This window comes from Cynocephalus volans, chromosome 8, assembly GCF_027409185.1.
Source record: "Cynocephalus volans isolate mCynVol1 chromosome 8, mCynVol1.pri, whole genome shotgun sequence".
In the NCBI taxonomy this organism is placed as follows: domain Eukaryota; kingdom Metazoa; phylum Chordata; class Mammalia; order Dermoptera; family Cynocephalidae; genus Cynocephalus; species Cynocephalus volans.
Genome location: NC_084467.1, coordinates 10,391,087 through 10,455,000, shown reverse-complemented (window position 1 = coordinate 10,455,000; position 63,914 = coordinate 10,391,087). Strand labels below are relative to the sequence as shown.

The following is a 63,914-nucleotide window of genomic DNA, read 5'->3' as shown; positions in this document are numbered from 1 at the left end:
AAGGATTGAATGCAATGTGTGTGGAGAGCCTAGCGTGGTGCCTAGATGTGACGGCTGGCAAACAGTAACTCCTGTTGTTACTGTGTATTGCCGAATCACTTATAAAAACACTTTCATAAGCACTGTTTGCTCCAGATGCAGTTTTCTGAGCTGGGCTGAACTGTGTTGTTATTTCTGTTTTACAGATAAAGAAACAGACAGGTAATGTGCTGTTTGTAAACTGGAAGCCAGGCCTTCCCACACTTGATGCCAACGTTCCTTCTACTCCAGGGTCTTTTCCCTGAGGGGGATCAGCAGGCAGCCTGCTGAGGGCAGCCCGTGGCTGGGGGAAGAGACTAGGAGCCCGGGGAGAGGAGTGAACGAAGGGTCGGTGGAAGGCTGTGAAGGTATGTGGCTGTGCTTTGGCTGCCTGACAGCCATCTGTAAACACTGTCACTGTTGTAAGTCAGTCCCGCTGGAGCTCTATGAATGAAGAATGCTCCCAGACTCCAAGCAGTTTCCCCTTTAACCACAGACCTAAAGGAATATTTTTTATTGGCATGCTTTATAAATTATTAGAATGATTTTATCTCATTGTTAACATCCGTGGCACAGGGCTTAACTTACAGGAGGCACCCAGTGACTGTTGAATGCTCGCTATGTAGACACTGGGATTTGTCTTTCATTAAAGCACTTCTGACCACTTGAGGTGAATAAGTGAGGAAGGTATTTCAGGGTTAGTCACCGCGACAGGGCGAGCAGTGGTGCGTCTGGGTGTGCACTCGTAGTGCTCTCGCCCTGCCAATTGGCTCCCCCTATTGTTCTGGGCCACATTTCTTTCACCATGGATTCTTCCAGCATGAGTGACAAATTGGAATGACAGTACGGGAAGGTCTAGTAACATCTGTCTGTCACAAAGGAAGCATGGTGGCTGCCAATCCATTGTTTGAAAGGATCAAGGGAATGGCTCAAGGTCAGAGTGCAGAGGTCAGTGTTGCTTTCCATCTGGGAAGGGCCGGATGGGCAGCAGGGAGCTGCCCTCACAGATGAGTTACTCAGGGGGTGTATCAGTTTCCTAGGGCAGCCATAGCAGATGGCCACAGACAGCATGGTTCAAAACAACTCGAATTTATTCTCACAAGTCTGGAATCGAGGTGTGAGCAGGGCCGTCTCCCTCTGAAGGCTCTAGCCATCCAGGTTCTTCCAGCTTCTGGTGGCTCTGGGCGTCCTTGGCTTGTGGCAGCATCACTCCCGTCTCTGCCGTCCTCATGTGGCCGCCTCCCCTGTGTTTCCCTTCTTCTCTCTGTGTCTTCTCCTCTTCTTATAAAAACACTTGTCATTGGATTGAGGGCCCACCCAATTAATCCAGAATGATCTCATCTTGAGATCCTTAACTTAATTACATCCGCAAAGACCCTTTTTTCAAATAAGGTCACCTTCACAAGGACCAGGGCTGAGGACTTGGACACATCTTTTGGGGAGCCACGCAGCAACCTGCTGCAGGTGGAGTTGGCTCTAGTTGCTTTCTGAGTGAGATGCTGATGAAATGATATGTGCAAAGATTCCCAATCAACATCAGGCATATTCCTTACTTCTACTTTAAAAGAGAAAAAATGTCAAAAAATGCCTAGCAATTCTTTTTCATAACAGAGAAGGAAGCCATTATGAAATCTTTCCATCTTTGACATCTCACTCATAAATCTTTTGGACTCTGATCACCAGAAGGATTTCTCTCAGGAGGAATTGTCACGTCATAAAATATTTTGTCTTCAATGTATTAAGAAGATGTTGTCCAACTTTTGATAAATCACCTTGTACTTTAAAAAAATGCTTGAAGTTCACTAAGTTGTATTTTTATTAGAAATAATTAACTAGCTCTAAAAATGTTTTCATGAAATGTAGATGAGACATTTTACCATTTTGAAAAGAAATAATGAACACTATTTAAATATTTTTGAATAGAAAAATTTCAGAACAGGTGATTGAAGGAGAATAAATGCATAAAGATAGAAGATTATTGTGAAATTATTGCCTATTTAAATCCAATTAATTTAGACCTTCTTTCTATAAACATTACCCTTAGAAGAAAGATGCCAAGGAATTCCTAGTCAAGTCTGAACATTGAAATATACAAAAAATGAGCTCATGTTTGCTTTTATTTTTCCCAGGGGACAAAATCCTGCTCTCTAGAAAAATGGAAGTTCTTTCATTATGATCCAATATGTTAAAACATTGTTTGGAAATCAAAAATTTAGAAACCTCCTCAATATCCATCGACAGAAAAAAGAATAAATAAATGGAGGTATGGTTATGATCTAATGCTCTACAGCAGCTCATAGATGCCTCCGAGTTCAGTACATCAGTGAGGATGAATCTCAAGAACGAAATGTGGCTGGAGAAACAACTTGTGAGAATGATTCCATGTGTATAAAAGCTGAAAACATGCGCAACAGTGCTCCATTGTGATTATGGATATATACACATGAAATAAGAACAGCAGCAAAATATGCATGCTCCCAAATGAAATGCATCCAATTCAGAAGAGTGACCTCTCTGGGAAGAGAAAGAAGGAAGTGATGTTAGGGGGGTAACCAAGGGACAGTACGTGCCAGTCATTATTTCTCAAAAAAAAAAAAATTATACAGAAAATATAAGGAAATGTTAGGGTTTGCTAGAGCTGGATGGTGAGTATACGGGGTTTTGTTATCACTCTGCATTTTTCTATATGTTTAAAATATTCTATAATTTAATACGTAAGCTTCCTATTTTCCATTGGCTGAGATAGCTGTGTCTTCCAAATGCACTACCGTTGAACTGATGCAGAGACAACCACTTTTAAAGATGACATGTGGACTAAACAAAGGAGGGCAGGCGAATGAGTCCAGACTCCTGCGTTCTGGTCGTGCTCCGTGCATTGCACGACTCTGTCGTCTTAGGCAGCTGTTTGAGCTTCGATGTCATCATCTGTAAAATGGGGTAATTCCTGTCCTGCCTACTTCACAGGGAAGTTGTGAGAGTACATGAGACTATAAAATAGAAGTGAGAAGTGGTCGTTGGGATAATTGCTGCTAATTATTGAGCAGTTACTGTGATTTCAGATTGGCTCTACACATTTGCCATTTACTTTAAAGCTGATAACAGCGCTGTGATGTAGGGTTTTGTCATTTCTTTTCATATTTTTTTAGGAGCTCTTCCTTCCACCCCTTGCTAACAAAGAATGGGTAATAACTTGTAGGGGGTGGGTACCTATTGATCACCTGTGGCCTGGCACAGGAAGCTCTGACCAACAAAGAACAGTAGTGAACAGGCAGGACTCCTCTGGACATCACAAGTCTTGCAAATACAGAGTGAATTGATGTGCTGGTAGCAGGTGCTAAAGCTGAGAGAACACACAAAGAGAGGCCACTGAGGCAGGGCAGGGGCCTTACTGGTGCATGTGTGATTTAAATTGTGAGTTAGTGGATATTATAAATAAACAGCAGCCAGGAAGTAGAGAATAGATGCTCAGAGTAGAGAATAAATTTATTGGCTGGTAGTGGCAGGAACCACAAAGAAAGGAAACATGAGGAGCTAATCACTCTCATACTGGACATCAACACATGTCCATGTGGTTGCGTCAATCATGGTCCCAGCAGGAAACACATGGCACCCTCAAGAGTGATGGAAAAGAACTGGACAAAGGGACTATTTACCAAGGCCAGCACAGGGTTAAGGAAACTAACGAGGGACAGTGAAACCCCTGGGGATTAGCAACCATGGGCAGCTTTTAATACCCTCTGACCTACAGAGGCAAGCGAAGGCATTGGTTACTGGAACCTGGTGAGACTCGTGGCTGTAGGAAAGGGCCATCCAACAAGAGCTGGGTTTTTGGTGGCAAAACACAACCGCTGGTAACATGTGGCCCACAGGGAAGGAGCTGGATCACCTCTCAGTGCCCTCCCATGGGCCAAACCCAACCAGAACCTAGGAGCAAGGGAGCTTGGTTGATGTAGTCCATTCAGGTCAGCCTCCCGGGTCACAGGGTCAGGTGAAGAAGAATGTAGAATAGACTCAGAGGGACAAATGAAAACTGTCCAGAACAGCGATAGAGGGGTCAAGATAATCCAGAATCCAGCACTGTTTAGAAAACTCTCAGGTCCTTGAGGCTGAACTGTACAGCCGCTTGGGGTTCCCATGGGATTTTGTTTTACTTGTTTTACACATATACATACAATACATAGTATTGCGTAAGGATGCTTTTCTTCTGAGTCTCTGTTCCTTTCAATCAAAAGAGACTGGCACTTTGCCCATCTCGGGCACATAGGCCCATGGGCCAAAAAACTCACGTTCTGCATACCAGTGGGACAGTGTTCATGCTTCTACTCCAAGACTTGAAATTTATTCTGCATTGTTGACCAATAAGCATAGTTACATCACTGATATTTATTGAATTAAAAAGCCCAGGACCTACTATACATTCTAACCTGATTTTAAGCTTCTGGAAAAGCAAAGAGAAGTGCAGTGTTCAGGAAACAAGTTCTCCAGCGGGCACCATAGGGGATGATGGTTTCAAATGTGTGTGTTAATATCCGTATTAATGTACGTGTTAATAGCAGCTGTAATTTGGGCAAATTCTTCCACTACTTTCATTGGACTTTTAATTAGCAAACAAGTTTTAATATCAGAATATGCATCATTCTCCATCGAAGCATTTGTCACAAGCGACCCCATGCCCTGAATAGTAAATCAGCATGAGTTAAAATAGAGACAGAGTCGGCAAGGCATGAGCAGTTACTTGTTCTCTCCCTGTTCGTTAAAGCCAATCCCTGAAGGTGGCGCATGAAGCAGGACTAAGCCCTGGTATTCTGTTGGTTCTCCCAAGTTGAAAGAAAAATATAGGGGTTAAAAGCAAGGCTTTAATATCGTGTAAACAGTTAACCACAGCACTGTAAGCTCTCCAGATGTCTCTGACGGAAGAGTGAGTAGGGCTGTTGCCTTAAACTTCCAGGACCCTTGGCAGCCCCATCAGTCTCCAGCCTTCCCTGGGTGGTAGTGTGTCATGGAATATAAACTTACACTTGACATCTCTGGGGGCCCCGTTCTTTCAGTCTGTGGGACTAGGTAGACATGTTAGCTCTTTGCTAGAAAAGGGATGCTTCTGAACATTCTCACGGATGTTTTTATAAAGAAACTGTAGCCCCAAGAGGTTAAATGACTTGCCCAAGGGGTCACAGCTGTGAAGTAGCAGAAAGAGGCTGGAAGCCTGGGCACCCAGGATTCCTGATGTCTCGCAAATTCAGCAATCCCGATTTAACAAAAACTGAGTATTTATTTTGAGAAAGGCATAATGCTAACTGCTCACCTGCTCCTAGCCCCTGACCTTTAAGAGTAGGGAGGGGACCCAGAGCAGGACAGTGGAGTCCACATGGAGCAGCGTAGGTGGGAGTGGGAGGAGCAGGTCAGAGAGACAGCAGGGGCCGAGTCCCCTGGCGAGGGCAGCATCTAGACAGGGTCAGGAGCAGCAGGAGCAGGCCCTAGGCAGTTGGACTCCCTTCCCAGGGGATATTACCTCCTGTTCTTGGGTAACCAAGCCCTATACACCTGAGGTCAGGTTCCTGGGAAGGATTGGCGGGGACAAGATGAAACTGCCCCTTACTTGGCTCCTCTCTGTAGCACAGAGAAATTAGGAGCCAGACAAAGCCTTGTCAGCCCTTTGGGACCAGAGAGGGCAAAAGAAGTCCCATGGGGTCACTTGTCTTTCCACCCCATTTCTCTGCTCGACCTTCCCCTTTCTACTTTGGCAGAGAAAGAAGTAGCTACATTTCTTCCCCGTGAATGAAATCCCGATGCCCTTTTATAATTCACTCTCCAGCAAGTTAACAGGCAGAAGTTTATACAAATTATATCTGGAGATGTTCCTACGTCGGACCCAGAGTTTACAGAGATTTCCAATCAAAGGTCTCACTCGCTGTTGTACACAATCGTCTGTTTTATTTGAAAACATGTCTACACTGCATTGAACACCAACACAGGTGTGACCAAGAAACCACAGTCCTGTCCCAGCAGGCACCGGGTCCAGTGTATGACTTGGGGTGGACTGTTACTTTTCACAGTGGGGGATGGGGAGCGAGAGAACAGGACAGAAGTGAGCATCATTCCTAACTCCTGTTCAGGAATCCAAATGAGGAAGCCGGAAGCTATTGACACTCAGGTAGCTCTCCTTGCACCCTTTTTCACTCAATCGGCTGATATGCAAATACGGAACCTGGGCTGGTGGGCCAGCTGGATTTGGGGAACACACAGACACACTGTTTAAAATAACATCCACATATTACTGCAAAAAAAAAAAAAAAAAATGGGAGGAACAGGCTGTGCTTCCGACTGAGAGTTTACTTTTTCCTGTTTTATGAACTCTTACCAGTTTAGAGGATATCAGAATTGCACAACCACAATCATGACAGTGCATCTGCTCAGCGTAAAAACTTTTTGTGTAGAAAAAAGAATTCAATGGATCTATGGGAGGAGAAACATAAGAGACAGAATGGCCCCCTTGGACTCCTTTGTTTTGTCTTTTCGATATAACCCCACAGAAAGGTGGTACGTCATAAAGACTGGGAATGCTTTTAATTTTTTAATGAACTCTTTAAATCCAGCTGCTTTTGAAAAATTAATATCATACAGGATTATTTTTGCTCCTCATATCTTTCCTCTGAAGCAGAAAGCAAATGTTAGAAAACAGGCAGGTTCTATTTCTCATGCCAGAGGCTCACATAGTTTCTTTCTGCTTGGGGACCAGCATAGTTCTGGAACACGTGAGTCTGTAGATCACTGTGCATCCAGCAGTTTCCTCGGCATCCAGGGCTGAGATCTCCATATTCCAGAACAAAGCAGGCAATGTGAAGGACTTTCATCACTGAGAAGAGAGACAGCCGCCCCCTTAATCCTAGCTCCCTGTCATCTGAGGGAAGCAGAGAGACAGGTAGAAGCAAACCTCTGAGTTATGAAGTCATCGATGCAGAAGGCTTTAGGTAAAGCAAGCCTAGAGGCTGCTGGGCATCCTTGTAAGAAGCAAAGTGCCTACTCCAAAGTATGGACTTCCTGTTTATGATCTAGAATGAATTCCTTTGAAATGATTTATCTGGAGCTAAAGGCAGTTCCTCATCACATATTATCCAAGTTTAAATTTTCTACTTGATTATTCACACCAAAACAGGCTTTAAAAAATAGACCAAACTAGACTGGAATGTGTACATTTCAACAGATCAGCAAATGCAAAGTTTTTGTGTCATTTACTGACACAGCACAAGATCCAAGGACTCCATTGATATAAATATTTCCAGATTCCTTTGCATTTTAACAATAACAGAGAATGGTCAGAACAAAGACATGCTTAGTTTCGAACATTGATTAAATGATAGTGTCTTAGTTACAAGTCAGTTGACGTAGCTTTGCTCCGTTTTCTATGCATTTTGTCTTTTAAATCATCTCTCATAAAATTTACATTTTAGGACTGGCCAGTTAGCTCAGTTGGTTAGAGCACAACCTTGTAAGACGAAAGTCAAGAGTTCAGTTCCCTGTACTGGCCAGCCACCAAAAAAAAAAAATTATATTTTAAAGAATTTTCAAAAGGCAAATGCTTAGAGGAGCCAAGTGATCTCATGAGTTATCTTTCCTTCAGTACTTTTGGCAAGTGGAGGGAATCACCATGGATTTTGAGTGGGATGGCAAGAGTTCCATGGGTCACTTTCTCCCACAAGCTCAGGGACAGGGGAGTCAGAAACTCTTTTTTAAACATGTTGTCAGAAGGGCACAGTCGTCCAGCTCTCTAGGGCCTGTGAAAACAAAGAGAAAGGCGACTGTCACTTCTATTATTGGTATTGTGAATAGTGGCCCCATGAGTCATTATTCCTATTGTCTTTTCTCTAAGTCTCCCACTTCTGGAACCTGGTGTCCTTCTCTCCCCACCGCCCTCGCCACTATGCCTAGTCCTCACAGCCAGGCCAGATTCCCAGGCATTTTCAAACACGAGAAATCTGAAGCTGTATCATCAATCGTGCCCTCAAACCCCAAGTAGTACATCATTTGTCCTTCATCCCCATCATATATCACCTTCCCAGCAGAAATAACTAAAAGTTTTCCTTTGGCCATGAACTTGAATGTTCTGGATTCTTAAGGAAGTTGAGTAAGGAGAAAGGATTCCTTCCTCTCATCAATTGTCGATGCTAGGAGTATGTGACCATGCGTGTGGGTGTGTGCAGGGCAGCTGAAAAAGGAGAACTTTACATGAAAAAGACCCCATCCCCAGTGGAAACTCTTCATCAGAATGGAGCCCGGGCTCTGGGGCAGGTGCTTTTCCAAAAACCACCTACCTCTGAGGGCTGGAGGCAGGGGGATTAGGTGTCGAGTGAAAACTTGGTTTGGGTGTTCTCTTGAGTTCAGTTAGTTGGAAAATTAAGACAAGAGATCCCATCTGGTCAGATCTCAACAGAAGTCAACTTAAGAGCCACCTCTGGCTCTGACTCTTTTTTAGAAACTTACAAGGCCTAAGTAGACGTCTGTTCTTCCGGGAAAACTTCAGATGTAGTACTTGTGGAGACAAGGGGCTTTACATGATGTTTATATAGAGGTTTCTATTTGTCAGAGGTGTGAGCTCTAGACATGACCGTCTTCGTTTACCTGTCATAGGAGTGTAAGTTATTTACTTACGAGTACCTTCCCGACATTTTTCGAGCAACCACAAAGATGATACCACCAATGAAGCCAATGGCTAGTAAGACCCCAACTATGATTCCAACTAGGGTCACTGTGGCCAAACCATCTGAATGAGAGAGGAAAAAAGCACGAGCTCCAGATAAAAGATACACTGAGATCAAACATGTCATGTATAAGCAATGCCACTGCCCTATTGTATACAGCAAGTGATGATCTATGTTTTCTTCCATATCCAGTGGAAGTTGACTTACAAAAGGAGAAACTTTGGGCTACTCTAATCCCATCTTGGAAAGATTTCTGGATCTCAGGATCTATCAAGCACAATATTCACTGGCTTTGCTGCTAATTATTGGGTAGTGCTTGTGTATGGCTATTAATTAAATTGTCCCCTATTTTCATCCTTAGTAACAATAAATTATGATATGATAACATTCTCCCTCACTGTCATTAAGTGAATAGACTCATTTGTGGTTTTCTTATTTTCAAATACAGGAAATTCCCTTTTCTCTCTTAAAAAAACAGGGTTGAAATCTGTTCTTAGAAGGTTTTCTATTCTGTTCTTGTTGACTACAATCCAGGAGAGAATGTAATTCATCTATCTCAAAGATTAGGTTCAAAGAATTTTTTTTAAACTATCACAGGAATATTCTGATACCAAAACCTCACCTACCTTTCTCAATTGTTGGCTGTGTCTCTCCACCCACTTTCTCTGTAAAGAGAGAGGAAGTAATGATATAGAATTATTAGGATTTAATAACTATAATTTAATAATTGGCAAAAGATGAATTTATCTGAAGTGGAAAGTAGCAAAACATAAGCAAAGAGGATAACTTCTTAAATAAATTGGATCGGGGGGTTTTTAAGCAAGCTCTGACGTGATATTGCCTTTGTAACTATTATTATCAAATTTATGAACGGTTCTTCACACCTATGGGTTCATAGTACTTTTGTGTACATTACTTTTTTTCTCATCCAATTTAGAAAACAGAAGCAAGAAAAGTGAGCCTCAGAGCTCTTAAATAAGTGGTTGAAAAGTTTCAGAGGTTAAAGTAGCAAAGAATCCTGAGCTGTGGATTTTTACTACAATGTCAAGATCACGGAAAACTGACAGACTGTGATGGGATCTATTATTCATTTTGAGAGTAATACTCTAGTTTGAGAAGATGTGACCAGGACCTTGATTCATTTCGTGATATCTATTCTCTGCTTCTTCTTTGGTAGCAAAATCCAGATTTTAAAGGATGGCAATATGCCCAGCTAAGTTTAATCAGAGAATATACCCCTTTGTGTTTATGCAACTGTTATTTTAGAATTTCTAGCTGCAGTCAAACCTATTCCAATAGCTGCCATGTAAATATTCTCCATTGTGAGTTTCTTTTGGATAATTTGATACAATTCCTATTTTAAAATAAAGGTGTTCTGCTTTGTTTGGTTTCTCTTATTTAACCTCTTTGTGTATTGAGTCCTTAACTCCTCTGGGTGGTAGTTGTTTACCTGGTCTGCAGATGGAGAAAAAGTCAAGATGCCTTGATTTAATGAGACATTAAAGAGAAGTAAACAATCAGGACCATCCTGGAATCTTACTTCACAACTTGCAAACTACCCCAGATCCAATAGCTCTCCTAATCAATGGTAAAACTAGCCAAACACCATGTAAAAATGCTTACTTTTTCTAATGGCTGGGTTTGAAAAGAGCCATTTTCTTTGTACCAAGGCTCTCCTCAAAACAAGGTGCCGATTCAAAATGGCACCAGGGTAGAATCCCAGAACCCAGCTTTCCCTGCATGAGCTGAGCCCATGGCTCTGGACATTTACACAGAGCTCAAGCTGACTGTGCTATCCCACCACAGAAAATGGTTGGGAGACTGCTGGGTTTGAGCCTTCCCAGAACAAAGGTGTCATCCAATCAACTCCCACAATGTCATCCTTGGCAGTCAACTACCAGCACAGATAAATCATTTCCTTGTCATGTCCTAACATAGTGGCTGCCAATTCTGGGCTCATAACACACCATTATCACTATCCAAGACACCATCAGTTAGGAAATGCATGCATTACTGGAAATAAAGTAAGTTTGTGAAGATTGCTTACTGAAGCAGAGCTTATGAGTCCTATACTACCCGGCCCCCTCCCAGGTACACTGGCTGTGATCATGAGCACGCGTCATACATGTGAACGTCATCATACTTGGGCGTTCTATGGGAAAACTTGACATCTTCTGCTCTATTAAATTACCTCTTAAAAAACCAAGTGCTTGTAATGGCATTTTAAGTAAAAATGTCTTGGAATAATGATATGTGGCAATTTGCCCTAAGTCATACTTTCTGTGACAGGGTGGGAAAATGATATGTGGCAATTTGCCCTAAGTCATACTTTCTGTGACAGGGTGGGAAAAAGGTAACAATGAACTTCCCAGGCATCTGAGAATTTTTTTTTTTTAAGGAATAAGGTAGGTACCCTGGTATGCTAGAAAGAATATTCAACATGGAAGGCTCCATTTTCTGCTGCTAATTAGCTGTCAACCCGTGTTAGAAATGAGCAATTCTCCGAAATTCTGAAGTGCTTGTACGGATTATTCTTTCCTGGCTGAGACTTACTTGGGTGTTAATCATTTCTTTAACAGTTTGCAGCAAGCTTTAGGCTTTATTCCAAAACACTTTATAAAGTTTTTTTTTTTTAATTGTGGTAAAATACATATAGCATAAAATGTACTAAATTAATCTTTTTTTTTTTTTTTTTTGCAGTTGACAGGTACAGGATAACCATTTTTAAATGTATAGTTCAGTGCCATTAAGTACATTCATAATGTTGTGCAACCATCACCACCACCCAGCTCCAGAACTCCTCTCATCTTGTAAAACTGAAACTCTGTACCCATTAAACAATAACCCCTCATTCCTTCCTTCCTCCAGTCCCTGGTGACCACCATTCTAAATTTTCTGCCTCTGTGAATTTGACTACTCTAGTTACCTCACACAGTATTTGTCTTTTTGTGACTGGCTTATTTCATTTAGCATAATGTCCTCAAGATTCATCCAAATTGTAGAAAGTGTCAGAATTTCCCTCCTCTTTAAGTCTGAATAATATTCCATTGCATGTGTATACCATATTTTGCTTATCCATTTATTCATCAGTGGTCACTTGGGTTGATTGCATATTTTAGCTGTTGTGAATAGTGCTGCTATGAACACAAGGGTACAAATCTAAGGCATTTCTTAAATCCTCAGAAGTGTTATAGAGTTTTCAAAACCAGATTGTTGAATGAACCTGGAAATGTATATTGAACAATAAAGAATAATTTTCTAGGAGTTCAGATGTGCAACTGATTTGGAGAACCACTAGTTTAGGACGATCTTGAATTTACTTTCATTTTCGAAATGGAACCATAAGATCTATCTAGATAAAATGGTTTATATAAAATTCCTCACATTGGCAAGTAGTCCTTTTCTCTGCTACACCATCTACTATGAAATAAGGCATATTTTTAAAAAACTTAAACTGAATTTCTTTTAAGAAATATCCAGAAATAAGAAGTGATTTCTTTCCACTGCTAAATTGACAATGATCTTTTCTTGTTCTCACCAATTATGGTCTAAATCTTATAATCATGGCAAAGACCCAAAGGCTTCCTCCAAAATTTCTCTCCCAAATGTTCCATTCATACTGCTATAGGTGTCAGTTGTGAATCATGAGAACAACCAAAAATCCTGGTAAGACTGGTTCAGAATAGATTCTTGCTCCAGGTGTACAGACATAATCTCAATGTAAAATGGTAAATATTAGTATAGAATCTGTTTACGTAGGTCAGTTGAGTTTTGTACTTTTGGCTGTCAACAAAAAGTTCTTAATGTGACACTTTATCATCTTAAGTTTACCAACACAACATCAGTAGCCCCTTAACTCTTCCTTGTGGGGGCATTATCACTAGTTATCCTTAGGTAGAGATATGTTCATCAATCCAATAAATCAAATTTGATTTAGGAACTAATTAAATGGAATTCTGAACCTACCACATAAAGCTTGGTTCAGAATTCACTCTTGCATTCCAGTATGTCCCCTATTGATTACTGTATTTGTTTATGAACTTTTGGAGTGCACTGATTATGCAAAAGTAGATCAACCCCTATTGGAGTGACTGGTTTTCTTACCCATGGAGCGACTAGTTGCCACATTTGGGGTGGTGGTGCTCTGGCTTTCTTCTTGGGCAGAGACTGTGCTTTCTGGGGTTAGTAGATCCTTGAACCTCTTTGCACTTGTTGGCACCTATTAGAGATGTAAATGAGGGAATAGAAAATAAAGTCTCATGTTTTCAAAATATATACTCTGCTTTATAGCAGAAAAAGACAAAGTGGAATAAATATATGAAATATATAATGACATAAATTGAAAGTGGAAACAAACAAAAAGAAGCAATAAGGGTGGGAACAGGAATAAAACCAAGTCTACTCTAGAAATTAATGCCAAATGTTTAGCATGCTAACTCCCTGGGTGGGGGGGTCTTAATTCTTCCAAAAATACTGGGTCACTAGGCTTTAATTCTTTCTCTCCCTTGAGCTTGAATGGACTTTTTCCCTGTAACATCTGTTTGGCACACATTTGGTTATATCACCCTTTAATGCCATTCCTCCCCTAATTAGAGTGACAGCTAGCCTTCTCTGAGAGCTTACTGTGTGTTCTCATTACTACCCCTTAAATGCATTCTCATTTACTCCACATACAACTGTATGAAGTAGATACTATTATTAGTCTTGTTGTATGAGCAAGGCTTAGGGAGATTAGATAATATGCCCAAACTCACAGCCAATAAGCAACAGAGCAGGACTTGGAAGTGGTTCTGTTGACTTCAAAGTTCATGCCAACAAATATGCATTCAATAAATATGCTGGTGAGTGCAGGCAACAAAAGCAAAAGTAGACAAATGGGACTACGTCAAACTTAAAAACGTTTGTGCATCAAAGGACACAATCAACAGAGTGAAAAAGCAACCTATGGAACTGGAGAAAATATTTGCAAATCATATATCCAATAAGGGCATAAAGAACTTCTACAACTCAACAATGATAACAAAAAATATCAAATGACCAAATTAAAAAATGGGCAAGGGACCTGATAGACATTTCTCCAAAGATGGTATAAAAACGGCCAAGCGTATGAAAAGATGCCCAACATCACTAATAAGAGAAATGCAAATCAAAACCACATGAGATATCACCTCACGTCCATTAGGATAGCTACCATTAAAAAAAAAAAAGCCAGAAACTATCAAGTGTTGCTGAGGACATGCAGAAATTAGAACCCTCGTGCACTGTTGGTGGGAATGTGAAGTGGTGTGGCCACTGTGGAAAACAGGATGGTGCTTCCTCAAAAAATTAAAAATAGAACTACCTTAGTTCTCGCAATCCCACACCTGGATATATACCCAAAAGAATTGAAAGCAGGGTGTTGAAGAGATATTTGCATACCCTCAGCGGTAATTCTTCACAGTAGCATATATTCAAAATAGCCAAGAGGTGGAAGCAACCCAAGTGTCCATCGATGGATGAATGGATAAACACAACGTGGTGTATGCACACAACGGAATATTACACAGCTTTAAAAATAAAGGAAATTCTGACACTTGCAACAACATGGATGAACCTTAAGGACATTAGGCTAAGTGAAATAAGCCAGCCACAAAAAGACAAATACTGTCTGATTCCACTTATATGACATTCCAGAGTAGTCAAATTCATAGAGATTGAAGGTAGAATGGTGGCTGCCAGGAGCTGGGGGAGGGGGAAAATGAGGAGTTATTGCTCAGTGGGTACAGAGTATCAGTTTTGCAGGATAAAAAGTTCTGGAGATCTATTTAACAGTGTGAATGTACTTAAGACTAATGAACTATATACTCAAAAGCAGTTATGATGGTAAATTTCACGTTATGTGTTTTTTACCACCACCACAACAAAAAAATATGCTAATGAGTACCTACTATGGGGTCAGCATGGTTCTGAGCCCTGGGACTATGACATGAGTAGCATAAATTCCCTGTCCTCTTGAAGCTTACATTCTGGGGCAGAGTGTTAAGGCACAAATATTTATCTTGTGAGCAAACACACAAGGTAATTTCAGATGCCTTTAAGTGCTTTGAAGAAAATATAAGCTAGACTAGACTAGACTAGACTAGTAGTTGGCAAACTTTTTCTCTAAAGGCCGAATGGTAAATATTTTCAGCTTTGCAGGCCATACAGTCCCTGTCATAACTACTCGACTCTGCTCTTACAGTACAACAGCCAGACGGTCTTCAACTGGATAGGCATTGCTGTGTTCCAATAAAACTTTATTTACAAAAACATTTGATGGGCCAAATCTAGTAGGTGGTTTGCTGACCTCAGGGTTAGAGAGTAACTCCTACGGGGTGGGATTACTTTAGATAACGTGTCTTTGAGATAACACTGAACTTGAGAATCATGAGAAAAAGTCAGCCATGAAAAGATTTGGGGCATGTTCTAGGCAGAGAAAATAGAAGCCTAAGATGGAGCAAGTTTAGTGTGTTCAAAGGTCAGAAAGGCCAATAGGGTGAACATAGAGACCGAGGGGACAGTGGTACAGGAAGTCAGAAAGGCAGGCAGGCAGGAGCCTCTGTCCTGTTACCAATGAAACTGTGAGCTCCTCAGGGGTCAATGGTGTGGTTTATGTACCTCTAAAATCCCTCCCACTTCCGGGCATCTTGTCTTGCCTATAGCAGGTGCTAAAGACACATGGGAGTTAATCAAAGATTCATTAGGTTCAGAATGTGTCAGCTGAGATTCCACATAGTCTGTACAAGTGTGGTCTGTGGACTGGTTCTAGTCCACATTTATTGGCAGTCTATAGTGAGAATACATATTTAGAAACTTTTATAGCAATGACATTGCCACAGCATCCAAGAAGACTTTTACTGTATTGAAAACCGGGCTATAACAGATAGGAAATTTAATAACCTGGTTTCCTCACCAGTTTGAGAATCCTGGTCTATACAGTCGAATCACTTGTGATCAGCATACCAGCTACCTGTTAACTAAATGAAATTAGGAAGTAGTTTTTTGGGGGAGCCATATAACTATTCCTTTGCTTGGTGACTCATGCTGATTTTATGTATACGTATTATATTTATTATACAATATATGTAAATATGTATTATATCCTCACGTATGATGGCATGCCTAGAGAGCAAATCCCTCTCTTCCCAGGATACTCACGACAGCTGTCAGGCCAGCAGACTCATGGGGATTTTCATTAGCTCCTGGGGTCACCATGACATCTTCTACTCGTGGGGTTGCCACGCGGTCTTCTGCTCCTGTGGTCACAATGTCATCTTCTGGACGGGCTGTGCTGGCTAAAGAAAGACAAAATCAGGGCTGAAGGTGGAAATAGTGTGGGCAGGCCTGACTGGCCAACTAAAAACAGATTATTTTCTTTGTCTTTCCTTTTAGAGATTTGATTTTATTTTAGGTCATTTTTCTGGCTTACCACAGTGCCAGGAAGCAAACCGTTCTCCTTGCTTTTCCTTGGGCACCTACTACAGGCTGGTTGTCTCCGTTGCAAAGCAAAGGAAGGTGGAAACATAAAAAAGTGAGACAGCCAGCCCTCCCTGGGACCCCACCGAGGCGGCTGGGCAGGGGATGCACGTCTTTCCTTTTCAATGAGAGGTCAGATTCTTCCTGGTGTACTTCATGGGATGAATTACTGCATTCAGGTTAAAAAAGATCCTTTAGACCTGGAAAAATGCTAAATTAGAGTCACCTGGAAAGTAACCCTTTTTCCAAGTTAAAAATCTGACTCATTGGCCATGGGCTTCCACCCCAGATTCTGAGCAGTGGCTCTGGAAATTCCATGACTACATACAGTTGCAAAATAAGTGAGCATATCATCCCAAGAGCGGGGGGGCGGGGTGGGTGCCTGGAGACTTCTTTGTGTAATTAAAGAGCAGATGTTTGTTTGTATCTAAGCAGTGTTCAATTAGCAATCCGTTCTTTGCCTTAAGATACCTTATTTTTCCCCTCTGCTCAGACAGCCCCGCCAAAGGCACAGCTAATAAATATTTGATCATAAGTTCTTCGCTGATGCCTAGAGGAAGGAAACCTCTAGTGTAAATTCGTTTGTTCTACGAGGCTTCTCTTTGCATCTAGAGTCTTAATCCAGTTGCTGATCGATGGGTGGCTTTGGAAGAGCTACTTAAGCATGTGCATTTATTTTTTTATCTGTGGAGGGCGGGGGGAAGGCTTTCACCGGTTAGCAATAACTCAATACCTCAGTGCACGCAAATGTTTGCCTTCCCTCGTGGCCATTTGCCGGGGTAGGGGTTGAGGTCGTGATTGGCATACCCAGGATTTATGACTCTGTGGTGTAGGCAGATGTTTAATGTATTTATCAAGCTCCAGGGGAAACATCCCTTTGCCAGGCTAGTAGTCCTCATCAAAAAACGAGGCATCCCATTTTTTTTTCCTTCCTCCTCTGGTGTGAACTCAGTTCACAAATCATCCATTTTTAAATGTTTTCTGGAGCTGATCAGCAAAAACACTTGCTATAGGGAATCTCTAACTTAGCAAAACAACCCTTGCTTTAAAAAAAAAAAAAAATCAAGTACTGAATGAAGTTGGTTCAAATGCTTTCATAGAAAGCTCAGTTCATTGATAGCGTAACACGATGAAAATTCCTTCTGGTTCATTTCTACCCTTTGCCCACAGAGCCAAGTACTAAAATCACCCTGAATAGACAAAGGGTGTTTTATGAATGACAGTCAGGATTAAGAGGCATGTCTTTTGTCTCATGGCCCTGGTATTCTTTTTGCTCCCTGGGAAAGTTGATATTTAACAAAAGATCGTCAATTGTCCCCCTTATTATTTTGACCTAAGGCTTCCCTGGGGTTCTTACTAGGCCAGCTGCCTTTTCCCTTCTCTTGTGAAATTCAAATCGAACTCACTCCCCAATCCCTTTTCTCCTCCTAAGACATGTGTGTGCATGGGCTCACACAAACACACACCCATGCAAATGCACATATGTGCAAACACACAACTGTTTCTGTGAGTGCAGCATGACTAACCTACTACAACCGTAAACCAGCAGTCACAGCCTGGCATGTCGGGTCAGTTCTGGCATGGTGTATGCTCGGCCACACCCAGCCTCAGCCAGAGCGTGGGTCAGAATCAATGGAAGTTTCCAAACACTATGACAACCCATCCATTTACTTTGGGATTTTTTTGTTATTATTATTCCTAGAAAAGCTAGGCCAAAGTCTACACTGACTGTGAGAAACTGATTTGATAAATCAATTTCACCTTAAGGTGCTGAATTTTGAAAACAAATAAGAATTGAAACAATGCTTCTTGTATCAAGGTGCTAATTATGATTTTCATCTTTGCATTAAAGTCTAGTATCACTAAAGAAATTATTCTAGTGTACGCACATTTCTGGGACAGCATTTCTTTAAAAATATTTTGGAATTTATTTTTTGTGGCTGGCAGGTGCAGGAATCTGAAATATATATAATACATATATATATATATATATATATATATTTTTTTTTTTTTTCCTTTTTTCTTTTCTGGTGGCTGGCTGATAAGGGAACCACGGTGTTACAAGGCTGTGCTCTAACCAACTGAGCTAACCGGCCTGCCCTGAACTTTAGAATTTAGATGCAACATTAAATCAGGCTATTGTGGGTATTGTACTGTAATAATCCCAAATTCTTAATGGAAATCTTTGGAATATGTGATTAATCACTTGGTTTTATTTACATTTCTTTGATTTGTGACAGTGAGTTGTTCAATCTGTTGGCCATTAGGAATGTCCTCTTTTGTGACCATTTTTCTCTTATGATACTCCATTTTCTTTTAACAGTTTTTTAAGTGCTCTTCATACCCTAAAAATTCATTCTTTGGAATATATCTGCAAACTTTTCTCTTTTTACTAGCTGGCATTTACATCTCTCTTTTGAAAACGACAGGCTGGCAGAAATTAAACATAGTCAGCTTGTTTTCTTCCTTTGATGCCACGGTCACAAACCCTTCCTCAAAATCATATAAATATTTGCACATCATACTGTGAGCTAAAAGAATTTTTAAAATTTTTAAGAATTATATAAATATTCACCTATGTTTTTCTTGTTCTTTTGCTCTTACACTTAATATTTCTTTTTGTCTCATGTGTATTTTGAAGTATTATGTAAAATAGGAGTATAATTTGATTCCCCACCAAGAGATTAGGTAGTCATCCCAATAAATCCTCTTTTATCCACTGCTTCAAAACTAGCTCTCATTGAGAGAAAATTCTTCATTCAAGTACTGTGTCCTAGTCACAGGGGAAACATTTACAGAACAAGGCCCAGCGAAAGGCCTGGACACTGCTGACTGTCTCCACTTCCTACGACCCATCTGCAGACTCTGCAGAACTGATTTCTAAATCTGTGCTTTCTCCACCATGACCGCCCTCTTCCGCCTCATGTCAGCTGTCTGCTGCCAGGTTAATTCAGTGCCAGGGATGCAGGTGGAAAGAAAAGGGTGCAGAGGACAAGGACAAGAGTGGGCTACTCAAACACAGGTGCATCTGGGGGTCTTTCCACGTTCTGTTCAGATGCTGCGCTGTGAGTTCTCCTTAACACAGAGGCACCGCGGCACGGGAACAGTCTCACTCACATGTGCTCAGCAATGTATGGTTGACATGGTGACTTCCAACTGACTTCTCAGCCCAGTGGGTGACCGTGTGGCACTCTTGTCCCCTTTAACAGACAGGGAGGCTGAGATAGAAAAAGACTGTCTCCTTGACCAAACATTTATTAGGCTCCTCCAAGCACTTTTCTCAATTAAGTCTTGACCTCAGGCTTTTGTGTCCATCCCCATAGAGTCCAGTTTTAGCAAGAATCCTGCCAAGTCAGTTTAGAGGGAATCTCCCACTCTTAATACCTGATCAAGTCCTGCATCCCCCACCTTTCGATGTCTAAGCCCTTGGCCTGCCTTGAGCAAGAATCTTGTTAGGCCAGTTTAGCAACAAGCCCCCCCACCAACTCTCAGTGTCTCCTCTTAGTAATTTCCCCCTCATTCTGCTAGTTGTCTTTAAACGCTGACTTGTCTTTGTAATCAGAACTGAATCTGATCTCTCTCCCCTACTGCGATACCCCTATTACAATAGTCTTGAATAAAGTCTTCTTTACTGTTTTAAGAAATGTCAGGATAAATTATTTCTTTGACAAATTCAGAAGTGATGTCTCAAGTTTGCCTGATTCGTGAGTGGACACAGAGCCAGGTGTTCCGACTGCGCATCCCTGGACTCACCAACTCAGGACCAAAACCAGCTCTGCTCCTTCATGATAGGCTCTTCCAGCAGCTTTGGGCTAAAACAGCCGCTGCTTCCTCCCTGGGTTCTGACAATCTTCTTCTTTGGTCCCCCCCATCCTCATTTGCCTGTAAATGATATTCCTGGTCGTCAGAAGCAACTGCTTCTTATAAAATCCCGTCTTGCTAGAATCTCCCAGTCTTCTTATTTAGTGACCACAATCTCGACTTCCTCCAATGAGTCCCCTTCTAAGGAAAATCTGGGAGAATCTAAACTTGCAGTAGTGGCAGATTGTGATTTGCTTAACAAAGGGATGTGCCTCTCTGAGCAGCTGCTCTCTTCCTGGCCCTACAGGGAAGGCAGCAGCAGCTGGAGCCTTCCCAACTTCACCGCTGTATCCCGAGGCAGTATCCCCAGCTCCCAGCACTTGTATGTGATCCACAAATATGTACTGAGAACCTACTATGTGCTGGGCACTGGAGACATGTGTGAACAAGGCAAGGTCCCTACTGTCATGGACTTGGGTACTGTTGGAGTGGGCTGGGGTGGGCCGGGTGGACTCACAATAAGCAAACAAATAAGAAAAATAGCAAGATAGTGTTATCTCCCCCCCCCTTAGATCTCTGCTCAAAGGGCACTTTCTCAGGGAGGCCTTCTCCACCACCCCATTTCAATGAGCACCCCCTCCCCTTCCGCCCACACACGGTCCAGAATATGTACCACCCACATGCTGTATATTCACTGTCGGTCCCACCAGAACATAAGCTCAAGAAAGGCGGTTTTATCTCAATGTCCCTAAAATACCTGGCACATAGCATGCACTCAGTAAGTGGTTGTTGAATGAATGGGTGAACTCCAGGTGGGTGAAGAGCCAGTGCCAACCAACCCTGAAGCCCAGAATGAGCTTGGGGCACTACTCGCTCAAGAAACAGAGGTGGTCAGTGTGGCTGGAGTGTGGTAGGTGAGGGGACTGGGGAGGCGGGGAGGGCCAGCCTGGTGGCACCGTGTGAGGAAGGGTTTTTGACTTCACTGGGAGTGTGTGTATCTGAGAAGGTGCCACGATCAGACTGCAGCAGGGAGACCATTTAGACTGTCATTCAAGGGACAGTGGGTGGTGCTTGCACCAGGACAGTGGCAGTAGAGAGGGAAAGAACTGAACAGGTAACAGCCAGAGAGCGTTTGAAGTCGTTACCCACCAACAGGCAGAAATCAATGAGAAACCCCAGAGCCAAACATTCATTTCGCCATCTGTTACAGCTCTGTTGACAAACAACATTTGGGGTAGAAACAGATCTACAGAACAAAGAAGGATGTCCCTATAAGGTGCTGAGTCCTTTGCTGATGAGGATTTCATCTTATTTTACTGGGGATTTTCATAAAAGCCCTGTACATGAGGTTTAGGTAAAGAGCCTCTGCCTGTTTCCACGTCCACGTCCCATTTCTGCTGCCTGCAGCTTCACATTTTGACAGCTGGAGAAGCAGTTTTGACAGCATTTTATCTCGAAATGGTAAAGTTGATTTTAAAAATAAAGCAGTCCCAAGTTGAGTTACCCTCGGGGTTTTCAAAGAAAACCTGTGGTGTTAGTCAACAGATTAAGGCAGTCTTTCACAGTGCCTGGTGGTTTCTAGTGTCTTGGGCTGCTAAGTATCTAAATGCACAAATATGCCTTTGAAGGTGGATGACTAAATGGCCTTGGAATGATTTTTATGTCCCTTGAGAAGTAGAATGTTCTTTTTTTCTTACAACATCCTAGGAAGTTCTGGTTTTCCCCTATAAGAGAAACTGCAGGATAACTAATAAACAATTAATTCTAGCATTCCCCACCCCCCCCAATTACATTCGAGATAAAGTAATGCTTCTGAAGGGACGTCAAAATGTCTATTTGGAAAACAAAAAACATCCACTTCTGTTCCTCTGCACAGGCTTTTGTGTATTATTTTTTTATCATGCCTGAACACTGTGCCAAGAAGCCTGGAAATAAACAGACCCAAAACTGTAGAAAGGTGCCAACCTGCAACATTCTCCAGCACTGTGCCCACCACCCGCTGTGGTCACTGATGTACTCAAACAGCCCTCCATCTCTGTTCAGAAATGTCCCAAACTCAGCTGTTTGCTGGTGTTTCCTTTACTTCCACAAAGTGGGTTTCTGCACCCAGGAGAAAGGTGTTATTAGGACTTTGCTTCTATTTACCACAACCTTTGAGTTATCGGTGTGTCCCCTAGGCTGGCCCAGCTCCTGACCATGTGTCAATGCTTTTCTTTGGAATATCGATGCAGCCACAGATCTTTGAAATCCAAAAGCTCCTTTGCACAAAGAAAGCCACTCCCGCTGTGTGCCCTCAAGTCCTGGCAGATGCTGGGTGTGATCAGTGTAATCACTGATGTGGCCAGTGTGTTTTTTCTCCTCCTCCCGTCCGTGGGTCTTTGGTAAATTGCTTACTGGGTGCCACGGAAAATCAAGGCAACGCTTGGTTAAGGTAGGCAACTCCTGGAAGGCTTTGGCCTGCCACTCTGTGTCCCACAGGAAAGCACGTTCGCTTATTTTTCCTCCAGGCACGGGCAGTGCTACCCTAAGGCCCACACTGCCCCATATTCCCTTTATCTGGCACCATGGCAGACGTTTGTTAAGTGACTGACTGCGCAAGTATATTCACAGCTAAGTAGAAAATTTCTTCTGAATTACCCCTTCGATTACAATATTCCTGCCACCGGGTTTCAACCCAGAGTTGCTAAATACCTTCCCCTGAGGAAAGAGAGAGGTTGGCTGTGGGTGGAACAAGGTGAGGATGAACCTCGCTGCCGTGCAGTTTGATTTTTAATGAGCAGTGGCATGTCCGCTCACTGCAGCAGGTCCCGTCAGCCCCTGCAGGCTCAGGTCAAAGACGAGATGAGACTTGACTGCCTGCCATCAGCATTTGGGGCGTGCGCCTCTTCCATAAAATTTAAGAGAAACTTGTCAAAGCTGAGAAGATCAGACAAGTGTCACTAGTTCCTCTGAAGAAATCAGAAGAAATCCTACACATTAAGATTTGGAGCAGCGTCCCCTCACTTCAGAGGGAGAGGTGGTCATGCACAATACCCCATGGGGTTCTTTGGGCTCCGGGTGGGGTGGTCCTTCTGGGTCCCCTCCCAAAGTTGAAGGCGGCATTTTGAAGGTTTGTGCAGCTGAACACAGGCAACAAAGAAAGAAAGCTGGGGACTCAATTTGCATTTTAATAGCAAGGAGTCACATGATGTCATGAGAAGGGAGAGGGGGCAGGACATCAGATCCATAAGACGTAATACAGGTTCTCAGCCAGATCCATCCCCTCTCCCCTCAAAGAACTGACACTTTTGTGTATACCTGGCAAATCTTTGCATTTAATTTCCATGACTATCCGTCAAAGAATATTTTAAGAATGGCTACTATGTATTGAATTTATAGGAGAATGTGCAAAACCAGGTGGCACATACTCCTTCTTGATCTTTACAAAAATGATTAGCCTCGTTTTTTAGATAAAGATGATGGGTTGAGAGGCTCACTGACCTTCCTGCACAGAGAGCAAGGGGACAGATGTCACGACCTATCCAACTCCCAAACCCACGCCCCTAGCCCTGTGTCTCGAGCCTTCACACGCCTTGGTCACTTGTACCCAGCACCCATTCATGCTTTTCTCTGCTCCTCAAAGAAAGGGCTGGAGAAGTTGAGGCTTCTGCGGGAGCCTGTGGCCGAGCTGCCAAGGCACATGCAGGTTCATATGTCCAGTCCATCACCACCTGGGTAAAATCCCCTTCCTCGAGGTGCCAGGGGAAAGTCATCTGCTCTGAACTAGTATCGGACTTCACAGTATTTGGGCATTTACTACTTTCTCCCTACTGGCATCTATAAGTTCCTCGAGGGCAACATTCCATGTGGCTGCAAGTTTATGGCCCCGCCCCGAGCATCGAGCATCGTCTCTGCTGGCCGGCTGAATGAATGGATGAGCAGTGGTCCTATTTCTCAGCATTCACAGGAGTGAATCAACTCACCCGCTCACCCTCAAGCACAAGCAGGGCTCAGAACTCCTCTGTGTTCAAACCAGAGGCTGTTGATTACAACCTCAACCAAGATTACTCAACTGAGGGAGCTGTTTGCCTCTTGACCAAGAGTGTTCTCAGTAAAACTCAGGAAATGAGTTCACAGTTTTGTAGACGGGAATCACACCCCTGTAATAACTTTTCTGGAACTCAGCTGGGGGCGCAGTCGTGTACGAAAGGCCACCGTTTAGAAAGAAAGGGCTGCTTAGCGCCTGAGTCACCAGACGGTGAAAACCTGCTTTAGAAGTGCTGCCCTAGAGCATCGCATCCCAACGGGTGGTGGGGTGTTTGGGAAGCATTCACCATCTGCTCGGAAACTGAATGGAAACCTGAGGTTCTGATTCACTCAGGGCCATCAGCTGAGCAGGCCCTGATTTTGCAAGAGTGGAAATAGATGCCCCTCTGGATGTGAGCTCACCCTTCACCCATGTGGCTCAGACAGCCCAGCTGTGCACACAGGAGGACGAGGCCTGCAGGAATGTGCAGAATCTGGCTGTTTCTACTAGCTGCCTTTGGCCTTGATCTTAGGCTCGGCTTGGGAGCTTGAAGTGTACCTCGGTAGATTTTTTAAAAATAGTTGTTGGCTAGGAGGATCTTTCTTCGTTTGTTGTGATGCATGGGAAATTCAGGCAGCAAACTTCTCCTCCAGGGCCTGGCCTCTGATGCTCTGTCAGTGAATTATCCCCCAGGTACTCACCAGACACACCAAATATGATGTCTTACTATCACCTCAAACTCACTGTGTCTAAAACAGAGCACACAGGGCTGACCTCTTCTCATCATGCTGGTTCATCCCTCCTAACCGATTTTCATATTTCTATCATCTGCCTTCTTGTCACTTCTGCTGAAAGGCTTAGATCCTCCTGTTTCTTCTTCCTGCCACATGTTTACTATGTACCCATCCTGTGCTCTTTTAAGTGCTCTCTTCTCTAAGGGACAAGAGCTGTGCACAAAGAATTAAAATACGGTGATGAGAATAGTCAAGACAATTTTGATAGAGAACAAAGTTGGAGGATCCATATTCTCTGATTTTAAGACTTACTCCAAAGCTACAGTAATCAAGACTGTGTGGTACTGGCATAAGGATACACATAGACGTCATGGAAAAGAACTGAGAGTCCAGAAATAAACCTATACATTTATGGGCAATTGATTTTTGACAAAAGTGCCAAGATAATTTGATGGGGAAAGAACCATCTTTTTAACAAATGATGCGGGATCAACTGGATATCCACATGCAAAGAATGGAGCTGGACCTCAACTTTACACCATGTAAAAAAAATTAACTCCAAATGAATCAAAGACCTAAATGTCAGAGCTAAAACTACGAAGAATAAATCTTTGTGACCTTGGGTTAGGCAATGGCTTCCTAGATATGACACCAGCAGTACAAACAACAAAAGAAAAAATAGATAAATTGGACTTGACCAAAATTTTTAAAATTTATGCTTCAATGGACACTATCAAGATATTGAAAAGACAACCTACAGCGTGGAAGAAATACTTGCAATTCACATATTCAATAAGGGTCTGGTATCCAGAATACATAAAGAATGTTTTCAATCAACAATGAAAAGAGCCCCGTTTATTTTATTTTTTTAGCTATAAAGTATTTTTTAAAGGAAGGTTTGTACATCATTTTTTTAGAGATAATGCTATTGCACTCCTAATAGACTTCAGTACAGTGTAAACATATTTATATACATCGAGAAACCAAAAAAATTGTATGACTCACTCTATTGTGATATTTGCCTTATTGCAAGGGTCTGGAACTGAACCCTCAATATCTCCAAGGTATGCCTCTGTGTATGCGTGTATGTGTGTGTGAGAAGAATCCACTTTTAAAATGGGCAAAGGTTTTAAATAGACATTTCTTCAAAGTTATACAAATGGCCAGCAAGCACGTGAAAAGATGTTCAACATCATTTGTCATTAGAGAAATGCAGATCAAAAGTACAGCGAGATACCACTTTGCCCTCATTACGATGTCTACTATTTAAGTGCGTGCACACACACACACACACACACACACACACACACATAAGTGTTGGCAATGATGTGGAGAAATTGGAACTTTGTGCATTGCTGGTGGGCGTGTAAAATGGTGCAGCCATTTTGGAAAACAACTTGGCAGTTTCTCAAAAAGTTAAACATAGAATTACCATCTGATCCAGCAATTTTACTCCTAGGTATATACTTGAGAGAAATGAAAACCAATGTCCACACAGAGACTGGGACTTGCAATGTTCACAGCAGCAAATTTCCATAAACTGGTGAATGGATAAACAAGATGTGTTCTGTCCATACAACAGAATATTACTCAGCCATAAAAAGGAATAAACTTCTGATACGTGCTACATCATGGACGAACCCGGAAAACATCATGCTAAGCCAGACATTTCATTGATATGAAATACCCAGAACAGGCAAATCCACAGAGACAGAAAGTGGATCAGTGGTTGCTAACCCCAAGTCCCATCTCCCCCACGAGGCTTTTTCGAGCTCCTCGCAGCCACGAGACTTTTTCAGCTGCAGACTCCTGCTGACAGGTATTGGTGGGTACTGCTCAGGACATGCCATTCTATGCTACCTCCTATGTTCTTTTCACATATGCAACACGCACCCCTCTCTCTTGCCTCTCTTTGCAAGCTGCGATCATGCTGCACGCTTCCTCTCTAACTCTTAAAGTTCTTAATAACATGTGCTCTGTAAATGCAAGAGGGCAGGGACAGCGTCCTTCAATGCGGTACTCCCAGTATTCGGTACACGTATGATCAGAATGAGGTATGCAACAAACAAAATTGACACAAACAAACAAACAAAATGCTGTGTGTAACCAGAACAAGTGGTGTTGCTTGTGTACGAAGTACTTGAAGGAATCAACTGGCTGACTTTTCTGGGTATTCTTAGTGACATTAACTCCAAGCATAGCTGGGTATTTAGCTCGGTGATTAGGGGCTCTTGGGTTGAGCTATCTGGGTTCAAGTCTCACTACTTACTAGCTCTGTGGCTGTATGCAAGTTACTAAACCTCACTGAGCCTCTTAACTTGTCTATAAGGTACAAATAGTTCTTACCTTGTGGGTTTGTTGTGAGGGCAAGTGGCTGACACTAGCTAAGTGCTCATTAAACGGTGGCTGTTATGACTTAGGTACCGTTATTAACACCACCCATTCAGAATCTAATTCCCTTAGCTTTGCAGATTCACATTTAATCTTGCCATGGGGTGATCTGGCTCAGATGAAACTGTTTCACATTAACTAAACTCACAAGAGCCCAGGAAACCAAATAGTTTATTGAGAATGGGAACAGTTTTCCAGTGCTTTGTACACACACTTGCTATCTGAGACGTGCCCTTCTCAGGAATGAAATACCTGGGATGGTGTTTGGTCTACAGAGAACATTAGCAAAGGGTGGGCTGTTGGGCAGAGCACACTCCCTGAACGTGATAGGACCGAGATCCCCGACTCGAACCATCTTGACTGAAGTCAGAATGCCCCTGGCCACAGATAGGACGTCTTTCATACCAGCTGTAAGCAGCCATAACATCCACATGTTTCCCCACTGCCTGACTCACACGGCGGTTACTCAGTAAGTATTTGTTAAATAAATGAATTCCTTGGGCGGGACCAGTTTTATGTCAACAAATCCTTGTTCTTTTCCTCTCCCTTCTGGATTCTAGGCAAACTGACTCCCTTCTCCTTCGGGCAGGATACTATTCGTTGGATCACAGCTTTTCTTACATGAGTTGTGTTTTATTCTCCTGGAGGAAGATACCTTGATGACTTGTGGGGAATACCCTGCTGTCATCAGTAATATGTTCATAGATCTTCTAGCATGTCCCTTTCCTGTTTCCCATTTATACTGTATGTAATCAGCATTCCCCTGCATGCTACAAACGTGACAATGGCGACTGTCACCCTAGAGTGGCTCCGTATTGGTTCCTCCACTGCCTGGAGCACTTTGCAGCTCCAGCCTTCTGGACAGAGGTCAGAGCATGTGTCTTCCTCTGGAAAGGTGATTATTCTTCTCATAGGTTTTTCTTTTTCTTTTTTTTTTTTTTAACTGCATTAAATTTAGCATTGCCCTAACAATTTCAGTTTTCAGCTCCTCACACAACTACATGAACGAGTTGTACAAGGTTGCAGGTCTTCCCTCGGACCTAGCTTGATTCACTTCAAAGGACAAAACGAGCTCCTCTAATCAACTCTCAACGCAATACACTGGCCAGAAAAAAAGGAGGGCAAGCCTGTCTACCGCTTTCTGTTAAAGGTCGAGGGAGCTTGCCATCAACTGGCCGGCCACGAACAGGTGGGGTGACAGGCATTGCGGTTAGACATGTGGCAGGAAGGAAACAGTCACCTTGCTTTCCTGCCTTGGATGGACTTGGCAGAATTTCCGTTGGTCCCTAGCCTGGCTCTATCTCAGAGCCCTTGGATAAAATGCCTTATCACTTTCCTTTCCCCAAATTTAAGAAACCAGTAGGGAAAGGATTCCAAACTCCAACCAACAGGCACTTTCTCTCTTGCCCACCGCATGAGAACCCTAAGACAAATCTCGGGAACTATTCCCTTGGCTTTAGAAGTACCCCCAGCACCTGATATTATTTGATTCTCTTCCCACAAAACACTCACACTAAGTATCTCCTTGAGAGGTTTTGGGTGGCAGGAATAGCAAAGCTTCCTTGGAGAGCCCTAGATTCTATCCAGATTCCGTAAATGAGTTTCACAAGGGTAGGACCAGGAATTTGAGTTTTCTCCCCCTGTACGTCCTCCCCCGTAATATTTCCACAAGTTGTAACCTGGCATGCCTGCTCTCAGAAGCCAGAAATATGACAAATATTCAGATAAGCCAGTGGAATGCAGCACAGGTTCACTGCTTTGCTGGTAAAGACACTTTTTCACGTTAGGCAAGAAGGGCAGGTGCCTCTCTGCTTTGAATCCTGCACCCAGCGCCGTACCAAACAATCAGGAGACACTTAATAGCCATTTGCAGAATGAATTAATGAATCCTATTTTAATGTACTGTGGCAATTTCATCTTAAAGGAATATTATGGTGAGTATTTAAAGAAATTTTTGTTTTCATGTTTAAGGGGCTTAAAGTGAGGGTAATTTTTAATTTAAAGTTCAACCTTTGTGATTTTTTTTTTTTTTTTTTTTTTTTTACAGCAGAGAAGTGTAGTAAAAAGAGCTTGAGATCTGGAGTTAGACCCATTTTAGAATCCAGGCGTGGCATATTCTGAGATAATAGTGTATAATTATAGGAGTTGTGACGATTAAATGAGGTCCCTGGTGACACTCCCAGCACATGGTGGGGGATGGGATTGGGAGGGAGCAGGTGTCCTTCCTACTTGGCTGGGCCATCCACTGTCCTGCCAAGGCTCGAGGTTATTACTCGCTGGTATAGAGTCACCGATGGGCTGCCCATTTCACAGAGCAAGGAAAAGGGAGTTTACTTCTGTGGGCCATGTCCAGACTTAGGCTTCCTCTGCTCAGACACATTTTATAAAATGTGCTTTTCTATACTGAATGCTATTTTGGATCTTATCCCTCTTGAAGCCCCTATCGGACCCGATCTTTATTAAGTACCTTAAGTGCAACAAAAACACTTAGCAACTCGTGAAGATTTCAGGGCCTCCAAAACTGGCAAGAATTTCGGGGAAATCACAGGGAAATTTGTTTGCCGCATGATTAACCCTGGGTGGATTGGTCCCGGAAAGCACATGTGAGTTAGCAGCAAGCGGCAGCTTGCAGAATTTCACAAAATACACTGTCGAGCAGAGAGGTCCCGAAGTATGTGTTTTGCATAAAAGTTCAGAGGGAGGGTGGGGCATCCAGGAAAATGCCAGATGTGTGGACAACAGACCTCCTTTCAGTCCACTACATCCAAAGGGATGACACATGGGGCCAGATTATAACACCAGATGAGGGAAACCCAGTACCGTGTAGAGTCCTATGAGAAGGACGATAAAATTCATCACATAATTACCCCCAGCCCAGCTCCCCCAAAGAGCCAACAATAGCTCAGCTTTATGACGTTATTCATGCACATGCAGGTCGTCTCCCTCATTATCCTTGGACAAAAACCCTTCTGGGCCTCTGCCCCCTGCCTGCAGCCCAGCTCAGTGTCCACACACAGCCAGCCCCGACATAGCCTGAGCAAGCACACAGGGCGTATTTCTTTAGCAGTTTCCAGTACCAGCAGTGGCTGTTTTTTCAGACAAGGTTTGATGCCACACTTTGGGAGGATTTTTGACATTTAGGAGCTGGCTTGAGATCATTACAGCTAACGTTCCTCTAGGTGAACACAGAGGATGTCCAGCCACGATCTTTCCTTAGCAGAGCTCGGATACACACGGCTCAGATTGGAGGCCTCCCTCACCTTGCACAGGTGAGCTCAAAATGGTGTCATTTGCACATTGTCTCGCCAAAAAGGAAATGTAACTGAAATACAGAACTGTATATATTCCGGTGGAAAGAGAAGTTCCAAAGATAGGATTGCCATGAATAGCCCACAGCCCCTGTAAAAAGAGTTGCTCCGTCTCCTCCAAGCAGGCAGTCCAGCATAGAATAGTACACTCTGTATAATTTCCCTAAGTCTGGGTATTTTTTGTCTGTGCAGAATTGTAGAAACCTAGGTTTGGTCCACCCCTCCTGCAAACCACTCCCTTCAAGAAGAATTCCTCTGGTCCTAGGCCTACCTATGGAAGAGTTTACCTTTCAAGCACAGCTCAGCACCCTCCAGCCCCAAAGATCACTAGTCAGCCTACAATTTCTTCAGCCAATATTTAGTAAGCAACTACCACATGCCAGACATTGTTTTGGCCCTGAAGATCAAGTCCAGACATCCCTGTGTCCTCTAGAACTTATATTCAATTGAGGAAACAGACAAAAATAAGAACCCAAGAAAAGAAATAGAACATTGACAAGTGCTCACAGAGGCCACCAGCACAGCACAGTGGACAGAAAGAGGTGAGAGATGAGAAGAGGAAAGGAGAGGACACGAGGGGAGGGAAGACGTGGCCAGTGGGGCAGGCGGTGCGCCCCACCACCGGATGGAATCCATTTAGTCTAAGGAGTCACCAACACTGATCCAGTCATTGAGGTTGATGGCCAAGTTCAACACATGGCCCCAAACCCACTTAAACCTCAAAGATGAACCCCAGCCCTCCTGAATGTCCCTCCCAATCCCGTGGGGCCAATTTCTTCTGAGGCTGTGGGTACTTCTCCAACACAGCCCCCCAGGGGGAAGCCCGGTGGTTCTTATCCTTCGACCCCTATCTCTTGCGAGCTGACCTGGAGGGAGGCCCCCTCTGCTGCCACCCCTGCTGCCTGCTCTGGGCACACCACAAACTGTTTCTTTGGAACCTGGCACGGCTAAGCCGCTGCCTGCCCTCCTCGGTGCTGATCCGACTCGCGGGCACACACACACTCCCAGCTCCCCCGCGCTCTCCTGGGCGACCTCAAATACCAGGCCCAGGAATTCCAGCAAGTCTCTGCTCGCTGGTCCCCAGCAGCTGCAGCAGGAAGCCACTCGCGCTGGGTCTTACCTCCTTCTGCCAGGACCCACAGCGATGCGCTTCCCAAAACGAAGAGCAGGACTGAAACCTTCCACATCTTCCCAGCTGACTTGTTCTCTTTGGGGCCCAGCCACGACTTTTTTGTGCTGGGGGATGATCACAAAGCTCTGCAGGCACAGGCCCAGCCTGGAGGAGTCGGGATGCGTGCAGCAGAGTCCCAGTGCGGGAGGGTGCCCAGGCTTCCTTCACCCCAGGCAGCCGCAGGAGCAAACTTTGCAACTGGAAACTTTCCGAGTGCAGTCAGCATTTATCTCTCCCGATGAGGGCGGGGAGCAGCTGTAAGGTGGTCTCAGTCCCGGGCGTGCTAGGACCGCCCTCCGGCTCTGCCTGGCCAGTGCAAAAACGATGATCTCAGGCCAGGTTTAAAGTTACAGGGCCGCAGCTGGGGGGCTGCCAGGACCACGAGGGCCCTGAGCCCTGGCAAAAACGGGCTTTTATTCTGTTCGACAACAGGAGGGAAAGGGGCCACATGCAATAAACAGTTTTGCTCTTTTCATTGATTTTTAACCGTACTTATTATTCTGTTTTTTAAGACTGAAGCACAAGCCTACGTTTTTCTTCCGATAGGCTGAAGGGAGAAGTAAACTGTTTCTTGTGTGGCCCATAGTTTTAGAACCAAGCATGGGATTGTTCTTGTAAATATTGAATTTGATGGCTTAAAAAAAAAAAATTGGCCGTCATCTGGCTGGGCCAGAGGCAACTCATGCTGGTCAATCGCACCCTTGTCCAGGGGACCAAGGCGGGCGGGCTCAGGGGGGCTGCCTGAGAGCTGGCTGGTGTAGCTTGGCAGACCCAATAACTTTGGCAGTTTTGAAAAAAAAGGCTGAGCTCCCCCTCCTTCTCCCGACCCTGGGATGCACCGCTGTGATGCTGGGGTCCTCACCGTGGAATCAGGTGCTGTACCGGTGGTGACCCCCATGGTCACCCAACCTGTGTCTGTTTCCAGCTTGGATTCATCCCTTTTCATCCCGCAGTTTGGCCCCATAGTCCCCACTTTACTGGTTTAAATAATCTTGCCTTGATCTCAGGTGCCAGCAGCAACAAGAGAATTTATATCTTTTACCTTCTTCCCATCTGAACTGTTGGAATTAAAAAGAAAATTAGGAACAGGAATATGGGAGGTGGTCTTTGCTCCACTCCCAGATGCCACAAATTCCATTCAACAAAAGAACCTGAAGATGAATGCCCAAAGCTCCACACTGGGGTAAAGACTGGTTGTTTTTGGATCTTTATCCTTGACCCTGATTCCCAATTTATTCTATCATAAGAACCACATGGGAGATTGTCATAAAAGCTCAGAATCCTTGGTTCCACCCCAAACTCATGTAAATTGGACCCTTTGGGAATTCTTACTTTAAACCAGTGTCCCAGGAGAACTTGTCTACAGGAGCATTTGCAAACCTCCCTCAGGGCTTCTCAGAGAGAATCACTGGGGGTGGGGTGGGGGTGGGGTGCTCGTTTTCCTGCAGGTGCAACCTCTGCGGATCTGGGCAGGGGAGATTCCGCATTTCTAAAGATCTCTCTGGTCCTGGGCTACAAGATCGGAGCTGTGTACCTGAAGTAAGGGGGGTTGGGGGCTGGGATTGGAAGCATAAGTAGAAAACTGGAGACAGAGAAGATACTTTTCCCTGAGCTGACTTTCCCGTCTTGCTGATATGTTTTATTGTTATTACTCAGTATCAATGATGACAGAGTAAATAGTTACCTGCATTGTCTGTCGAGCCTGTTAGGTAGAGAATAGACACAAATCCGCTCCAAGATCACAAAAAAGAAAAAGATGGACCACTTTCACTTGGAAATTGAAACGGAAGGAAGCTTGGGGGGTGGAGAATGGGATACAAGCAGCTAATGTAGAGGGATGCTGGGGGCTGGGTTATGAGTCAAGAAGACACTCCCTGTACCTCTCCTCCCGCCCACATGCACGTGTCCAGATTCTACGAGGTTGGTCATCTGACCCTCTGGTAAAGGATGAAGGGGGGGGGGGCAGGTAACAGGGAGGTGGATCCTTCTGGAGGCCCTGGACAGGGGCCAGGACAGGGGAGTCCATGGATGGGTGTGGGTGCTGTTGGTCTGAGTAAATGGAGAGCGGAGACCTACAGACCAGAGAGAAGATCTCAGCTTCCTCTCCCATGGCAACAGCCAGCGGATTGAAAGAGAGGGAATGATGGCTTTGGGCACAGTTGTGACCCAGGATCAGGCTACAGAAGCTGCGGTGAAGCCCAGGGGGTTTGGCAGCCTGAGACCTAGCCCAGCTGAGGGGAAGAAGGAAGGAAGGAGGGCACATGCCTGAGGATTTCTCCATTCCTGTGGAATAAGAAATTCTTATGCTCCTAAAGCGGTGACCATTAGTAACTAGTGAGATAACAGTCACAGCAACTGACATTTACCTTGCTGCCAGGACCGTGCACTATCTCATTTAATCCTCAAAGCCACCCTTGAGCTAGGAATATTGATAATACCCATTCTACAAAGAAAGAAACAGGTTTAGAACAGATTCACCTGGAGGGCCGGTGAGATACAGACCGCTGGGCCCCACTCCCAGAATTTGCACGTCCGGCAAGTTGGCAGGTGGTGCTGACGCTGCTGGTCCTGGGTCCCACTCTGAGAACCACTGTTTAGAGGTCCCTCTCTGCAAATTGTCCAGGGTCCTACAGTGAGTGAGTGGTGGAGCCACGGGTCCCTCTGTTGCAGAGCAGGTCTTGAGCTGGTTGCTAGTGCTGTGTCTTGCTTAAGGATTTGATAGCAGAGGTCTAAAACTTGCTTTTAGAAAGCAGGAGACCCCCAAAGAAAGCAGGCTGTGAAACTGAGAAGGAGCCAAACCGCAACGTCCTAGAGGGAACCCTCCAGCCTGGGATCTGGAGATGGAATGTTAGGGTCTCTCCGGCTCCCCGTGTTCTTTGAGGCCCTGCATAGTCCAGAGAGCAGCCGGCTGAGCTGCTCCAGGCTGCCTGAAAAGGCACCGTGGGGAAGATGCTTCTCAGCACACGATGTCCCAGAGCTGAGAAACCCCCAGTTGAATCTCTGATAGCAAAGGCAGCCCTGGGACCCAGGAATAAATAAGTCTTGCACTTCGGGGTATGACCTGGGACCAAAATGTACAGGCAGGAGAGAGATGAAGCTGTCGCGGGGCGGGGGGCACTGGAACTGAAGGAACTCACAGCAACTTGATTTGTTAGAGGGAGCCAACGTGTTTGGGCATCAAAATCCAGCTCCATGGTGGCCTCAGGCAGCACGAGCCTCAGTTTCTAATTCTTTCAAATGGGGGTGTTATTCCTACTTTGGAGGGTTCTGGGCACAGCAAGCAGTATTGCGACTATGATCACTATGACATTTGTTTCTGCCAGGCCTTGCCTGATTCTTGGCCTCTTGAGTCCTCTGGAGCCCACCTGTGCCCACTGGTGCCCACTCGTGCCCACCTGTGTTCACCTGTGCCCAACTGAACACTGAGCCGGCTCCAGCCTCTAAGACAGAAGTTCTTAACATGGTTCCAATAGAACTGGCTTTTTTTGTCCTTAGGAAACCCAGCTGGACTAGTACACAGCATCGCCCTCTCTGTTAGCCCAAGCCTCACCTTAGGTCTTATTCCTGAGTCTCCTTGACTCTCGTCCTGCCTCCTGAGCCTAAGGCCTCCTCTTGAAACTGGATTACCTCCTAGTTCCACCTAGGAGCTGGTGTTCTGCACCAGGACTCCGACCTGGAGGCTGGCTCCTGCCGTTTCATGAGCAGGGAGTGGCTTGGATTGCTGAACCACTGGGCTGCCTCCATCTGCCAGAGCTCCCCGCTGCTCTCCCACAGTCTCCCAGCTGCTGACTGCCCCTCCAGTGGTCCCGGTCAAACCATCTCATGCCCTATTCCAGTGGGCTGCACACGAAGTTGCTAAAAGAATTTTGAAAAACTATGTACCAATTATTTTTCACTGTAGAGTTAAATAAGTATATGTTGAACAGGAGGTAGACCATATTAAACACTTCATACAAAGAAATAAGATGAAGATTGGCTGTAATCAGAAAAAACAGTTCATGAAACAATTTGATCAAACTGACCATAAAACAAAAGATACAAAATTTTACCTGTAAATTTTAATCTATACATCTCGACAGTTTTCATACAAGACCTGGGAAACTTTCCAGTTACAGTTAAAATAATCAGCATGACTCACACATATTCTTTTACAAAAATGATGAGCATTTATTAATTTTTCACTATAAAGATATGTATGTATTAAAGGAGGTGTGAAAAACAGGAAAGTAGAAAAAATGATAATATGCCCTGATTTCCTTGTGCGTTGTTTGCAACTTTTTCTTTTGACACAATTTCAAATATACAGAAAAGGTGGAAAAGAAGTTAAGAGCTCCCACATGCCCTTTTCCCAGATTAACCAGATTGTTTATATTTGGCCCCATCGTTATCAACATTTGCTTCCTCATTATCTCCACCTTTATTTTTTGTTCTGGATCACCCAAGAGTAATATAGATATTATACCCTTGAAATTTACACCCAAGTATTTAGCACAGTCCTAAATACTTGAATGTCCTAAGGTCAAAGACATTTTCTTTCAGCAGGATTATCAAAGTCAGGAAATTTAATATGAAAACAATACTGTTGTCTAGTCCACAGTCCATATTCAAATTTTGACAATTATCCCAATAATATTCTTTACAGATTATTTTTTTCAAGAGCTATTCCAGGACTACTTATCACATGTGGCTGTCATGTCTCCAGAAGATGCCAGAACATTGCTTCAACCTTTGTCTTTCTTAAGCTTGATGCTTTTTGAAGACTACAGGCTGGTTATTCTGTAGAATGTCCTTCAGTTGGGGTTTGTCTGCTGTTTCCTCACAATTAGATACAGGTATGCGTTCTTGGCCAGGTGACCACAGAAGTGATGATGAGTCCTTCTCCATGAACTACCTGAGGTGGCCTCGTGTTAGTTCCCAGTACTGCTGAGGGTTACCTGTGATCCTTTGGTTAAAGTGTTTGAATTCAGGACACCCCAACATGGGCCAAGCTTCTTCCTTAACAGTATGTTTGCAAACAGGGAACGACAGTGTTTCACATTGGTACCCTGGGACTAAAGAGATTTTTTTCACCCCAGACAGTGCTCCATAATAAGATTTGGGATAGATCAGAATCTGCCTTTCTTTGGTAAATGGGGGATGGGCTATTGTGAAGGCATGGTATTCTCCCAGTAGCTTTAGAAGAAATTTTATGAACGTCAAGGTGTTGAATATTTGAGTCCCTTAAACCCATGCTAACTGACATTCTCTTAGGGAAATCTGTGTACCTCTGCCGCTTGAAGACCCCTGCCCTGTCCCCCTGCTGGGCTGGGTCCCTCCCAGCATTGGGGCTGCCTCATGCCACCCCACTGTACTTAAAGGACTGAGCCCAGTCTGTTCCCAGCTATGGGGACTCCCTGCCTGCTTTGATGATATTGTGAGCTCCCCAAAGCCAGGAACTTAGCTTATTGATATATTCATATTCATATTCAAATATATATATTTGTAGTCTCAGCATCTGGCACTGCTCCATAAATATTTGTGACATGACAGTCTGGCATTTTCTGTAGACCAACAGAAGGTCTTCATCATAGAGAAACCCCAGCCCTGCCCAAGACTCAGAGACTGATTCAATGGCACATGATACACAAAATCAGCCAGCCTGACTAGGCAAAGACAAAACAAGCAAGTGACATCTGGGATTTCTGGGAAAGCCCTGCCAGCACCTCTCCAGCTCTTGGTACACTTCCCTCCCTGCAAACTGGCTGATGGTTACACCCCATAGACATTCCTTAGCTTAAAGATGCAATCCCTTTGGGCTGCAAGAATACCCGGGGTGGATTGCATGATTAGCACAATCTTGCAGACCTTGATGTGGATGGGTTTTTTTTCCCTTTCCCAAGAGCAAGATTTTTTTTTGTTTTTTATTTTTTGGCTGCTGACCTATAGGGGCATCCAAACCCTTGACCTTGGTGTTGTAACACCACGCTCTAATCAACGAGCTAACTGGCCAGCTCTCCCAAGAGCAGGTTTTGATAAGGTGTCAAAGGTACTAGTCTCTTGGAATCTCCCAAGAAGGAGAAAATGCACAAAATAAAAAAACCCTGGGATGCTAAAGACACATTTTACCTATTTCATACTTTCATTTGGTCAGGCAGGACCTGTTGGCTGCGACATCTCCTGGGTTTAGCTTGAGCTGGTCACCCTCTCGCTGGTCTCTATCTGACAGATATGACATGTGCTCAACCCCTCGGTCACCAGCTCCACTTTTCCCACTCACTTTGGTAGGGAAGGTTGAGTCTTCACAAACTGTATCTTCAGTGGCTGAGGTGGGGCCCCGCATGGCTGTCTTAGGACAAGGAACGTGGCATGATGTTTAGTTTTTCACGGGTCTATTAGAAGCATCGGCTTTTGCTTGAAGCAATAAGGGGAACATTCAGCTCTGTATTGTCCTGGGGAAGCCTGGGGCCTCGCTGCTGGACATGGTCGTGTGTACAGAGTGAGCTCCACATGCCCTGGGAGAACTAAAAGGGCTGAGCAGGCCAAGGGTATGAACACGACCTTCACAGGGAAGGTGGCACCGCATTATATATACTTCACTTCTGATGTTGGCTCCACACCACGCCAAAGAAGTGCAAAAAGAACTCACTCGGGCCACTGGTAATGGTTTTCACAAGGGCACATTGCTAATACACTACCCTTCCCTCCCGACCAAGAGGCAAAGTTGACTAAATCTACCCATCGATAGGAATTCAGGTATCTGATGGTTTGGGTGTAAAGGGTCACCGATTACTTTAACGGGTTGGGAGCATAGAGTCCGGTTGGGTGTTTTTTGTTTTTGATAAATACTGAATTTTAATTGGCAGACACGCATTGGGAAGGTTGACGCTTTTTACCATTCAGACCAATACTCACAGAAAGCTCCTTTCACTGGTGTGTCCAGAGAGCCCTTGATTATGAAGACTGAGCACTCTGCTTGGAAAACGATCTGAATGAATGTGTTTCAGTGTGGGAGGCTGGGGAGTCAAGTAGGGACACGGCTGGGGGGGCGGGAGAGAGGCGGCTGTTGATCTCACTGCTGCCTGGAAGGGTGGTGGCCTTGAAGATATCAATCCCAGGCTTTCTCTCCCTCAGTTTCCCTGGGTGGAAACTAGGCTTGTGACAATGACAGTGATAAGATCGCCGCTTGTCTCTGAGAATACCTACCTGGAGGCATGACTGTGCTGACCACTTGACCAGAGCCAACTCACCCTCTCCTCTGCCAGCTCCTGCTTGCATGCTGAGGGTAATGACGGCAAACCACCACTGCCACAAACTCCTGCCATCCCAGCCTGGCATCTGTCCCCAGAGCAGATGTCACACTCCCCAGGGATGAGGCCATGAGGCCCACAGGCGAGACAATGGATGTGATCCCTTTGGAATAGTCTGGATCTTGTTGATATTTTGAAATCACTTTTGTTGAGGTCCCCAATCTGTTTTAATCACCGTTCAGGAATCTAATTCAAATATTCAGACTTCAGAGTCTGCCAAGAGGTGGGTTTGGCCACGACAGGAAAACAGGAAAAGGCTTAAAAGTTAATAAAGCTGGAAGAAAACAGCTTTTATGTCTTCCGAGAGGGGAAATTTGGTGCTGGAGAGGGTGAGGACTCTCCTTGTGTTGGAGCAGCCTGTTTAAGGTTTCTGGAGATGGGCAAGAGGCACAAGGGAGTTTCTGGGAGAAGTTACTGGAGGAATTTAACTGTTTTTGTTAGCAGAGCCAGGGAGCCTGTTTACATGTTTATTACTGGCACCAACAGCAGGGAGTTACTGTACAGATTGTTTATTCTTCCACTTGACAACTATCGAACATCAGTTGTGTGCCAGACAGTGTCATAGGTTCCAGGGACATGGCAGGGAACAAGGCGTCCAGGTCCCTGTTTCTGAGCCTCTTACATTCTGTGTGGGCTATCATTCAGATGATAGGTATAGAAATACAAAAGGTATTATTTAAACATTTATCTAATCAAAATAAAAATTTGAAGACCATTGGAATGGAGAGTGACTGGGGGTAGGGGGATTGCTCTTTGAAATAGGGGGCTTCTTTGAAGAGGTGAGGGGTGACTTTCAACCAACAGCTGAACTACAAATACAAAGATGGGGGAGAAGAGTGTCCCAGGCAGAGAGAAGAGCCAGTGCAAAGGCCCTGGGGTGAGAAGAGAGTTAGAGAAACAGATGGTATCCTGGGGAGGGAAGGAGGAAAGGGCTGTAGCAGGTGGGCAAAGAAGCTGGCAGCTACAGATTCAGATGCTGGGACTACAGGTGTATGGCAGGACCACCTCAAACGCACCAGGACATCAGTGCACCTGACTTATTCTGTGGTCTTTCCCCCTGTCAGCCTCAGCAGGGTTTCTCAACCTTGGCACTATTGATATCTGGGCCTGAATAATTCCTCTTTATGGGGGCTGGTCCTGTGCATTATAAGATGCTCAGGAGCAACCCTGGCCTCAACGCACTAGATGCAAGTAACACACACCCACTCACCCCCAACATGACAACCAAACAAGAACTTAAAATTTGCCAAATGTCCCCTGGGGAGCAAAATACCTCCACCCTACTCTGACCTTGAGAACCACTAAGCCAAAGGCTTTTATGCTTTGGGGAGCATTGCTTTGGATAATGAGGGATCGTGCAGAGAAAAGAGCTCATGTTCAGTTTTTGTCCTGCAAAACAGATTCCAGAAACCATTAGCAATAAAATACCTTGAAAGCCAAGCTTTCTTGAGAATATCTAAATGTCTTCAGCAATGTTTCAAAGTAACAACACCCAAGACCAGCCAGCTTGGACCATAGAGTTTTTCTCTTAGCCATGGCTAGAGAGAACTCAGGAGGTGACATACGGGCACAGCTCTCTCCTAGGGAGGATGTGACAAATGTTTCCAGAGTGACAAGGAAGAGTAAAGAAGACACTGAGAAGGGAGCAGAAGGGGAGAACAGGTGCTGTCTGAGTACCTCGGGGCTCTGCCCAAGATCATCGTTAATAAGAAACCCCAAGTAGGTTGAGGGCACATTCCAAGAACTTGCTTCCAGAAACATCCACCATGGTAAGGGACAAGAAGCATGGCACAGTGGAGGGGGATGTCCAGGTAGGTGATCCTGAAATGGCATAGCTGACTCCTCACAGAGAGAAGTCCTTCATGCCCTCCTGGGGGAAACAGAGGTGCTAAGAGGACCAGTGGTCCTTACAGAAGCTCAGATGCAAGGCAGGGAGACCTCAGGCAGCAGTGACCTTATGACCAGAGCAAGTGGCAAAGCTGAGAATCAGCAGCAACAGCAGATGCCAGCACATGGCTTAGGACCCAGCAGGACTAATGACATCACCAGTCGATTCAGCAAGGACCTGGGCCAATGCCCAAAGGTAGGCAGGATGCCTAAGGACAAAGCCAGAGCAGCCAGACCATATTAAAGAGCCACAACCTCTCTCACCAGTGTTCCCATGGGACACGACAATTTTCCCTGCATCCAGATATCATTTAAGTAGAGAAACTCTGAGAGACTGAGCATTTCCCAAAAAGGAAAAGGATAGATGTCAGGAGACTGTTTGAAACCAAAAGAGATCAACTTAGCAATAACTACGATGTTTAAGTCCTTCTAATACTGCCAATATCTGGTTCCTAATAAGGACATCATCTACAGAAAATAAAGAAAATTTCATTGCCCACCCAGCCCCAACATAAGTGTTTAATTTTTGATATCTGCTATAGTGTCTTCCACTATATTAAATAATAGTAAATCACACGGTGAGAAAGTTATTCTTCTTTCAATTCCCTTTTATAAAAAAATTATTTAATAATTGATACAAGCAAAAAATATACCATAAACATAAATTATAAAGCACCATAATAAAATGAATATCTGTGAATTCACCTTATTACTTAAGAGTGAAAATATCACCAATACTGTAGAATCTTCCCCCATCCTCTGTCAACCCCCCTCAGAGCTAACATCATCACAAATTTTGCATTTATCCTTCCCTTGATTTTGTTAAAATAGGTTTACTGCATATGCATATATACCTAAATATTGATAAGTTAATTTGCTTGTTTTCAAACCTAAAAGAAATTATTTCCTAAAGTATGTGGTATTCCTAACATACACAAGTTGCTTCGTTTATTCAAAATTAGGTTGCTAATATTCATCCCTCTTGTTGCCCATAGCATAGTTTATTCATTTTTCACTGCTGTATAGTATTCCACTGTGTAGAAATATCACAGTTTATTTTTTATCTCTCATCTATGGACATTTGGGTTGTGTGTTTAGCTTTTTGCTCTCATGAACATTCATTAATAAGTCTCTTGGTGCCCACTTTCAAAAATTTTTGCAAACCAGTTATTCTCAAAGTGTGGTCCCTGGACCAGCATCAGTATCACCTAGGAACTTGTTAGAAATGCAGATTCTTAGGTCCCACCCCAGATTATCACATCAGAAATTCTGGGAGTAGGGCTCAGTAATCTGTGTTCTTACAAGACCTCCAGGCAATTCTGTTACACAGTAAAGGTTGAAAACTACTGGTATAAATACAAGAGCACATTTGCTAGACTATAAGAAGTATGCTTGTGCATTTCTAACTTTGCAAGATAATGCTTAATTGTTTTCCAAAGTGATTCATTGTTCTAATTGACAGCCCTGCCCGTTCCCTCCAGCGTCAGAGGAGAGATCCCATTAGGACACCTTGTTTTTGTCTGTTTCTTTGGTGGCTGGCTGGTGCAGGGATCTGAACCCTTGACCTTGGTGTGATAACACTGCACTCTAACCAACTGAGCTAACCAGCCGGACCACATTACACCACCTTCTGTCAACACTTGTTGATGTCAGACTTTTAATAATACCATAGCTAATTCTTACATAATGCTTATTCTGTATCAAGCACTGTTTTGTATTTTACATATACAGATACCTTCTCAACTTATGATGGGGTCATGTCCCAATGAACCCATTATAAATTGAAAATGCATTTATTACACCTAACCTACTAAACATCATAGCTTAGCCTAGCCTACCTTAAACATGTTCAGAACACTTACACTAGCCTATAATTGGGCAAAATCATCTAACACAAAGCCTATTTTACAATAAAGTGTTCAGTATCTCATGTAATTTATTGAATACTATAATGAAAAAACACAATGGTTGTGTTACCAGTTACAGGTCTGGCTGCCTGCCCCCTTTTGAAAGCAAACCACTCAGAAATCAAATGTTGGGGAAAATGGAAGTCAGCTTTTATTCAGGAATCCTGGTGACCTGAGGAGAGATGTTAGACTAAGCCGTCTATCCAGTAAACACGAAAGACGATGGCCAGACTAAAGCCACCTCAAAGACTCAGATTTACTGAAGGAGTTTTGAAAGAGGGGGCTGAGGGAATGGAACATGGGCAGGAGGAAGGGGGACATGAGCCGTGGGGGCTCCGTGCAAGGAGCCAGGTGCAAAGTCTTGTCAAGACTCTGGTTTCTACTCCTGTCCTTCCTGTTATCTTAAGGTCCTGCTGGAGGGCTGTAATCGGCACAGCTTTACTGATGTCTTCCTCAGTCTCTCAGGCTCTGGATAGTACATGTGAGTCTGCAGCTCCAGGCTGACTGGAAAACAACTTTACATTCATGTAAATAATGTCATCTTGTCCCATAACCAAGATTCAAAATATCAAATAAACCATGAAAAAGAGAGAATTTAGAGAAATGCGTGCCAAGAAAAAAAACTGTGTCCTTTAAAAATCTTTTAGAGCCCATGTGGTCTTAAGAGTCAACATGGCTTCAGTCCTGCTCATTCCAACAGTTGTACATATGGTGGGTACCATTGTAAAGTTGGAAAATTGTAAGTTGAGCCCTTGTACATCGGAGACCGTCTATACTAATTTTCATGCAATACTACAGCAATCTTATGAATTAAGTACGACAGACAGGTACCCTGCCAACAGTCTATAAATGAGGTCCAAAAATCCAATTGTTTAAGATATTAGCTGGCATTATTCGGGGTTTTGGGAATTAAAAAAGTCGGGGTGGATGATGGGAGCCAACTTCCAATAGGATTTTACTGGGTTAATGTCCTATTTTACAAAGAGGAAACAGAAGCATGTATGCAGGTGTTGTTACCCTCCCAAGGCCTTGGAGAAGCCAGAATGGAACCCAGCCAAATTGGCTCTAGAGTCTGTGCGCTCAACTCCTGCACATGCAGATCTAGAGGGTGTAAACTAGTACAGTTCATTTGGGTGCTATATGCAAGTGAGTACCCGATTACAAACAAGACGGATTGTCGTTCCCCTATGTTTAGCCTCTGTATACAGTTTCTCTTCTGTGAAAGGCTCGCTCGTACCTTTTGTCCATTTTACTCTTAGGTTGTTTGTTTCTATTATTGATTTGTAGGAATTTAATATACGTATATATTCTTTATATGCTACCAATCCTTTGTAGCTGTATGTGTGCAAATACATCCTCAATTCATGGCTTGTTTTTTAAATTTTCTTTCCAGTATCTTTTGATGAACATAAATTATTAATTTTAATAGAGTTCAATGTGTCACGTTTTTCTTTTAAGTCAGGTAAAAAAATCTTACCTTATTCTACGGTCACAAAAATATTCTTTCATATTTTCTTCTGAAATTTTAAACTTTTGCTTTTCTCATCTAAGTTGTCAATCCACTTAGTATTGATTTTTGTATATGGTGTGAGTTCCCACCCCGGGTGAAGAACCAGTTATCTCAGGATTTGTTGCATAGTCCGTCCTTTACAACAGAACTGCGATATCCTCTTCATGTATCAAGTTAGCAAATAATTGGGGGTCTGTCCTGTTGCATTGATTAGTATGTCTGTAACTGCATCAATATCACACTGTCTGCCTCAGCAGTTAAGTGCAAAAAAAGAAAAAAAGACAGAAAGAAAGATCATACTGTCTAATATAAGTTAATAAATCTTAATATGGGGTTAGGCAAATTTCTCCACCTCATTTTCCAGCCAGTCTCTCTCCACCCTAATACCCTAAAGCATCCATTGTACGTAAAGAATAAACTACTCTCCTAGGCATCTAGGGTGATACCAGTTACTACCATCCATGGGTGAACTGATAAATAATCACTGAAATCATTTTGTGTTCTTTGGTTCGGAGGAGTAACTCATTGGGGAAAGGGTCTAGGTTCTTTTTAGTCCCATTGCCCATTTTTCACATACATTTTGAAATCCACTTGTCAAATCTCTCAAAAAAACAAAACAAAACAAAACAAAACATGTTGGGATTATGAGTAAAATTAGATTGACCCTAGAGATCAATTTGCAGAGAACCGATATCTTCACATCATGCATTTCTAACCATAGCGCAGTATTTACTTAGGGCTTTAAAAAGTGTCTTTCAAAAAAGTTAAAAATTTTTCTCTATTAGCTTATTGCTCATCTTTTGTTATATTTATTCATAGATACCTTTGATTTTGTTGCTATTATAAATGGCATCTTTTGAGACATTAATATGTTCATTTGCTGCTTGTGTATAAAAATACAATTAATTTTGGCATACTGATCTTATTCCCAGCCACTTTGCTAAACTCTATTATTAATTCTAATAGTTTGGTCTGAAATTTGGGGGGCTGTCTCTTTGCAGATAATCATGTTTTCTAGGAATACTAACATTTTTGTTTCTTCCTTTCTCTTTTGTTGGTGGCTGGTTGGTTCAGGGATCTGAATGTTTAACCTTGGTGTTATAACACTGTGCTCTAACCAGCTGAGCTAACCAGCCAGCCTTTGTCTTCTTTTCTAATCCTTAATCTCTTGTTTTTTTTGTTTGTTTGTTTGTTTTTTTTTCTTGTCTTAATGCCCTGGCAAGTATTCCCAGTACAATGATAAACAGAAACAGGGGATGGTGGTTCTCCTTGTCTGGTTCCCGATTTCAAAGGGAATGTTTCGAATGTTTCTCCATTTAGAATAATGCTTGCTATGAGCAGTACTCTTCTATTCCTGATCTGCTGAGAGTTTTAAAAATAAATGGGTAATAATTTTTTTCAAATGATTTTTTGCATCTGTTAGGATGATCATATGATTCTCTCCTCTAACTTGTTAAGGTTGGATAAGTTGTGTTTATAAATTTGTCTCATGTTAGACTACTCGTATTTTGGGATTAAATTCAGTTTGGTCTGTTGTATCTTTCTTGTAGATTGTCAAATTGAGTTTGGTAATATTTGGTTTCCAATTATTGCATCAATATTTCTGAGTGAAATTGACTTTTAATTTCCCTTTCTAGCATTATTTTTGTCTAGCTTTAATATCAAAGTTTTATCAGCCTTGTAGAATAAACTGGGGAGTGTTTCCTTCAATAATCTGTTCTTTGAAAGTTTGGGCTCACTTGTAAATGCCTCTGAGACTGGTGTATGCTCTTTTAGTCAATTTTAACTATTAATTCAATCTGCAATGTCCTTAATGGTTATATAATTGTTCAAATTTTCTACTTCTCCTTTAGTCAGCTTTGGTAAGTTACATTTTCTATTGACTTGCCTATTTCATCTATATTTTCAATTTTATTGGTATAATGTTTATAGTATACTCTTACTGTTTTTAAAATCTTAGCTATATCTGCAGTTTCTCTTCTTATGCAAGATCTTGTTTATTTGGCAGTCTCTGTTTTTTCTTGATTCATCTTGCTGGAGGTTTTAACATTTTTATCAAAAGAACCAACATTTGGCTTTTTTTTAATACTAATTGCCAGTCACTATTCTAAGTGCTTTACATCTATTAACTAATTTAATTTGGTATATATAATACTTTCTCATTACAACTTCCTTAGCTCTTATATTTTCCACTTTCTCGTCTCTGTTTTGCATTCCAGATACTTTCTTCAGGTCTATCTATTACTTCACCCATTCTGTCTCTAATCTGCTGCTTAACATCTCCAATGAGTTTCTATAATTATATTCTTCATTTCTAAAAGTTCTACTTGGTTTTTTTTCTAAGAAATCTATATGATTCTAAATCTGTATTTTGTTAATTCTGTTGATCTCACTCAGTAAAGTTTATTTCCTTAAGTATTTGATAATTTTTTTTATTGTGAGCTTATATTGGTTGAACATAATCTGTAGGAATCCTGGGAGCCTCTATTAGTGATACTTTTTTCCAGGGAGGATTTATGTTTGCTTTTCTCTAAAGCCAGAGGCTGCTACCACACCCGGAACACTTGAGCTCCCTTCAAAGAATCAAAGCTTAAGGCAGGAGTCTCAGATTTAGTTCTCCCATCTTACAGAGAGCTCATGGCTTAGTGTCCAGATCCCAGGGCTGGTACTCAAACCATGTTCTGCTGTCACATTTATAGACTGTTTCCATTCAAATACTGTCAGTTCTGTATTCTCCTCCCATCCCCCTACGAACCTTGGAGAGGATCCTTATTTTCATACAAGCCTAGTAATGCATAGAAGTATGTTTATATTGTAATTCTCCTAAGATCTAGTAATATCGTAGTGGAAGGAGCCTTCAGACAAACCGATTTGCCGTGCACCTGGAAGAGGAATTCAGTTCATTTTTAATCTCTGGATTATATCAAGGAGAAAGTTTGAATTAAGTGTTCTTGCATCTTTAACCCCTCTTGAACCCCTGTTAAGAATCAGAGACTCCACCAGCAATAGCATCTAGCTATAATTTAAATGCCATTGTTTTGTTTTCATAATATTTATCACATGGCAACATTCTATCATGGCAAGTGATACTGGTTTTCCATTTGCTATAGTGACACACAATTTCCTTTAAAGAGGAATTAATTTATATACGAATAATGGTTCGATTTAAAGAAATTGTTAAATAAACAGCAATATGACTTGTTGTCAAATATTGCAAAAATCATATGAGAATGAGGATTGAGAAACATCAATCTGTATCTTCCCAATTTCTCAGACTCTGTATCCCTGATAAAAGCCTCTCTTCTCAGCCCAGCCCCAGCGTTCCCTCCTTCCTCTGAGTGACTAAAGAAAGCTTTGTGGCCAGGACCTTTTAGCGTCTCTACTGATAATCACCCCTTTGTTATGCGTCCTGCACCCCAACTCACCCCAAGACTGAAGCAAGCTCCTTGTGGACAAATAAAAACTCAAATCCAACTCCCCATGGGGTAAGAGCTCCCTCATACCTCTGTCTCCTCCTGAAACGTTATCTCCCCACACAAACTTGCTTCCCCAAATCTCTTCATGAGACCTTGTCTCTTCAGGTCTCCCTGCATCACCTCGTCTCCCCACATCACCTCGTCTCCCCGCATCACCTTGTCTCCCCGCATCACCTCGTCTCCCCGCATCACCTCGTCTCCCCGCATCACCTCGTCTCCCCGCATCACCTCGTCTCCCCGCATCACCTCGTCTCCCCGCATCACCTTGTCTTCCTGCATCACCTTGTCTCTCTGCATCACCTTGTCTCCCCGCATCACTTTGTCTCCCCGTGTCACCTTGTCTCCCCACGTCACCTTCTCTCCCCACATCACCTTGTCTCCCCACGCCGCCTGGCCTCCCTGTCTCCTATGTGATTTTTCTCTCCCACTATCTCCCCATATCTCTCCATGAGACCTTGTCTCCTCATGTCTCCCCACATAAGCATCTCCCCATGTCTTTCCACATGACCTTGTTTCCCCACGCTTCCACATGCTACCTTGTCTCTCCATGAAACTTGTCCTGTGCCTTAAACATAATTGGTGCTCAAGTGGCCGTTGGTCAACTCTGGTTGGGTCTGGACACTTAAATGAGGTCACAACCAGATGGACACAGCTGGGTTTGGGGGTGGGGGTAGCATCCTAAAAGGTGGGCCAGCACCAGTGGACAACAGCCAGTGGGCCGTCTCTCCCACAACGCCAGCAATTTGAGTGGCGGCATTAACACCCTGAGCAGCCTGTCTCTTGGCCCTTCGTTAGTCTGCGTCATCAAGAAACGAACTCTGGAATTGTGTTTCATGGGAAGTACAGCATAAACTCATCCCCATTCCCTGGTCCTTGGAGACAACAAGCCTGCTGTCGAGCACAACCTTGAGCCTCCGGTGGGCATTTAGGGGAGCAAGTCTCTCACCTACTCCTGCCCGCTCAGGTCTCCCGAGCAGCCCTTGTTTTAGTCATGGAGGTGGCATCTACAGATGTGGGGGGAGGTGAGAAGAGGCACCAAACTGAAAAGAAAGCCGCTTCCCAACTCATGTTTCTGCTTTTGGGAAACTATTTATGTGCAAGATGCTCTTCCTTTTTCCAGCTTTAAGTTTATTTCTAAGTCCTGGAAAAAGCACGTTGAGGTTCTCTCTAGAACTTGCTGTGGTCCAACAATTTTACTTATTTAGGCTTTCTTTCCTTCTTTAAGTCAATAGTTATTTTTGAATTCATCGATTTTAACAAATATTTAATAAACAGCCTCGTGAGCAAGAGCAAGGCTGTGAAGTCAAACTGGCGGGCTTCGAATCTCACCTCTGCCTCCTGCTAACGGTGTCACCGGGCACGTTAACTTCTCTAAGGCTGACTTGGCATGTCCTTTAAGTGGGGATAGTAATAGTAACTGCCATAGAGGGTTACTGTGGTTGAAGGAGATCTCACCTGTCATGGAACTAGGACGCTGCTTGGCACACGCTAGGCCCTCAGTGGTGGAGGAGGATGATGGTGACGATGCACATGTCACACACCTTGAGAGGTCCCCACATCAATGAGAAACAGCCCTTGACCACAGGGGTCCATAAACCACCCATCAGATGTAGCACCCAGTGGCGGAACAGAGTGGACTGCACCAGGGATTGCCTGGCCTTGAGTTCACACGAGGGCAAGTCTGCCAGAGGACCACCCCCAGCCCCTAGGGGAGAGGAGGAATGACCTAGGCTGGGCAGTTGGGAGATGCTGCTGAGCCTGCCCAGCTCAGCCCACTCTCTCTGCAGAACGTCGTGTTCTCAGTGTCCATTCTCTGCTCCTGCATGCATTAAGCCTCCCTGGCTTGCTGTTGCTCCTGCAGGGGAGGCTGTGGTTCCCCAGCCCACCTGTGAGCAGGAGGCTAAGGGATGAGGGATTTGGAAGCCTCTTGTGGCCACACATCTCATGTCACATCTTTTGATGCGGCTTTTTCAGTTAAAAAAATTTTTTTAATCTATTTTTTATTTGTTATTTATTGATTTATTACACATATTCATGTGGCCCAGAGCTGACTGTCAGCACCTGTGCCCAAAATGTATGATCAGATCAACACTGTCAGCATGCCCGTCACCTCAGATGGCAATTATTCCCCATGTCCACCACCCAACTTTTCCTCACCCCCCCTCCCCCACACCAAACCCAGCACCGCTAGGACTATTCTCTCCCTCTGCAAGTCCAATGCACCACTGTGGTTTTTCTTCCCTTCCTTCTTTCTCTCTTAGCTCCCACTTTTGAGTGAGGGCATGTGGTATTTTTCCCTCTGTGTCTGGCTTATTTCACTTAACCAAATCTTCTCCAACCTCATCCATGTTGTTGCAAATGGCAGAATTTCATTCTTTTTTATGGCTGAGTAGTATTCCATTGTGTATGTATACCACAGTTTCCTTATCCAGTCATCCATCGATGGACATTTAGCTTGGTTCCATATCTTGGCTGTTATAAATAGAGCTGCAACAAACATGAGAGTGCATGTATCCCAGCATAATTATTTCCATTCCTTTATGTATATACCCAGAAGGGGGATTGCTGGATCGTATGGAAGATCTAGCTGTAGTAGTTTGAGAAACCTCCATACTGTTTTCCATAGTAGTTGTACTAATTTACAGTCCCACTAACAATGCAGGAGAGTTCCCCTTTCTCCACATTCTCACCAGCATTTGTTATTCTCAGTTTTTTAAATTATTGTCAGTTTACCTGGGGTGAGATGACATCTCAATGTGGTTTTAATTTGCATTTCCCTGATGATTAGTGATGTTGAGCATTTTTTCAAGTACCTGTTGGCCATTTGTATGTCTTCCTTCAAGAAATGTCTATTGAGCTCCTTTGCCCATTTTTTAATTGGCTTTTTTTTTTCTGTATAGTTATTTGAGTTCCTTGCACATTCTGGAATTAATCCCTTGTCAGATGTATAGTTTGCAAATATTTTCTCCCATTCGATAGGTTGTCTTTTCACTCTGTTGTTTCCTTTGTTGTGCAGAAGCTTTTTAGTTTGATATAATCCCATTTATCTATCTTTTCTTTACTTGCTTGTGCTTTTGTGGTGTTATTCATAAAGTCTTTGCCCAGTTCTACTTCCTCAAGTGTTTGCCTTTTGTTTTCCTTTAGTAGTTTTATAGTTGCAGGTCTTATACTTAAGTCTTTCATCCATTTTGAGTTGACTTTGCTGTATGGTGAGAGGTGCGGGTCTAGTTTCGTCCTGTATTTGGATATCCAATTTTCTCAGCACCACTTATTGAAGAGGCAGTCTTTTACCCAATGAATGTTCTTTTTGCCTTTGTCAAAGATCAATTGGCTGTAAGTCTGTGAGTTGATTTCTGGGTTCTCCATTCTGTTCCATTGGTCCAAGTGTTTATTTTTATGCCAGTACCATGCTGTTTTGGTACCATAGCTTTGTAGTAGAGCAACTCAATCCCAAAGTTGCTAGACAGAAAGAAATAAAGATCAGAGCAGAACTAAATGATATAGATTCAAAAAAAAAAAACTGTACAAAAGATCAGTGAAACAAAAAGTTGGTTTTTCAAGAAGATAAATAAAATAGACAAGCCATTAGCTAGATTAACAAAAAAAAAGAAGAGAGAAGACCAAAACAACAAAAATCAGAAATGAAAAAGGAGACATTACAACTGGCCCCACAGAAATACAAAGAATCATTAGAGACTACTACAAACAACTATACACCAACAAATTTGAAAGCCTGGAGGAAATGGATAAGTTTTTGGACACATACAAGCTACCAAGACTGAATCAAGAAGAAATAGAAAACCTGAACAAACTGATAATAAGCAACAAGATTGAAGTAGTAATCTGCAGTCTCCCAATAAAGAAAAGCCCAGGACCAGATCGCTTTACTGCTGAATTCTACCAAACCTTTAAAGAGGAATTAATACCAATTTTCATCAGAATATTCCAAAAAATTGAAACAGAGGTCACTCTCTCAAACTCATTTTATGAGGCCAGAATCACCTTGATACCAAAACCAGACAAAGATACGATAAAAAAGAAAACTGCAGGCCAATTCCTCTGATGAACATAGATGCAAAAATCCTCAACAAAATACCTGCAATCAGAATACAGCAACACATCGAAAAAACAGTATACACCATAATCAAGTGGGATTCATTCCAGGGAGACAAGGATGGTTCAACATATACAAGTCAATAAGTGTGATACACCACATCAACAAAATCAAGGACAAAAACCATATGATTATCTCAATACACTCAGAAAAAGCATTCAACGAAATTCAATATCCCTTCATGATAAAGGTTCTCAGCAAATTAGGTATAGAAAGAAAGTACCTCAACACAATAAAAGCCATACACGAGAAATCCACCACTAATATCATCCTAAAGGAGAAAAGCTTTCAGCTTTTCCCTTAAGAACAGGAACAAGACAAGGTGGCCCACTCTCACCACTCCTATTTAACATAGTATTGGAAGTACTAGTCAGAGCAATCAGGCAAGAAAAAGAAATAAAAGGCATCCAGATTGGAAAAGACAAAGTCAAACTGTCCCTGTTTGCAGATGACATGATCTTATTTATAGAAAAACCTAAAGATTCTACCAAAAAACTCTTAGAGCTGATTAACAATTTCAGTAATGTTGCAGGATACAAAATCAATGCCCACAAGTCAGTAGGGTTTATATTCTCTAATAACAAACTAGCAGAAAAAGAAGTCAAGAAAGTAAGCCCATTTAGAATGGTCACTAAAGAAATAAAATACCTGGGAATCAATCTAACCAGAGGAGGTGAAAGATCTCTACAATGAGAGCTACAAATCACTGCTGAAAGAAATTAAAGAAGACACAAAAGGTGGAAAGACATTTCCTACTTTTGGATTGGAAGAATCAACATTGTGAAAATGTCCATACCATCCAAAGCGATCTACAGATTCAAGGCAATCCCTAACAAAATACCAAAGACATTCTTCGCAGAAATAGAAAAAACAATCCTGACATTCATAATGAACAACAAAGATTCCAAATAGCTAAAGCAATACTGAGCAAAAAAAAAAAAAAAAAAAAAGCCAGAGGCATAACACTACTTGCCTTCAAATTATACTACAAAGTTTTTTCAGTTTTAAAGCCATTATTTTGTTCTCCATCTTTCCAATTTCTCTGTTTCTGTGGTAGGCAGCATCTTGGATGGTGCCCAATAATCTTGGTCTAATATCCCAGCCTTTGCATAGTACCACATTGTATTGGGGGTGGTCTACATGACCATAGCATATGGCAAAATGATAGTGTGTCCCTTCTGGAGTCTCTCCCTCTCTCATCACTCAGTCTGGGGAAGCCAGCATCCATATCCTGAGCAGCCCCAGGCAGCAGCCCACGTGGCAAGGAATGAAGCCTTCTGCCAACAGCCAAGTGAGTGAGCCTAGAAGCGAATCCTCCGGCCTCAATGGAGCTTTGAGCTGACTGCCGCCCTCGCTGAGCTCTTAACTGCAACCTCGTAAGAGACCCTGCCCTATCATCACCCAGCCAATCCACTCTTGGGTTCCTAACTCTCACAAACTGTGAGACAATAAATATTTATAGTTGTTTGAAACTGCCAAATTTGGGAAGAATCAGTTACCCGGCAACAGATACCTCATATGGTGTATTTCTCAATTGTTTCTGCACTCCAAAGGGGAGTGAGGGTGTTATTGACTGGCTCCCCACAGTGTCAACAGACGCCAGGATCAGAGGTGCAACACCTGGTAGACCCCACTGCACTCCACTCCAGGAGAAAATGGTGCAGGATGTTTGAGCACCTGTCAGGCACACCTGGGTTTGAATCCTGGCTCTGCTAATTACTTCCTCCTGCATTATCATGGGCAAGTCACTTAACCACTCTAAGCCTTGGGCCCTTCATTTAGTAAATGGAGATAACAATATCCCCCTCGTACAGTCGTTGGAAGGGTTAAGTGAAATAATGCATGTAAAGATCACAAGGGGAAGTGTGCCCCACGTGCTATTAACGTGACTGTACACCATCTCTTACCAACTCACAAGAGGTGCTGGGGACATACTCTTCTGCCATTCACCCTCCCATAAGGTGGGAGGAGAGGAGGACCTTGATTTTGAAAGCTAAGTGGGATGTGTTTATATAATAGCAAATACATACTAGTATTCATTTTGGAAATCACCCCAAATCTCATTTTAATTTGTGCAAACCGCAAAATAATCCCACAGCGGGACATGGACAAACAGCTCTACTCACTGATTTGGTGGGAAGATATTTGGGACCACTGGTCCCCTTCAGAGCAAGTCCTTTTTTCATTCTCAGGGAGAATAGAGTCTGATTATTTTATCAAGAGTCCTTCCCAAGGAATGCCTCCCTAACAGACATTCAGGCGCTTGAAAGCAAGCATAATGCCTCAGTATAAATTTACTGGCTAATTTTAAATCTCTGGGCATCCATCATGTACTTAGCTCCAAATTACAGGTTGGGTCTGGGTTTTTCTTAGGCCTCATGCAGGCAGCAGGTAAATAAAACAGCTCTGTGAAGGGACCATAAAAAGCTTGTAAAGGCTCAGTGTTTCTACCCTCCTCGGGTGAGGGCTGCTAGTCTTGGGGAACCGTCATCCAGCTACTGTGCAGTTTGGCAATCCCAGGAGTATGAGTCGACCCAGGGTAAATAACAGCCCGGGTTAAGGGAGGTCACCAGCCCGAGTGGTCCTCAGTGCGGCTCAACCCTCCTTCTGGCTAAACCATCACCATCAAAACCCGCCTGTTCCCGCTTCAGCCTTTGGAAATAACCCCGCGAAGGGGCACATGCAATGCCCATCGTGGCCACCAGAGGGCAGAAGAGCAACATTCCGCCGGGGGTGCTGCGGCCGGGGAAGAACCATTTAGCATTTTCCTTCCAGTCCCCCAAAATGTCGCCTGGAGACAGGACAAAAATAGTGTAAACAACAGTCAGAGGCTGCAATTCGGGTGCCTCAGTCTCGGAGGCCAGCTTCTTCTCTTTCTTTCTTTTTTTGACTTTTTAGAAAAAGGTCTAGTAAGAGGGAAAGGCGCTGGGTGTTTGCAACTTATTAAGCCGTTTTTTTCAGGTCAGGGTCTAGGCTCAGATATGCCAGGTGGGAGCAGGGCCCAGGTTTTTCCCACGAATGAATAAATTCAGTCATTCACAGTCGACAACTAGTTATCGACAACTGCATGTGCCAGGCCCTCTGGGGACACCAGGAGTGCAAAGGACTTGCAAGGGAGCTGGGGAGGTGGGCGCTGTGGAGGGGCGCGGAGGGGCCGTGGGAGCTGAGGCTGGGGCCGGCCTTTGGAGGGTAGGGTCCAAGGATGAGTGAGTGTGCAAGGCAAGGCCCCGAGGATGCGAGGCACGCGGGGAGGGTGTGAGCGCGGACCCTGCAGTCTCGGGAGCTGGGACAGCTCAGGCCGGTGCAGCTCCACCACCATCAGTGGCCTTCCAGCCTGCTCCCTGCCTCCCCCCAGACACCCACGCACACCAGCCTCCACCCACCTAGTGGATCTTCAAAACTGTCAATCTGATCAGGTCCGACCCTCATGCAAAGCCCCCCCTGCCCCCGGGGGCTTCCCATCACACCCCTTGCATGGACCACCAAACTCTGCCTCACCTGTCTCTCTCTCTTATGCACCTTGCTTTTTAACAAATTTTGTTTTATTTCTTCATTGTACATGTTTATGGGGTATAGCTTGTTTTTTCGATACATGCATATATTGCATAATGGTCTAACCAGGATATTTAGCATATCTATCTCCTAAACACTTATCGTTTCTTTGTGGTTATAACATTCAAGATCCTCTTCTGTGGCTTGAAATATACACTACGATATTAGAGCTATGGTCATCCTAGAGCACCAGAACTTATTCTTACTGTCTAACTGTAACTTTGCAATTCTGTACCTACCAGTCCACCAACATTTCCCTGGCCCCTCCTCCCGCCTCCCTTTCCCTGCCTCTGGTAACCACCGTGCTACTCTCTATTTCGTTTTTTTTTTTTTGGTTTTTTTTTGCTCTTTTTAAAATTTATTTTTCTTAATTGACCCATGATAATGGTATATATTTATGGAGTACAATATGATATTTGGGTACATTTATACTGTGTGCAATGATCATATCAGGGTACTGAAACTGACAATTCTATCCACTGCCTAAAACATTTGTCACTTCTTTGTGTTGGGAACATTCAAGTCGACTGGCTATTCACAGATACACAGTACTTTGTTGGTAGCTGTCGTCTGTCTATATTACTATAGATCACGAGATGTCATTCTTTTTTCTACTATTTTGTATCCACTGCTGGATCGTATGGTCGATCTATCTGTAGTTGCTTGAGAAACCTCCATACTGTTTTCCATAACAGCTGTGCTAATTTACAGTCCCAACAAAAGTGTATAAGGATTCCCCTTTCTCCGAATCCTCACCAGCATTTGTTATTCTCTGTCTTTTTGACGATAGCCAAAAAGACTTACCTGGGGTAAGATGATATCTCAAGGTAGATTTGATTTGTATTTCCTGGATGATTAGTGATGTTGAGCAGTTTTTTTAGGTACCTATTGGCCATTGGTATGTCTTCTTTTGAGAAATGTCTATGCAACTCCTTTGCCCATTTTTTAATCAGATTATTTGTTTTTTTACTATTAAGACATTGGAGTTCCTTGTATATTGTGGATATGAATCCCTTATTGGATGCATAATTTGCTTGTCATTTTCTCCCATTCTGTAGGTTGCCTTTTCTCTCTGTTGATTGTTTCCTTTGCTGGTCAGAAGCTTTTTAGTTTGATACAATCTTATTTGTTAATTTTTGTTTTTATTCCCTGTGATTCTGAAGTATTATTCATGAAACCTTTGCCCAGACCTATGTCCCGAAGTGTTTCCCCTATGTTTTCTTCTAGGAGTTTTATAGTTTTGTGTCTTACATTTAAGTCTTTAATCCATTTTGAATTGATTTTGGTTTATGGTGAGAGATAGGCATCTAGTTTCATTCTTCTGCATATGGATCTCCAGTTTTCCTAGAACCATTTATTGACGAGCCTGTCCTTTCATCAATGTCTGTGTTCTTGGTTCCTTTGTCAAAACTCAGTTGGCTGTAGGTATGTGGATTTATTTCTGCATTCTCTATTCTGTTCTATTGGTCCTTGTGTCTGTTTTTGTGCCAGTACCATGCTGTTTTGATTACTTAACTTTGTAGTATATTTCAAAGTCACGGAACATGGTACCCCTGCTTTGACTTTTTGCTCAGGATTGCTTTGGCTATTTGGGGTCTCCTGTTATCCCATATAAATTTTATAATTGTTTTTTCTATTTATGTGAGGTATGTCATTGGTAATTTGATAGGGATCGCATTCAATCTGTAGATTACTTTGGGTAGTGTGGTCATTTTGATGATATTTATTCTTCTATTCCATGAGTATGGAATTTCTTTCTATTTTTATGTCTTCTTTCATTTCTTTAATCAGTGCTTTATAGTTTTCATTGTAGAGATCTTTCACCTCCTTGGATAAATTTGTTTCTAGGTATTTTATTTTTTGCTGTTGCTGTTGTAAATGGGATTGATTTCTTGATTTCTTTTTCTGCAAGGTAGTTCGTTGTTGGGGTATACAAATGCCACTGATTTCTATATGAGGATTTTGTATCCTGCCACTTTACTGAATTTGTTTAGCAGGTGTAGGAGTTTTTAAAATAAAGTCTTTAGTCTTCTCTCTGTATAAAATCATGCTCCTACTCACCTTTCTGATCGCCTCTCACTCCCTTTCCCCCCAGGCACACCAGCTTTTCTTGTAATTCTAGAGCTTTCCAGGCCCATTCAAGCCTTAGGACTCTCGAACTTGTTCTTCCTTTTACCAGGACCTGCTTCTTGGGCATGTGACCCCGATCCTAGAAGGGCGCACGTTAGCTTTAATGCTCTGCATTTGCCATCTCAAAATTCTTAACTTTTGAAGGAGTCCCTGCATTTTCATCTTGCACTGGGTCCCCCAGGTGGCTGTGTCCCTCTCAGAGCTGGCAGTCCTGTCAGCACCTGGGGCCTATGAGTTGAGCGCAGGAGACAGGACTTGGGAGGGTGGTCGGGTGAGGCTGATGGGGCAGGGGAGGCCTGTGCACTGAGCTGAGGAGTCCTCCTTGAGGAGCTGGTGGGCTTTCTCCTCACCCTTTGGAGCTGTTCCCCTCTCTGAGTCCAATCAACAGCCCCTTCATTTGTCTCTAGTAGGCCCTGTTCACTCTCCATGGGGTCATCTGCGCAGGGGTCACTCAGAGGCTTTCTATCCCAGCCTGCTGATAGCCCTCGCCAGAGCAAATGCCCATCGTCCACCTGGAGGTCAGTTCACATCAGCCTCAGCAACAAGGAAGAGAAAGGAAGGCCCTCTGCTGCCAGGGTCGGAGTGACTTTTGAGTTAGCTGTTTGGTCGTTGGGTTTTGTTTGTCTTTGATTAGCCAAGCTCCTTGTTCCTCTCATAGACCATAGAGCTGGGTGGTTTTCTTTTCTTTCAAAATCTTTGCTCAGCACTGGTGTGCAGGCCGAGGCTAGGTGGCTCCCCTTGGCTCACCAGCCTTGCTGTCTCTGTGTCCTGTACGTGGCACAGACCGTCCTGGCACATACGAGCTGTGAAATTCTAGACCAGGATCAGGGAGAGCGAATTCCTCTCTGACGTCAGCAGTTGATCCGACCTGTGTCCTGAAGCCAGAGAAAATATGACTGGCATTTTCTCTCCCACTTGGAGCCTCTCCGATGCAATCCCAGAGACAGAGGGGAGCCCATCTGCCCAGGCAGGGCTGTTTATAGCTCTGGGCACTCGGCAGCTTGATGCCAGTTAAGTCAGGCTTAGGTTATTGACTGAATGTTTGCACGGGCATGTCCAAGTTAGAGTGATCCCGCAGCAGAGCCCTTGAAGGAGGTCCGGAACTGCACAGTTGTTGCCTCTGAGTCTGTATTTTGCTAACGGATGAGGTTTCCTCTGCAATTTCTCTAGCGTGGATGATAATGGCTGAATGAAGGCTATGGCTTGAGACAAATGGTCACAATTGTGCTGCAGGCTTTGTATTGTCCAGTTAAGAGTGTGACTACGTTATTATTACTGTTGTTGGTTGGTGATTTGCCCAGAACTAGAGGGCAGGACTGTCGCCCTCTTGGAGAAATGGAGTCTCTTATTTAATTACTTCAGGAAATCCTGATTGACCATCCACTCTGTAATGAGCAGAGTGCGACACTCACTTGGAGGGACCCGGAAGAGAATCGTAACAGCAGTTATTTAGGCGTCAGGCACTGAACTAGCTACAGTATGTGTGTGATCGCTCTGTACCTTGCAGCCACTCCATAGACAGCTGAGAAATCTGAATCCTAGAGGCAGGTGAAGCCACGTGCTGAGTCACCCAGCTGAACTGGACCTCTCTGACCCAGTGCCCAAGCTTCTGATCACCACCCTGTCATGCCTTTCAGGTCCTGTCCTGAGACAGGAAGAAAGATAATGACCTAAACTCTTGGACTTTGTCTGCAACCTGAGGATGGGTCTGCCAGCCCCACTGAAAACTAATTACCTTACTACCCCCTGTTTTGTCTGTAAACTTTGGAGGAATTGCCCCATCCGCTCCATCCAGCAGAATAACCTGGCATCAGGCACGTTTTCTGGTGTCGTGCTGGCCGCATTGCCTCAAAGAGCTCTGCAGGCTGTATAGCACACCTCCAGGAGACGCCACTGATGTAAACTACTGTCCCCTGAAGTTGTACAGTGGCTAATTGCCCTCTCCTAAGCAGTGGCCCTCAGTTCTTATTCATTGCCTTAATGAGTTATTCAAGATAAAGGGAGTGAAAAGGTAAAATGAGCTGGAGGAAGGAGGAGAGAAATTATCAAGGATGGGTACAGCCTGGCCAGATATGGTTCAATGCCAACAATAGGAAAGAAAACAACGTGTATTAGGGAGCTATTGCGGCAGCATGGCAAATGACCCCAAACCTTAGCTGCTTAAAACCACACACTTATTACTCACAGGTTCTGTGGGTCAGGAATCTGGGAGCTGCCGAGATGGGTGTTTCTAGCTCGTGTTCCTGAGGTTGCAGTCAAGACGTGGGATGGGGCTATAGTTGTCTGGGGCTGGAGAATCCGCTTCCTACCTCATTTATGTGGTTGTTGGAGGAGGCTTCTGTGTCTTGCTGACTGTTGGTAGGAGACCTCGGCGATTTGAGAGAGAGAGAGAGAGAGTGCAAGGCAGAGTGCCCAAGGTGGAAGTTGCAGTATTTTTATAATCTTCATCAGAATTGACATATCAAGAGGAATTGACACCGATTCTTTACAAACTATTCCAAAAGATTGAAATGGACACAAATCTCCCAAACTCATTCTATGAAGCAAACATCATCCTGATACCAAAACCAGGTAAAGATATAAGCCAAAAAGAAAACTACAGGCCGATATCCTTGATGAATATAGATGCAAAAATCCTCACTAAAATACTAGCAAACAGAATACAGCAACACATACATAAAATTATTCACCACAATCAAGTGGGATTCATCCCAGGGATGCAAGGTTGGTTCAACATACGCAAATCAATAAATGTGATACACCATATTAATAAAGTCAAACACAAGGACCATATGATCATCTCTATAGATGCTGAAAAAGCATTTGATAAAGTTCAGCACTCATTCATGACAAAGACCCTCTATAAGTTAGGTACAGAGGGAAAGTATCTCAACATAATTAAAGCCATATATGACAAACCCACTGCCAATATCATCCTGAATGGGGAAAAGCTGAAAGCTTTTCCTTTAAGAACAGGAACTAGACAAGGATGCCCACTCTCACCACTCCTATTCAACATAGTGTTGGAAGTACTAGCCAGAGCAATCAGAGAAGAGAAGGAAATAAAGGGCATCCAGATTGGAAAAGATGAAGTCAAACTGTCCCTGTTTGCAGATGACATGATCCTATATATCGAACAGCCTAAAACCTCTACAAAAAAACTCTTGGAATTGATAAATGATTTCAAGCACAGTAGCAGGATACAAAATCAACACACAAAAATCAGTAGCATTTCTTTTCTCCAATAGTGAACATGCAGAACGAGAAATCAAGAAAGCCTGCCCATTTACAATAGCCATCAAAAAAATAAAATACTTAGGAATTGAGTTAACCAAGGAGGTGAAAAATCTCTATAATGAGAACTACAAACCACTGCTGAGAGAAATTAGAGAGGATACAAGAAGATGGAAAGATGTCCCATGCTCTTGGATTGGAAGAATCAACATAGTGAAAATGTCCATACTACCCAAAGTGATATACAAATTCAATGCAATCCCCATCAAAATTCCAAAGACATTTTTCTCAGAAATGGAAAAAACTATCCAGACATTTATATGGAACAATAAAAGACCACGCATAGCCAAAGCAATGCTGAGCAAAAAAAATAAAGCTGGAGGCATAACACTACCTGACTTTAAGCTATACTACAAAGCTATAATAACCAAAACAGTATGGTACTGGCATAAAAACAGACACACTGATCAATGGACTAGAATAGAGAATCCAGAAATCAACCCACACACTTGCTGCCATCTGATCTTTGACAAAGGCACCAAGCCTATTCACTGGGGAAGGGACTGCCTCTTCAGCAAATGGTGCTGGGATAACTGGATATCCATATGCAGGAGAATAAAGCTAGATCCATACCTCTCACCATATACTAAAATCAACTCAAAATGGATTAAGGATTTAAACATACACCCTGAAACAATAAAACTTCTTAAAGAAAACATAGGAGAAACACTTCAGGAAATAGGACTGGGCACAGACTTCATGAGTACGACCCCAAAAGCACGGGCAACCAAAGGAAAAATAAACAAATGGGATTATATCAAACTAAAAAGCTTCTGCACAGCAAAAGAAACAATTAAAAGAGTTAAAAGACAACCAACAGAGTGGGAGAAAATATTTGCAAAATATACATCTGACAAAGGATTAATATCCAGAATATATAAGGAACTCAAACAAACTTTACAAGAAAAAAACAAGCAACCCAATTAAAAAATGGGCAAAAGAGCTAAGTAGGGATTTCTCTAAGGAAGATATACAAATGGCCAACAGACATATGAAAAAATGCTCAACATCACTCAGCATCCGGGAAATGCAAATCAAAACCACACTGAGATACCATCTAACCCCAGTTAGGATGACTAAAATCCAAAAGACTCTGAATGATAAATGCTGGCGAGGTTGCGGAGAAAAAGGAACTCTCATACATTGTTGGTGGGACTGCAAAATGGTGCAGCCTCTATGGAAAATGGTATGGAGGTTCCTCAAACAATTGCAGATAGATCTACCATATAACCCAGCTATCCCACTGTTGGGAATATACCCAGAGGAATGGAAATCATCAAGTCGAAGGTGTACCTGTTCCCCAATGTTTATCGCAGCACTCTTTACAATAGCCAAGAGTTAGAACCAGCCCAAATGTCCATCATCAGATGAGTGGATACGGAAAATGTGGTACATCTACACAATGGAATACTACTCAGCTATAAAAATGAATGAAATACTGCCATTTGCAACAACATGGATGGACCTTGAGAGAATTATATTATGTGAAACAAGTCAGGCACAGAAAGAGAAATACCACATGTTCTCACTGATTGGTGGGAGCTAAAAATTAATATATAAATTCACACACACACACACACACACAAAAAAAAAAAATGGGGGGGGGGAGAAGATATAACAACCACAATTACTTGAAGTTGATACGACAAGCAAACAGAAACGACATTGTTGGGGGGGAGGGAGGAGGGAGGGAGGTTTTGGTGATGGGGAGCAATAATCAGCCACAATGTATATCAACAAAAGAAAATTTAAAAAAATAAAAAATAAATAAAAATAAAATAAATAAATAAATTAATTAATTTTTTTAAAAAAAGAATTGACATACCATGTGCTATTGGTCACAGAGACCCCCCTAGCTTAGTGAGGGGGAGACCACACAAGGATGAGAATACCAGGAGGGGGGACCATTGGGAGTCATCTTGGAGACTGGCTACCATGCACCTGCCAAACAGAAATACTTGCATCTTTATAAAATCAAATGTCGAGGCCAGCGACTAGACCCACCAGCATGTGCCTCCTAGACTCTCCTGGCTTTTGGAGTTTTAGCAGTTGAGCCCTTTTACTCTGATGTGTGCTCTGTCGATGGGCCCCCCTCTTGGTCCTTTCCAGTCTGGTGTCGAGTGGTTGGGCTTTTGTCTTACCCGCTCAGCCTTGCCTGTGCTGTTACGAAAGGCAACAGCATTCACAAATGGGTCGGGGCTGCGTCTGAGCAACAGGACGGGTGAGTGGGTTCTTATCCCCCAAAGGCCCCTGGAGAAAAGAACCTGTGAGAAACCAAGGCCGTGTGGTCTCATCCAGCAGCGGAGGTTGCTGTCGCTGGGGTTGTTGTTTGCTAGGTTTCTTTAGTCCTTTAAACCGGGTAGCTGGGGGGGGGGGAGTAAACCAAACCCAGGGTCACTTAGACCTGGGTTTGATTCCATCTTTGCCACTTGCAGTTCATAAACGTGGGTAAGTTACTTAATCACCCTAAACTTTTTTGTTGTATCAAGAAAAAAAAAAAAAGAAGAAGAAGATAACATCTAGCTCATAGAATTGTGGTGAGAGTTTAATTAGATACCGTGTAAAAATGCCTCACCTGGTGCCCCAAACTTAGAAGCTCCCCAGTAAATAAATGGCTGTTGATATTGAAACTATTGTACCATGTGGTGAAATAACCCTACCTATTTTATTTCATGTGTTTCAGCTTTTTCAGAATGTGATTTTTTAATATAAGAAAATGGTCAGTTCCAGCTATAAAGTGATAATGTTTAAAGGTTTGCTGTAGTCTTACATGTTTTTTTATTACATCCTAGAGCCTTGGAATATTCTGAGGACCCATTTTTGCAAGGAAAGTAATGAAAAAAATGATTTGGGCTATAAAAATTCCAATTTGCAGTTCACTTTTCTGGAACACATCTCGTCCCTAAAGTGAAGGGCACGTATATTTCCCAGGTGACAGGAAAACTCCCCTCACCCCTTTCTGTTCATTCATTCCTTCATTATCAGGCAATTGGTATCTTTTGGCAAAATACCTGCCTGTCTAGGTGCGATTTCTCGGAAACAATCACCTAATTTTTCTTTTTTTTTTCTGAGAGTCTCACCTGCAAGGTGCTTTCTCATCGAGGATATATTCCTGTTTTCAAGGCAGCAATTTTGGTCT

General features: G+C 43.2%; 1 protein-coding gene across 1 annotated transcript; it reads right to left on the bottom strand.

Moving 5' to 3' along the window:
• Positions 1–5,929: 5,929 nt before the first annotated feature.
• Positions 5,930–31,845, bottom strand: PDPN (podoplanin). The gene is given in 9 exon segments (XM_063106242.1): positions 5,930–7,790; positions 8,665–8,776; positions 9,341–9,379; positions 12,819–12,933; positions 15,891–16,027; positions 31,569–31,657; positions 31,659–31,751; positions 31,753–31,802; positions 31,804–31,845. Coding segments are annotated over 9 exon segments (684 nt in total). The 3' UTR covers positions 5,930–7,783.
• Positions 31,846–63,914: the final 32,069 nt, after the last annotated feature.